Here is a 60,252-nt window from a genome sequence, read left to right as displayed (position 1 = left end):
GTATTGCCAAGAGAGGGTTGACATTTTTTGGCCTGGAGCCAGGGAAGCCGAGTCCCCCTCCAGTCACTTGACCCCTATGGTAACACATACATTTACACACTAACTCTGACACCAACACACGTACACATACATGTCCTCTTTATGATTCCATTTGTACCTCATCGTAGTCTACTCTGATCTCCCATGCGGATCTTTGCAAAGGACCTCACTACCATACCTGGCTACTCAGAGCCTACCCTTGCTGGACGCAGCCAGGACATCCCACCGACGTCGGTGGACAGTCCCGCTGATGTCGGTGGGTGGTCTTACTAACGTCAGGGGTGTTCCCATTAACGTCAGTTGGCATTCCGGCGGAAATCGCGGAAAACACCCCCTATTCTAAGGGGAAATGTGCAGGAAGCTGGGCGTGTTAAGACCCCGAGGATTCAGGTGTCGACCCGGAGTTCTCCAGGTCAAACCTGGAGAGTTCCCAGATATGCTCATCGCTGAACATCATGGCCTGGCAGCTGCAAATCTCTAATAATTATCATACATGCTATTCTAGGTTTCTATTGTAACATTTCAGAATTTTAAGCTTCTTGGAAGGTAAGGTTCTGATCTAGAAAGCCATGGAGCCTCAACATTCTATGTTGCCCTTTTTACAGCAATCAGCCGGGGTCCGAGTCCCAGCTCTGCCCAATCTAACCTCGATATAATATGACGTTTAGTGACTTCTGTAGAGGCATTAAATATACTTTTATATATGTATATTTTATATATATATACAGTATGTATATTGAATTATTATATTGTAATTATATTGAATTATAATATATTACAATATATAGATAAGGTTCGATAAAACTTACAAATGTCACTTCTTCTCGATCCATCGTATTCCCAGTGCATTCAACCAAAATCTGATCCCCCTAAGAGTGTAACAAAAAAAATAAAAGAATATTTTAGATGCATATAGTTTACAGGAAAAAAAGTATCGGGAACAAATAAGGGATCTCGATATATCCGGCTTGGAGGAGAGAAGAGAGAGGGGGGATGGGAGAGAGACATTTGAATACATAAAGGGATTTAACAAAGTACAGGAGGGGAATTTATTTCAAAGGAGGAGAAAAGTTTTACTTTTTTGAGAGCGTGGTAGATAGGTGGAACAGCCTCCCAGCAGAAGCGGTAGAGGGTAATACAGTAAGGGTATTTAAACATGCATGGGATAGACATACGGCTCCTGAATCACGAGACCAACAACTGATTAAGGTTTGACTCTTTACAGCAGGAAAAAACGGCAACTAGATGGGGGGCCGAATGAGGCACAGAGAAAAATATCTTTAAAATAAACATGCCTAATAAATTGCACGGTATTGGCTTAACATTCATGTTTATAAAGATGTGTTGTCACTCACTAGTTTTATGGTGGCCGTTCCAGGAAAATTTCGGATTTGCTGTAAATTGAAGTCATATTTTTTGTCTTCACCAAGGCTACCAATTAACGTGCCGTTCCTCAAAAATAAAGAGAACTTTGTAATTGAGAAATTGTAAGCTGCTGTATTAGCCAATATTTCTTTGTACAACTCACATAATTGTATCGGAATGTTGAATTTAATTCCTGGTTACATAGTAACACCCTGACCTTCCTACATGTATGTAAATATATACTAGTTATGTCTTACCTATAATGCATAACCCGTAGCCCACGTGCGGTGAGGTGGGCATGCAGCAGGAACGTCGTCACTGTCAGGTCTTCAAATGGCTCATCCATAACCTACAAGAAGCAGGGATAGACCGGGGCGATCGGTGGCGGTTCAAGAAGACCCCAATTAATCTATAGTGTCCAATATATTATACAACATATACAATATACAGTATATACAGATTATATATATATATATACAGTGCCATTTAAGAGTTTGAGGTGACTTAGGAATTTCCTTGTTTTTTGAAAGAGAAGTACATTTATTCCATTAAAATTACATAAAATGGTCAGAAATACAGCACAGACGGGGTTAATGTTATAAATGACTATCGTTGCTGGATATGGGTGATTTTTAATGGAATCTCTTCATAGCCGCACAGAGGCCCTTCATCACTCCCATCACTCCTGTGTCCCAATGGCCCTTTATCACTCCCATCACTCCTGTGTCCCAATGGCCCTTTATCACTCCCATCACTCCTGTGTCCCAATGGCCCTTTATCACTCCCATCACTCCCGTGTTCCAATGGCCCTTTATCACTCCCATCACTCCTGTGTTCCAATGGCCCTTTATCACTCTCATCACTCCTGTGTCCCAATGGCCCTTTATCACTCCCATCACTCCTGTGTCCCAATGGCCCTTTATCACTCCCATCACTCCTGTGTCCCAATGGCCGTTTATCACTCCCATCACTCCTGTGTCCCAATGGCCCTTTATCACTCCCATCACTCCCTTGTTCCAATGGCCCTTTATCACTCCCATCACTCCTGTGTTCCAATGGCCCTTTATCACTCTCATCACTCCTGTGTCCCAATGGCCCTTTATCACTCTCATCACTCCTGTGTCCCAATGGCCCTTTATCACTCCCATCACTCCTGTGTTCCAATGGCCCTTTATCACTCCCATCACTCCTGTGTTCCAATGGCACGTTGAGTTCGCTGATCCAAGTTTAAGTGTAAAAGTCTGATGGTTAGAAACACTTTTGCCAGAAATGTCCTTGTTTTCCATGAAAACAGGGCCTCTATACCTAGAAACGCTCCGTATTCTTCTCCAGCACCAGATGCAGCTGTAGTGAGTGTTTTGTCGAATGGTTCTCGCACCCAGAATTTGATTTAAATTCTTAAATAATGAATTTTAATGCATTTTATTTTAATTTAGTATATTTTAAGGACAATTAAATCAAATATTTTGTAAATTCCTTTTCATGCACTGCCTAAAAACTAGTTGGTTCCTGAAAATTCTCCGAAATTTTAAGCTAAATAAATTGTGTAACATTCATTAAAAGATTTCTACATGCCGTATAATTCATGTACAAACAAACAAAGTCACAATTAGCATCACTAAGAAAATAAATATGCAAACGACTGCTGACTCCTATTGGGCAAATTCTGTATTGCCATACTACGTTTAAAGGATCTTTAAAGATAATTCTTGCCAACAGGTACATAGGGACCCCCCGTCTGAAAATCGAAGATGTGATGTGCAAGCTAAAGCACAAATAGAAAAGAGATAAGAAGGAGAGAAGATGAAAGAAGAGATGAAGAACAAGACGATGCGAACTGGTTGGCAGAGAAGGTAGGAAGACACTTCGAGAGCGTGAGAGAGTGAATGAGTGTGAGTATCTCCTGGCCCTGTTTACCGTACCTGCGGGATTAGCTCCGTATTGCAGAGGCCATAATTTCTGAAGTTTTCTACGCCGGGCGGGATAAATTGAGCCGGAAACGTGAATACCCCAACCATCAGAATCGCGCTGTCGTGTTCGCGAAGCTCTGGGGTATACAAAATTCTGATCCCAGAGTTATCTTTTATACCTGAAACAAAAATAGACACGGTCTACCTCCAGGATAATCACAACAGAGATCCTGACTCTTCCCGTTACATTTCAGAACACTCGATAACCCTATGAAATGGGACTTTCACGTTTAAAAAGCCAAGTATATGCATTAAGGTCCAAGTATGGACAGGCCGGTAAAGGGAACCTGCCAGGCGCACACCTTCCTCTCATCCAGTACCTGACTTTAGTCCAAAATTGCTGTAATGGACTTCGATTCTTATATACTGAGGATCTTTCTCAGTTCCAATTGGTACTCCAGTATTATTTGGAAAATAAAATGCCTGAAAAAAAAACAAAAAAACACAGAAATACAATAAATATCAAATCTTGGTTCACATAATTCCCGCCCATTCTTGTCTGAAATGACTGCTTTTAGCAAGGAGTATTTTGGAAAAATGATAAAAAGAAAGTAATTGCTCAATAAAGAATCATAATTACTCTTTTTTGTAACATTGTATCAATATCGCTGTAGTTTGCTCCTCTGTCATTATTATTTCTCTGATTATTGAAATCGTTTTTTTTTTTTAAGATAAAAAAGTCACATTTGTGCCTTTCTTGTTAAGGTGTCTATAATGATCATAGGGTAGAAGTAAATGAGGAAGACACAATCAAAGTGAGTGAGGGCTGAAAAAAAAACCTGAATTGAGGGACTACAAAGAAGGAAAAGCTTCTATAAGGGGAAAAAAAGGTTTAGGGGATGGAGGAAAAGAGGAATTAAATATGGAGGTGAAGTTGGAAATGGTACATTAATGCATACAGATACATCACACATTGAGAGCCCTGCCAATAAGCAGCCATCTAGCCTTATGGTTCTTTTAAGTTCCTGGCAGGAATGGTGGATCGTTGAGGGCCTCGCTCATGAGCTTACAATCTAAGGATCAGCATTATTAAACATCTATATGTGTAAAACATTCCGGTGGATGTTTTAGGCGATTTAGTTCACATCATGTTTTCCCAACTCACCTCTCCGCCAACAGCCCACCCAAACATAGACGTCATACACTGGGAGAATCGGGAGTCCCCACCATAACAATCGCCAACCTCCGACGTAACAATAGTGGAGTTGGCACAGGCGTAGATCAAAATGTGATGAACTATTCCAACGCTGGCTGGATCAATTACCGGCTCATACTGGAACACAAAGTGTAAGTATTATTAGAAAGGAATACTTGGAATGAGTTAGAGAGAGTATACACCCCTTCACCTTCATATACAACTCATTGAAGGTGGACAATGCTCTCAAAGCCATCTTAGTTATCTTACTCCTGTAGGAGTAAATAGTCGGAGCCGTAGACGGGTCAAATCACCTAAAAGTTAGGCTATTATGGGTTTAGGAAAAAGACCATTGGCATGAGGACAGACGCACCAAGATCAATGGAGACCACCAATCCCTCCAATGATTCTTTGAATGTTGGCCGAATCTGTAGTAGAGGAACCAAGCATGGGAATTAACTTACTACAATCCAAGGTTACTACTACTTGGTGGAAAGAAGCCTGCAAAGATACGTATCACCTAACTGTTGTGAAGAATAGACGCAAAATTGGGGAACTAGGTGGGGAGGATCCTTAACCAGACCTCGCCAGGTTCAGTGTAATAATTTGGGAATTGTTAATCAGCTTAATATAAGTAAAACAGTAGGCGATAAGATGAGGAAGCAAGGAAAGGTGGGTATTTACCATTATAACGTGATGCTTTGTAGTGACTTGGGGGAGCGGGATAAAGGTGCAGGCGTACGTAGTGTCCTGTTCTGGAATAAGGAACTGAAGCAACAGGGAGACAATAAGAATAAGTGCTTAAAAATGACCCAGATTGGACAAACATTAATTGGCATAAATTCCACGTAACGTGCCCAGAATCAGCATTTCTTAAAAATACATTTATTTGAATTTCTAGTTTCCTGGAAATATTATGATTTCAATCGGGTCACCTAAAGCAATACTATGGATATTTTTTTCTCTTACTGTCATTTTTCTTGTCACCTCCCTTAAACTAATGTCCACTCTCCTTCCTTTTTAACCCTTTTTCCGCTTCTCACTTTCCTCAGCTCATTCCACACCCCTACCCCTTTGCCCTCTGATACTTTAACCCTTTAAGCGTCTGTCCATTTTTCTTAACCCCTTTCTCCTCCTATCAACTAGAGGCGAGAGGAAAGTTCTGCCCATACTCTAAACTCATGACAAGATGCTCACATTATTGCAACACAATGTTTCAGGAATCAAAAAGGCCTGTTGCACGCTGGAAAAAATAAATGAATGAGAATGGGTCAGCTGACGCTTCACTTGGAGCTCTTACGCATCATGCGCAGGAGGCATACTTAAGTACACTTCCTGGTTTCAGTGGAGGCAGCCAGGAGGAGGAGGAAAAAGAACCAAAAGTCTAGTTTTCTAACCCAATGACTTAAGAATACCTGCACTTATTAACATGTTGCAAAATGCTTTGGGGTCATTCACAATAGGCTACTTACATCATTCATTCTGAAATCGTAGGAGAAGAGGGTACTGGGTTGTTTAACATAAGAATCAACCTCCAAGAAAAATGTTGGTCTGTAGAAAAAATGGTCTTCAGAATACTGCAGATCATGGTCCTCTCCGTAAACTATCATCACCCGCACAGTATCGTTCTAGAACAAGAAAGAAGGATCTTTAATTGTCTATAAAAATTTGGGGTGATTTAACAAATTTAGTCGCTACTGTATTTTTCTGGGTTTATTTGCCAAGTCAAGGATGTGCAGTTGAGTTGATCATTTTAACCCATAGACATCACTGTACAGAATGAAGGGTCAACCACTATCAATCCAGAATCTCTTATTGGTGTTACTAATAAAATGAATGAATGAATATATTCTCATTCACCTCGATCTCCAAGTCGAAGGGGTCACATGTGAAAAACTTGCGCCAAACTCGGAGAAAGCTGTGGGTTTCGTTATTCGTCAACTCTACTAGCTCATAGTCCTGAGACTCGTCCTTGACCGGGGGCCATTCTCCCACCACGTGGGCATCCTGTAAGGGGCACAGAATGTATTTTATTCACTCCAAGTTGGAAAAGAATTCTTGTTAGTACATTAACTTAAGTCTTAAGTTTTCAGTAAAGAGCATCTGAAAATTCCTACCAGTCATTATTGGGAATAGCTGCCTATCCTTGATTTTAAGATTGTTGTCGGTTATTAAATTAAAAGGTTGGCAATTGTGAAATAAAGGGTTTAATTTGAAGCACTTAGAAGAATCATTGAACTGGTTGCCATGTTGAATTTTTTTTTGTGCCAAATTGCACGAGTTTTACCCTGATCAATGGGTCCCTAAAGACTGAAATGCTAATATTATCCCAAAAAGCCATATTAAAACTGGGTCTACAACTTGCACATGTACCATATTTATCAAAGATGCCGATTCCCCCTGAAGTCAATGGAGTATTTCTTTGGACACAAATTCTTTTATTTTTTTGAATGGTTTCTGTTGCCGTGACAAACAAAATCCATCTCAATGCACTGATTTAACCCCATTTTAGGTCAAGATTGACTTTATAATCAGAATGGGGAATATTTGGAAAATGTCTTTTTTAATGGATTTTGGCGATTATCAACCCCACAAACCCCCCCCCATTTCAAAAACTTACATAAAAAAAAGGCTGATTTTCTTCATCCCAACCACCGATCACAAAATCCGATCCGTTCATCAATCCGTCTGAGTTCAGTCCTAATCCTATCCATGATGCCTTCCGTACCTGAACCTCAATGAGGATCTCTTGGTTCTCTCGGTCATATCCCCAAACCAAAAAAGCCGTCTCCTCCACATTCTCACTTCCTCGCGGCTTTACCACTTCCGAGTATTCTAATTTTATATCATTCCTAGACACCACAATACAACAGCCCGCGGCTAGCAGCCACCAAACATGCCACACGGAGCTCTGCTTAGCTTTCATGGTGAGAGGCTGAGCATCTGGCCCTGGCTATCGAGGACCTCCTGGAGCATCGACGCTTGGAATAATCTCTCGGCAGCAGAGTGGTATCTTTATAACCTTCTTATGCGGGGATAGCTAAATCAGGACAATTGCTGTTTTCTTGCCTGTTTTGCGTTCTTGAACTCTAGAGTTTATTAATCTCAGATAAGCAAGTAATTCGAAAGTCCTTATTACAAGATTAGCTGGAAATCGATAGGCAAAATGTTTTGGGCTTTTTTTTTCCCACCAGGAAATAAAGATTTAGTTCCATATTAAAAAAAAGAATTATACAGTAGATAAGAAACAATGTAACTATTATGTAACTTTAATATAAAACATTAACAAATATTATTATTATAGAATTCACGTTTCCTGGAATGTATCAATTCCCATTCATCTCTCTGATTGCATGAAATATTTCCTGTTGAATTTTTAACCACCACGTTTTTATTTATTTGTTAATAATTTTAATATCTGCACGCTGTATCTGATGGAAAAAAAAAACCTGGGTTACTTTTCAGCAAGTTTAGGAACAGCCTGGCAAAGTTTGAAGAACATTAGTTAATTTCCATGGACCCCATATTGAATGTTCCTCAAAATTCATCAAACTGTACATGGAACAAGCTGAAAAGTGAAGTCACATGACCTGGTAACTCTTTACAAGACCCCTATCCAAAAACTATCCTCCGTCTCGTCTCGAGTCATAAGAAGTCTTCTACACAAGCAAGATTGTAAAGACAACGACCAGTATGTATAATGTTTCCCGTGCGTCATAGCATGAGACCAATAGACATATATCAGCCCTTGAATCCATTATTCCTAGAAAAGGTTAACGTGTGATGAAATCGTCCCAAAAGGAATATCCGAAATACTTAATCCAGGAGGTAAGATTACCGGAAACCAAACTCGATTTGGCCCTGAGCTGGACTCTTGAATTACGCAGTTTGCATTAAGCGCTGGATGATCGTAAAGATTATATAATCCATTTATTGGATCTCCTCATCCATTGCTAGCTACAGGCTGGACTAATAATGTTAGTTTATATATTTATCTCCTAAAGGACAGAAAGAGAATGATGTCCCCTGACAACACCACTGGTTATTTCTCATGGAGTAGTGGGTTTTAGCTGAATTATCGGTCATCTTTTCCACCAAGGAGATAAATCCGGCTCAACCGGAGAGTCCCTTCCGTTTCTCAAGACTTTCGAAGGAGATAAAGCACATTTAATGTTTCCACTTGAATATATACTCATTGGCTTATATATACTGTAGAAAAGGATTTTTGGATTATTTTCAAAAATTCTTGTATATCTCAAAAATGCTCAATTCCAACTATCCATTTTTTGTTGCAGAGATCGGAGAGGTCTTTATCTTGTGTTTGGTATCAGCAGTAATTTGTTATGTAATGTAATTAAATTCACCCGATCAAGAGATAGCAGAGGCAATAATTATGTGCAAGTATCTCGCCACCCCGAGGGAAAGGGATCGGATATCGACAAAGGAGGAAGTTATTTAACCAGACGCATTAAAGGAATTAGTTTAGGCTGGGAACAAGAATCATGAGGATGCGGAGCATAATGGATGTGATCGGTTTTGTATAGTTGTTTAAAGCAAAAATGATAGTTGATTTTGTTTAGTGTCTCTGACAGCCCCACTGTTGAAAAAATGCATATTAAAGTACTCTGTGAGTAACCTTAGCCCCCTGTGAGCATTTTAATGTGTATTTGTCAAACATTCTTCTGGTGATGAGGGGACAAAGATACCCCCCAAGAGTCATGTTTTATTACTTTAACCTTCCATCCCACAGCCCCACCTTAGTTAATAAGGGCTCTTGGGCTTCTCATTTTGGGCTTTTAAATTAATTATTAGGGATGGGAATCTTGCATGTTTCAGGTGAGGACATGTAGATTCCCATGCTCACACCTGAAACTTAAAGTTACTCTCATGCCCTCGCAAACAACTCATAGTTGTAAGGGCATGAGGCTGAACTTGAGGCCACACAACCTCTTTGTGAAAAGACCTATATTATTATTATTTATGTACCATAACAATCTGCAGATAAAAAATTACATCTAACCCCCGCTACTACTGAAATTAAGATTTTTTTCGGAATCATTTGCAAAAATGGTCTTTCTTGCAAGGAATAGATTTCTTATTTAAGTTTCTTTTTCTCTGCACTGAGAGGTCTATGCAGCACATAATAAACTCCATCTACATAAGATAAATTATAGAAATATTACTGAATTTTTAAAAGCAAGCTGTTTTCCCACCAAAGGCCGTTCTTCATACTGCAGCATCTGAAATATGCAATTGAGAAGAACCTCATATTTAAATTGTACAGCGCTGTGGATATGTACGTTCTTAAAAATATTAATAATAAAACTGTTTGGTCATACTATCAGTGTACACTAGAGGGCGCCCTCGTCTATTGTAATCATAAGGAAACCCAAGCCTGTTAACCATTTCCTTTCACAATTGTGATTTATCTAAAGTGTTAATTTAAACGATATTAGATTATAGTTTTAATAGCTGTCATTTGTTGGTAAAGGAATGCACTTAAAATCCATCGCTTGTGCTCCAAAATGATTTAAGCGCATTTCTTTCATTACGCCATGTGAAATTTTTTATTCATTTGTTGATTTCACTCAATCCACCAGCCTTGCCATCGCTTGCCATCTCATCTTGCACACATTTGGCTCAGATTCCGCCTGGCGCCGAATCAAAGATGCCTCTTTCATCACCTCTGTAACTACCTGATAATCAACAGCCTCGTTACTGTGTGGCCCGCGGCCTGAACATTGAACGCCCTGACCCTGGCAGAGATTTTACGCTGACTCTCCACCAGGGGGCGCAACTCCATGGAGTTTCAGCCTCAGCCCAGTGACCTCTCCGAATACTAAGCCATTCGCACGTACAGACAGTGACCCCAACAATAATGACCGTTTACAATTTACGCAAAAAAAGAAATTAGTTCTCAGATTAAATTTTTATTTTATAGAAATTAAATTACTATTTGGAATATACCTGATATAAAGCAGATCTTGGGATATTATGTCCCCCTTTTAAACAAATGCCTTTTTCCAGCTGAGGTTTGAGCAGATTTATGTAGAATTTAAGACTTAAAAATAATTTTAGGAGCCGGCTTGATTTTTAGGAGCCTGAAGAAAAATACAAAATAATAATAATAAATAATAATACATTTTAGCAGCAATCGCTCTCTATATCGTAAAACCTTACGCCCCAAGGATAACTATTGTGTCGGAGGGCTCACGCAAGGGTTAAATAATGTATAATCATTAATATAATCAGATTCAGATTAAAAACAAAACATAATACTGATTCCCCTCGGACATTGAATAGAAATACAGAAAAATACATGGATATTTACACCAATCTGAACCAAAAGTGAAATGCATTAGATGTAAATAAAAAAGAATACAATGTAACATTATTCTGTGACTGCATGCGGAGCGACCCCCAGAGGTTTGTGGGGGGCAAGGACGGTTCGTGTGGCCCCTTTGTTTCCATTTTTAGGTAGGGGCAAGCGGGGATCCTGCTCTCGTTTGTGCTTGTGGTCTCTGCATCACTGAGAAAGCAGAGCGCTGGGATATGACATCATCCAGAGACCCCAAATGTGAAGGAGTGGGAGGTGCGATAAGTTGTGGCATCGCAGGGCCCCCCTAAGTGCAAAGCTTGGGGCGTCAGCCACGCTTGCCCCAGCAAATGGCAGCATTGCAGGTTTGCTATGTATAAAGCTGTCTGACTAAAAAAACTCAACTTTGGAAGCAATTTATTTATTTTTGCTTCCCGTTATCTGGGGTTACAAGGTGAGTTCCAACTCGAGGGCGACTCACGGGTACGCTCGAGTCTCCTGCAGGCAAGTTTATGCAAGTTGCACTCACTGCTATTTTTTTAACAAAAGAATTCACTCAGTTTGTCCAAGTTTGTCCCCAATCTTCATCTCAGGACACGTCTTGGCTTACCTTACCCCTAAAACCCAAAGAGGTCCGAGAGACCTATGCAACGTCTTTGAAGAGGATCTTGCAGCCATCTCTTGTAAGCAACAGAAAATATATAGAAATAGGGGTGAAAAAGAAACAATTTATTCCAAAACACCTGAGGACCAATTAACAGGGCCAGAAACGTAAAGCGTGAGGAAGTGAGCGGCTCGGAATGCGTTGCTGAACTTGAAGTAACCTCCACTTTCCATCAGGTCATTAGATGGAATTATGGGTCGGTCAGACAGATATCGTGGAGCTAAATCACGGCAAAAAATGTTTAATGACATTCAAATTACAAAGTAACACGTCATTCACATCGAAATTATAAGGACTTCGTGTCGCATAATTGTCTACAATGTGGGTGTGGAGAAGACGTATAGAAATATGAAGTGAAAGGGTCCATATCGGTCCGAGAAGAACGTGCTATTTTGTCATCATCTTCATGCTAAGTTGGGTATTTATTGTAAAAGTTCGACCCATCCAAAGGGAGCTTCGGGGGCCCGGAAATTACCCAACCAAACCCTGGTGTCCCAGATGGTGATTGTCACAGCTTGATATATTGGAACGTCACAGAAGACTCATAGCCATAGACATGATTCCTGCGTAAAAGTATTTACAGGGCCACCTTAACCCCTTAAGGACCAGGCTGTTTTTGATTTTTTGTACCCTTTGTGACCAAGGCTGTTTTAACCCTTTTGCGGGGCTCTTGTTTAGTAACAAGTTATGTTTTTGGGGTTTTTTTCGGGACAAGATGCTTTTTTTTAATTAATATAACATCTAACTTTCTATAAAAAATTATGAAAAATTGAAAAAAAAAATTTTTGGTATTCTTTCACAAATGGAAAGTTTGATAACCCCTGACACTCCCTTATTAAAAAAAAAAATGTGAATTTCCCTTCAACTTACGTTTCATATCATTATTGCTGTATTAAAAAAAGTATAAAAAAAAAACTGGGACTGATCCAAAGATCCTATGAGCCAACTGTAATTGTAACGCATACAATCTATTAACCTAGTACTTTATTACCTTATTTTCTATTCACTTTTTTTAATTCACTTTATTTTTAAATTCTAATTGAACTTTCAACTAAAACTCTAAGTTTAAATTAACATTTTTGTGGGTTTTGTGATGTTTAAAAGCAACATGTTTTTGATTTTTAATTCTACAACATTTTTTTAAAAATATACTTTATTTTTGCTCAGTCATTTTGTCAGAGTCAACATGAAATGTAGTCAATTATTTATTACATTTGAATAATGCCAGCATTCTACATCATAAAATTGAATATGTGTTTCTTTATACAATCTCTTTATTTACATTAATCCAAAAACTTTATTTTATAATAATGCATTATTTAGAACATAGTTCCTTGTTTCTGTTTTTAGTAATTTTAGTTCTCTCTGTAATTTTTGCTCTGCAAATGCTATAAAATCTCAGTGCAGTTTTAAAGATTATAGAGCAGTTTATATGGAGGAAAAATTAGCATTTTTATTTTAAAACTTCAGTGATTATTTAAAAGATTAATCTTTAAACAGCAGTAATTCAAATATACAATAAGTTATTTTATGATGATTTAACATATCATGATCTAAAAATACACTGCAAAAATTACCATAAGAAAAACAAAGAAAAAAAACATTTTGGGTATTTATTTGCCCTAAATAATAATAAAAAAATATCTGACAATAGAGCAAGACAAATTACACGTCAATTCAAAGAATATAGTAAAATGTTCACACTTTATCAAAAGTGTTAAACATTGTCACACACTGCTGATCATTTACTTAACATATACTGTATAATACTTTGCTATATTTACGTTAATCAATTAGTTTACTTTCTTTTATCCATATAAATGTTAATTGGGAAAGTAAATTGTCTTTCTTTACATTAACATAATTGTAAAGATATATTTCATGTAGTTTCTCTATAAAATGTAATATATACATTCTATATTCCATTTGTTTACTTTAATTTTATCAGAACTTTTAGTTTTATAATATTATAATATTGTGTATAATTTACAGGAAAACAGTAACACGAACAACATTACGAAACTATATGATCTGTGAACCACAATTTTTACAAGAAACAATAAAAAATAATATATTTCACATGATCATTAATATTAATCAACCTCTAGCTTATGTTAACCCTAGTTTACGGGAGTGTGTATTTAATACTGACTTATCACAAAATAAACAAGGGGTTTTAATTATATTGCATTATTTCTGCAAAAAGTTTACAGGAAAACAGTAACACGAACAACATCCCAAAATTATAAGACCTGCGAACCACAAGTTTAACAATAAGGAACTAAAATAACAAATTTGATATAAATATTAATATTACTCATTCTATTGCTTATGTTTACCCTTGTTTACGGGAGTGTATAGTGCGTTAATACTGACTTATAAGACGATAAATGAGCTGTTTTAATTTTATTGCATTATTTATGCTGATAAGTAGCACAGTTAAAAATAATTTGCCATATAATATTTGGAAGAGAAATCATATTAATTATATAGAACGTGTCGAGGCTTCTCCCAGAGGCTGCTCTGCCGCAGCCCGGTAACTGAGTTCATAATGTATATAATATTTTAATGACTTGTCTAATTAGCATGTCGCTTGCAATTCCAATGATATACTGCGCATGGCGCAAGCTAATTACCCAGAGTTCTTTGGATGTTTTGTATTTTAATGATCAAATATTCACGGTAGGGTGGTCTGCTTCTGGGAATCGACATAACAAAGCTTTAGTCATTTGATGAACATTCTCTCCAAAATGCAACTCCCATCATTCATAACCAATACATTGAATCCGGATCTGAAATGTCTGTGTTAGCCCATTGGATTAAGTAGGTCAGTTAAAAGGCCTGATGCAATGGCAGAGCTTTGGACTACAATGCCCATCATCCAGAGATCGTTTAACCTCTTCAAAGAATAATTGTTACGGTACAAAAGTTTCTTCTTGCTCACTGGGTCTAGAGAGATACCAACCACACGTTTCTCCCACCACAAACACATATGGAATGGAATTATAATGCAATTAGGGCTTGACTTCTCAAACAGAATACAAATCTGCATAGGTGATATATTTTTGTGAAAAAAAATGTTTTTCCCCATTTTCAGAGTAAATGGGGAAAGGGTGTGTGTGTGTGTGTATTGTATGGTATATCCTTGCCTTTTTAAAATAGTTTTTGTTACCATTGGGGGACCATGGGTTATAAGGTAGCACTGAGTGTGTGGCGGTATATTGTTTTTTTATATTTTGTTGTATTTTTGCTTTTTTTTTTTTCTTGATTTGGGATTTAATTTGAATAAGAAATGTCTGCTCTGATTTGATGAAATGTTCAGTTTGGTCCATAATGTGAGATTTGCAAGGCTCTAAATAAAATATTAATAGATAATTACTTATAGGCTGCATACCACTTAAAAGTTAGATACAGAAGACTGATATATATATATATCACTGATGCCTTCCAGCCTCTCGACTTTATTAGTTGGCCTAGAATGGCTCAAGTGTCACAATAAGCGAGTGAATTAATTGAATTTTCCAGATGTGCACATTGTTTATATATTTTTATGAAAAATTTCAGAGACTTGAGGTTTGGAAGGTTCCAACAAAAATATATTGGGTATAATTAACCCCTTAAGCACAATGGGCGGTCCCTAAACCCATTGAAAACAATGCACTTTGAGCCCGTACATGTACGGGCTTTGTCATTAAAGTCTGAAGAGCGGCCGGCCCTTACAATCGTACATGAAACTGAAAGAGAACTTAAGAAGGGAGTCAAACTTGTAAACAAATAAATGTTTCTATTATTGTAGACAAGAGAGAAAGGTAAAAAGGTAAAAATGTATTTAAAACAGGTTCTCTAGAGAAAAAACAACTTTAAGAACTATAATCAGCACCGTTTAAGGACTTTAAAATAAAAATATTTTAATTTGATAAATTCTTCATATTCCTAGGCTGCACTTAAAACCGGTATGTGTTCAGTTTTTGATGCAAAACTCCATATAACATCATGAAAATGTAAATTAATTGATAGTAAAAAAAAAATGGAAAACTTCACAAAATCAATCCATATGCTTGATTTTTGGGGGAAAAAAGGGATAAGTGTTGTGTTTTTTCCAAAACCAAGGAGACTGAAATACATAGAAATGCAGTAAAATTATTGCAATAATATAAGGTCTTAGAAATGAGGAAAACAAGCTAAAAAAAAAGAGAGACTGCTGTGCATTATTATTATTATTATTATTAATAATGTGATTATTATTATTTTGTGTTGTGTTGGTGGTGGTGACATCTAGTGGTAGAGGAAAGAAAGTGCAGATCATATTTGCACACTTAAATATTTGTGCAGATTATTCAATCGCTTTTTGACGGTCGTTTGGTCTGTGACATGGACAAAAACAATGAGCCGTGTAATGACCACAACCTCCTTCTTATACTTTACCATTCTCTTAACTGCTCCCTCAGTGCAGGGATGGTTCAGTCATACGGATTAAAAGTGAAGCAACAATTGAATGGAAATTTACCGCAAAATTAAATGTCCACGGTCTTAAAGCCTTGGGTGTACATTGTTTGCAGGCTGGATATAACTACAGAAGAGGGAAGTTTGCTTTGCGTTAGATCTGTTGTGAATTCAATGTTTGCAGAATAAAAAAAAAAAAAATACAAAAAATAGCAGCGGTGTGACAAGACCAAAATAGAGCTTTATGGTCACAACGATAAACAATATGTTTGGAGAGAGGTCAACAAGGCCTAAAGCGAAAAGAATACCACTGTAGCTTAACGATGTTTGGGGGGTGAGGTCTAAATGCACAGGGAATCTTGTGAAAGTTGATAGCAAGAAGAATGCAGCATGCTGTCAGAAAACACTTTGTCAATTTGCATCTTTCCGCACGAAAGCCGCGCATGAGACGCTCTTGAACTTTTTCAGCAAGCAATGACCCTAAGCGCAAGGCCAAGTTGACCTTCCAGTGGTTCCAGCAGAAAAAGGTTCTGCAGTGGCCATCACAGTCTCCTGACCTTAATATCTGTTAGAAGAAAGCTTATGTGATCGTAAATATTATTCCTGACAAAGACATAAGAAAGCAGGGAATGTCTAGTCAATGATATATGGACGAGTTCCCGCCAACACGTCTACTCTAAGTTGTTCTATATATATATGTGCAAAGGGTCAAGTCTAGGCCATTCTTAATTATGCAGCTTAAAGAGGTGTAACTTGCTTGAAAAGTAACCAATCATAATAATGCATGCTATTAGAAGTAGATAAGATGCTATATAAACCATGTAATTCAAACATGTAATGAGACAACGCTTCGACTTTTGTGTGTTGTGTGCCTTGTCTCGATTATGCGCATGATCTAAATAAAGGAAAACTCTTTCTGAGGAGAATTCGACCATTAATTCAACCAACAATATCATCGAGCAATTCCGGAGAGATCTCAAACGTGACCTGGGGGCATTTTGCCATGACGAATGGGCAGCTAGACCACCTGCAAGAATTTGGGGCCTTGCAGGTAACTATTACAAAAGACTGCATTGATGCTAAAGGGGGCAATACACAGTATTAAGAACTAAGGGTATGCAGACTTTTGGGGTAATTCTATTTTTTTCTTAGTTGTTTTATGATTGTGCCATTCTGTTATAACCTACAGCTCAATATGAATCCCAGAAGACATTTTTCATATTTTCTTTTAAAATGGAACATATATTACCAATTTTCCAAGGGTATGCAAACTTTTGATCACAAATGTATGGATGATCTCAGCAGGAGGAGGAAGAAGCATCACACCTTCGGATGGGTTGAATATCAGATGGGGAACGTACCTCTGAACTACTATACTCGCATCAGGACCATCTTGATATTAAATCATGAACATTCCAAGATGGAATTTTACCATGAACTACTAATGTTAGGAGTCTGAAGAAGCTCAATCCTAAAATATCCCATAGGCAGTGATTTAAGTGCACGGATTGGATATTTTCAGCCAGGAACTGGACCCCCTGGATGATACAGACAGTACATACCCCCTGGATGATACAGACAGTACATACCCCCTGGATGATACAGACAGTACATACCCCCTGGATGATACAGACAGTACATACCCCCTGGATGATACAGACAGTACATACCCCCTGGATGATACAGACAGTACACACCCCCTGGATGATACAGACAGTACATACCCCCTGGACCCCCTGGATGATACAGACAGTACATACCCCCTGGATGATACAGACAGTACATACCCCCTGGACCCCCTGGATGATACAGACAGTACATACCCCCTGGATGATACAGACAGTACATACCCCCTGGACAGGGCCGGCCTTAGGGGTGTGCGACCTGTGCGACCGCACAGGGCGCCATGGTTGCAGGGGCGCCTGACCGGGACTTAGATTAAAGCATCAGTTTTTTTTTTGTGTTTTTTTTTTTAAACTTTATTTAACATCATTCATGTTAAATAAAGTTAAAAAAAAAAACGATGCTTAAATCTAAGTCCCGGTCAGGGGCGCCGAGCGGTTGCTCGTGAAGTTCTCGGCAACCGCTCGGCGCCCCTTACTCTCCGTGACTCCGTCGCTGTGCCGGCATCTCATGTTGAGCGCCGGACTATTCCGGCTCTCAACATGAAATGCCGGCACCGCAGCAGAGCGAGAAGACGGATGCCTCCCGCTCTCACCGCAGGACTCCGGCAACAAGGTAAGTGGGGGGGGTGTAGTTTGAAGGGGCAGAGGGGGGGTGTAGTTTGAAGGGGCAGAGGGGGGGTGTAGTTTGAAGGGGCAGAGGGGGGGTGTAGTTTGAAGGGGCAGAGGGAGGGGGGTGTAGTTTGAAGGGGCAGAGGGAGGGGGTGTAGTTTGAAGGGGCAGAGGGAGGGGGGTGTAGTTTGAAGGGGCAGAGGGAGGGGGGTGTAGTTTGAAGGGGCAGAGGGGGGTGTAGTTTGAAGGGGCAGAGGGGGGGTGTAGTTTGAATGGGCAGGGGGGGTAGTTTGAGGGGCGGTAGTTTGAAGGGGCATGGGGGGGTAGTTTGAAGGGGCAGAGAGGGCGGGTAGTTTGAAGGGGGGGCGCCAGAGGAGTAGTCCGCACAGGGCGCCACAACGCCTAAGGCCGGCTCTGCCCCTGGATGATACAGACAGTACATACCCCCTGGATGATACAGACAGTACATACCCCCTGGATGATACAGACAGTACATACCCCCTGGACCCCCTGGATGATACAGACAGTACATACCCCCTGGATGATACAGACAGTACATACCCCCTGGATGATACAGACAGTACATACCCCCTGGACCCCCTGGATGATACAGACATATGAGCATCAGAATTACAGGCCAGCGCATGGATTGCAAAAGAATCCAAGTTGTAACCAACGTCCTGGACATTTGTTTCCATCACACATTATTTTAGCAAAGTCTTAGAGTCTAATCTAGATCTTAATTACCAGGGGAGGAAATTGTTCGCTGGGTAATTATCTCCGTTGCCCGATGGCGCGTGTGCACGGCCCATATTAATGATAAAGGAAATTATTTACTAATGTGGAATTTCTCCGCGGTTTATGATTTTATAATGCCGTCCTGTCTGCCTGACATTCCACACAGTGTTCTCCAATGACAGGGGTGTCCAAGTTTTTTCTGTAGTGGGCCACTTCATCAGAATTGTATACGTGTGCGGGCCGCACTCATTTTTCACTGTGAGAAAATATGGCCTTTAATAAAATATGCAGATTAAAATAAAGTAATTGACTCAAACCTTTACTCTTCCTCTCACTGATTTCTGGGCCTAGAACGTTTTGTGACTACAAATTCAGAATAATTAAAAATGAAATACTTCTATTTATTCTAGGGATGCACTGAAATGAAAATTCTGGACCAAAACATTCATGGTTCACTTAGCCAAAACCGAAAATGACCCCCACCTTTATAAATAATAATAAAAACTCACATTTTTAATAAAAGTAGGTAACACACCACAATTGGACAAAAAAATTAGCAATATGACTTGGCATGATAGGAGTGTGATTGCTAACAGCAATCAAAGTCCCATCATGCCTAGGTTCCAGCACTTACACATCCAACCAGTAAATGCTGGAACCTAGGCATGAAGGGACTGTGATTGCTATTAGCAATCACACTCCTATCTTGCCAAGTCAGCCAGTACATGCTGGTACAGGGTGGCTGTAAGTGATGTGCAGACCCCATACTGCTGCCAGCATCAATACACAAGGAGGGGAGCTAGCTAGGTTTCAGCATGTACTGGCTGACTTGGCATGATAGGAGTGTGATTGCTAACAGCAATCACAGTCCCTTCATGCCTAGGTTCCAGCACTTACACAACCATGCTACCACACACACTCATTCATTCATACACTCATTCATTCACAGATTAATCCCCTCAATCACGCATACTCATTCAAACACCCTCCCCACCCCCTTACCTGCACTGCAGCTCCTCGGTGCCGCTCACGCGGCCTCCCTCTGCGTTCTCTGGTAAAGCACAGAGGAAGCAGGACTGGAGCAGAGTCATGTGATGTTACGTGAACTCTGCTAGGTTCCGCTTCCTCTATGCAGTACAGAAGACCCTCCCACAGGTAAGTAGCAGGGCTCGAGGTGCGGCCCGCGTAAGATCGGTTGCCCTGGCTGCCGATCTTACGCGGGCCGCACCTCAAGGTCTCGCGGGCCGCATGTTGGACGCCCCTGTCCTATGAGCTCACGTATACATTCCTCTCCCACGTCCGCTTACACTTCTTCAGCGATCTTGAAGGACAGCAGCTCCTGATACAACGTGACAATATACAAAGTTACCAGTCCGCCGAGAGGAACCTGTCCAGTTCCCATGTGATTCTAAAAAGCTCGGCCTGTTAAACATTATTTCCAACCCTCAGCACGAGAGCGGAAGAGGTTTCTCTTAACCATTTTGGGGAAAAATCAGTAAACCGTCTCGCTTTTTCATACATCTGACTATTTTACTTCATTTAATTCTATTTCTTTTGTCTTGTCTTCTTTTCTTTCAAATCATTGTCACCTTCGTCTCATGATTTTATCCCATGACAAACATAAATGATGTAATTAATAATTAATTATGTAATATATGCAGCTTAGAAAGTGCTCATCGAAAAGGGATACAAACAATAATTGTGCCCAATTTGTTTTCATGGAAACTACATGAGATTATTTGGTACTTGTGCCGGGCTCTTTACTTCATCGTCCCCTGAGATAAACCTGGCTGCAAGAGGCTGTATAATCTGCTTATACGGAAGCATCGCCCAGCGAATGACTTTTTGGGGGTCCCAAAACATGACATATATTTAGAAACTCAGGTTCTATTTGTCCCCCCCCCCCCAGAAAGTAAAACTCTTCCTTAAAATGTATCCGACTAATGGAATTTATTGCAAGAGTTAAATGTATCCCACAATATATCTTATAGTGAGGTCTAATGGTGGTACTTGGGTTGGGACTTCCTGATCTCTTCTGCTTTCTTACAATATTAATTAATGCTCCCTTTATCTTGCAGTTGAAATAGATTTAATTACCCCCCCCCCCCCCCCCCGCCAGCAGTGCCAGACACAGAATTGCCATTGGCAAAATCCCACTGTCAGAATCACGATTTCACAATAGCTTTGGAAGACGTCCCGGGCTCCAGCTGGGTGAAAGACAATCATTGACCGGGAGCACTCAGTGACCTGACACAGGATGCCAACAATGGCACCCATACCCATCACCCAGCATGCGCAGCGGCCACGGAGTAAAACCAGGTAAAGGGTTAGTTAAAAAGTAATCACCACAAGCTGTCCCAAAACTTTAAAATAATTCCTGACCACTTTCTCTATAGATGTTTGCAGTTTAAGAAAACAACATTTATGTATATATATATATATATATATATATATATATATATATATATATATATATATATATATATATACCGTATTTGCTTGATTATAAGACAAGGTCGGGGGAGGGTAAGAGTGGCATATGGGGGGTAAAAGGGCTTTCTGGAGGCAGAGTGGCATATAGGGGGTGAAAAAGAATATCAGGGAGACAGAGTGGCATATGGAGGTTAAAAGGAATATCACGGAGGCAGAGTGGCATACAGAGGGTTAAAGGATTATCAAGGAGGCAGAGTGGCATATAGAGGGTTAAAGGATTATCAGGGAGGCAGAGTGGCAAATAGGGGGTTAAAGGATTATCAGGGAGGCAGAGAGGCATACAGAGGGTTAAAGGATTATCAGGGAGGCAGAGTGGCATATAGAGGGTTAAAGGAATATCACGGAGGCAGAGTGGCATATAAAGGGTTAAAGGATTATCAGGGAGGCAGAGAGGCATATAGGGGGTTAAAAGGAATATCAGGGAGGCAGAGTGGCAAATAGGGGGTATAAGGCATTTCTGGGGGGCAGATGTGCATAACTGGGGGCAGTTTGGCAAATAAAAGAAAATAAAAACAAAAAAATGCATTTTTCTCAATCACAGTTTTTATTAAATATGAAAAAATCGTTTACATGTGAATTAATATTTAGTACTAAAAAAAATAGTTTTTATAGAGTAGTCTTATATTCAGGCTTTTTCTTTTTTTCCTAAATTACTATTCAAATTTTGGGGGGGTCGTCTTATAATCGAGCAAATATGGTATATACACACACGTTAACTCCATAATTCCACTGTTTTTGTAGATTCACAGAAACATTTTTTTTATCGCATGGGCAAAAACTAATATTATCCAGAAATGAATAATTATTAATAATAAATAAGGTCCCATATCAGAAAAAGCTCAGTATGCCGTAATTACTGCCGGCGTCTATATCAGCCGTGATTTCACCTTGGATTTGATTTTATTGTTTAGCAACTAAGATCCCCAACAATCTCTGGAAGACGACCCGGATGTCATTCAGCAGAAGAGTCCTGAGAATTGTAGTTGAGCCAAGATAAGGGCAGACAGAGGTGGGATGATCGGACGACACAGGTTTAGTGTAAAGTAAAACTTTCATTTTCTTGCCTAATTCTTCATTTTACAGTTATTTACACTAAATAAACTGGCACAATACTGTTTACGGATTTTTAAAAAGCAAAACTAAAAATAATAATCACAGAAATATATATTTTTTAATTCATTTTACGTAGAGCAGCGGCTCTGAAACAAATGACATTAACCCCTTACGGACAACGGGCGGTTCCTAAACCCATTGAAAACCATGCATTTTGAGCCCGTACATATACGGGCTTTGTCATTAAGGGGTTAATGCAACATTTTGGTCTAGTGAACAAAAATATGAACTACAGAGGGATGTGCGCCACGTTTTCCAAAACGTCCACCATGTTTTTCATAATTTTCTTGACTTTACTGATTAAAAAAAAAGCTAGAATCGACTGTAGTTATGGTTTGGAACCGCATTGCGAAGCCAGCCGCATACATTATGCTCCCTATCCTCAGGACACTTGTTCTCAGTATGAGCTAATTCCATCATTGCGCCTCATTAAATAATTTCCTTCTTTGTAGTTATTCGATCCCTTTCCCTCAGGGTGTTGAGATAGTCTTACATAATTATTACTCTATTATCTATCGGGTGAATTTAATTACATTAGGTAACAATTTTCACATACTACTGATTTCTAACACAGAAACACCCAGACAAGATGGCCTCTAATTTAACCAAAATCCATCCTTTTTTGGTGGTCTTAATCGTTATGATTCTTGGTAACTGAAGAAAGCAACTCGGAGCCAAGTCGCGTTGGGTTTCCATTAATCTTACTACCTGGATTAAGTATTCCGATTATTCATTTTGGAATGATGTCATCACACATTAACCTATCCCAAAAACAATAAACTCAATGAATGACGAAGGTCTGGTTATTGGTCTCCTGCTATGAGCATCAGGAAAGATATGATATATATATATATATATATATATAGTAAAGTTCTCCTATAGAAAATAGAGGTATGCATCGTATACAATTTATTACTAAAATAAATATTTTATCAGAATACATATTTTTAGGTGTTTCTCTCTCTGTCCAGTGGTGCCGTTTCTTAGTCCGTGTTACGCATTCTAAATCTGTTGTTAAGATATAAAACTGTATCCAAAGCATGGCAGAACATCAAGCAGAAAAGAGGTACAAGGAGCTTCCATTCACTTTGTTTGCATCGTGTTTATTGAGGTCAGCGTTGACAAATCCCTCATAACAGAAACCGAATGCTCACTAATAATGGGCAGAAGAAGAAGTCTTGTCCTTTATCCCCCGAGCTGTGGACGATCATATCGACTTCCTCGGTTCCCTCTCCCACGGACTCAATGAAGAAGACTTCTTCCATGGTCTCCCATCCTGCGAAGAGACAAACCAACTCAATCTCAGCTCATAAATGATTTGTAAGGCAGGGGTATCCAACTCCAGCATCAGGGGCCACAGATACTACAAGTTATCAGGATGATATGGATTCCAATAATGCATAAAGTTAACTGTTTGCAATCCATGTTCATTAGAGAATAACTACAATTCCACCTCGTATGTCTCATTCTATCCCAGGCGTCTCCTACAGGTGTCTCGCCAGCTATTTTCTATGGGGGACATCGGGGGACATGAGCCATAGTATACCCCGTAACTGGTGTATGGATCTATCCAAGCACAACTACCTCTTAGAAATAAATAGAAAAATACACTAAAATATAAACCAAACAATAACCATTATATTATAAGCCGTATATATATTATACAACTGGGGGGATCCTGGGGTCAAATGCACAGAAAGTCAGAAATAAAAATGCTTTAAAGTGTAATTATAATAATGCGTCAGCAAACTGCATCAGACATAAGCGCCGTAACATTATGATTTATGCCTCCTGTACATAGACTCTTATTTAGCTCAGGACTGGTTTGCGGGAGTTGAAAAGCCTCTGGATTTACCTTCTTCAGCTCTTTTCACCCGTGGCCCTTGAGGGGCCTGAGTGACCTCCGTTGGTAGTAGGATGGAACAGATAATGAGCAGAATTGTGATGTTCATCGCAGCCTGAGCGTTATTAGGTTCTGGTCTTTGTAAATAAACTCTGCCTTCCTTGGGATCTCCCAGTAGGATGTGCTGGTTCTTCCACAATCTGTCTCTGCCCTTGGCTGTCACTTTGTTTCACCTCCTGTTTGTCTGAATGTAATCTTTCTGATGTTTCTCGGTTACCCAGAATGTGATGTTACAAAGAATCTCATGATGTCATAGTGATACCACTACCATGCAGCTTCTTAGATGTCCTCCAGTTTTGTAAACAAGTGTTTCTTTTGCCCAGTTTGTAGAACCCGGTTAATCTTTTCATGTTAAAATTAACATTTATTTATAAATTCCAGTTCAGTACTTATTACCATTTCTTCTAGGAGGTTCTTCCCTATATCTACCACCTTTAATCCAAAAGTTACAATAACTGCCAATGGGTTTAAATTGAAGACACTTATATAATAATAATATAATAATAATATATTAATAGTATATATTAATCTATATGGACTGCAATTAATTCAGCCTACATAGCATTATATATATATATATATATAATTATATTCTTAAACGGCAAACATCTATATAAAAAGGGATCAGGAAACCTCAGTATATCAGCAGCTTGGAACAGTTTATGCTGATAATTTTCTAATTAACCGCATAAAATCTAATATTTAAAAGAAGAAAAAAATAATGCCAGTCCCAGCCCCCCTAATAACCTAAATTGGGCTGTATGCTATGAATGCTGCGCATGCTGGGTGATGGGTATGGGTGCCATTGCTGGCATCCTGTGTCAGGTCACTGAGTGCTCCCGGTCAATGATTGTCTTTGATTTGCCATTTCAATTATTAGTATAGGATAACTGGATATAAATTAATTATATATATATATATATATATATATATATATATATATATATATATATATAAAAAAGATGGAGGAAACACATGTACTTCTTGCTTCTGTGTCTATTGAAATATTGAAACATATCAACTGCTTCACTTCCTGTTCAGGAGGAAGGAGGAGACAACAACAAAAACTTTATTTATACTTCTCTCAGCCGTACAATGTATTACAGCACTGTGAGGGCACTTTCAGTTTATATCTCAACACACCCAGCTTGAGCCCGGGACGCCTTACAAAGCGATTGTGAAAGCGCGATCCTGACAGTGGGATTTTGCCAATGGCAATTCTGTATTTCCTCCCCTGTCCCGGCACTGCCGGCGGGATTATTAAAAATTATTATAAAGGGAGAATTAATATTTGAAGAAAGAATTGAAAAGAAAGCAGAGATCTAGAGGTTGCAACCCAAGTACCACGGGCCCCCCATCCTGTTTAGGGGGATCACAGAAAGCATTAAAGCTCACTGTCAGATACATTTAACTCTTACAATGAAGAAGTCGGATACATCCAGACGCACGCAATTTAATATAAAGATCTTAAGGCAGGGCTCACCCAAGGGTTTTACTTTCTTAGGGAGGAGGTTTATCAAGATATTTACTAACGGATCCCAAACTTTCACAATATTTGTTTTTAGAGAACAAACACAGACAATCACTGATCCTCCTCTGAGAAGACCCTTAAAAAGTCATTTTCAGGGGGGTCCTATGGTCCTACCGTATAAGAATATTACGCCCCATTTATCTCCGGGGCTCCTTAGAGGTTGAAGGAGCGAGACGGGCAAACGTACAACAAAATGTCATGTTGTTTCCTTGAAAATACATTTGCAGTGATACAAGTTGTGTCCCATATTTGTTGCATAATTATTCTTTGTATTACATATGAATGGAGCCCCCAATAAACACTATATAAACTATATATATTTGGGTTCGTCACGGGTTAAGGAGGAAGATATTTCTGGTCACTATTAGACCGGAATATAATATGAAGGTTGGGATATGTGCTAGTACAGATACAAAACCGCACAGTGCTGGTATGGTGGCCACGTGTCCTGGAATACCCTGGACAGTCCCTAGCTCAAAGGAGCTAACCTGAGCAGTGGCGTGTTTACCTTGTGTGTCGACCATACCGGGGAATCCCCTTAGCGTGATGCAGGTAGAAGCTCCCACTGACATTGATGGGCAGCCTCGCTGACATGACAGGGGGTCCCGCTGACGTCTGACTGCAGGCCCGCTGACATCATTGGGTGGCCCCCTTTCTGACGTCGGATACCACTTGGTGACCCGAGACCGTGGAGAAGCTGCACTTCATCCGGAGTCTCCAGGCAAAATCCAGAGAGTACTCAGGTATGGCGCTGCCCTAGGCCTGATCCAGGGCAGCACCTCCTACCACTTACATAAATGGCTGCCACACGACTTTATATTACGGCGATCTGTCTTCTAAAGACACACAACACTTTTTGCTGCATACTATGGAGGCTATGCAGACATAGCATAGTCCTCCATAGTGCAAATTTGCCAAGAATGGAATATGCCAACTGGTTTTGTGGCAGAAGGATCGCCGCGTCCCCAGTCGCCCTAGGCCAGAACACATCTTTAACTATCCGAATGGTTCAGAGAAACCGCTTTTGTGCTGTGGGTTGGAATTAATGTTTAATAGCCTGAGCTTTTTGGAATCACATGGGAATAGGATAGGTTTCTCTCTATTGTCACGTTGCATCAGAAGCTACTGGCCAGACAGGACGGCATTATAAAATCATAAACCGCGGAGAAATTCCACATTAGTAAATAATTTCCTTTATCACTAATATGGGCCGTGCACACGCGCCATCGGGCAACGGAGATAATTACCCAGCGAACAATTTCCTCCCCTGGTAATTAAGATCTAGATTAGACTCTAAGACTTCGCTAATATAGTTTGTGATGGAAACAAATGTCCAGGACGTTGTTTACAACTTGGATTGGAGAGTAATTTTGATGCTCATATGTAGGGCACCGTCTTGGGTATCAACCAGCTCCTGGCTGAATCTGATTTCTGCACTTAAATCACTCCATATGGGATCTTTTCTTGAGCATTGAACTTTTTACAGAATCTTAACCCATTAATAGTTCATTGCAAAGATTCTATCTTGGAATTGTTTTTACAAAGTCCAGTTCAGTGAATTAACCATAAGCAGCCATCGTTGCCCAGTCACATACAAAATATGTATTCCAAATTCCATGGACTGCATTACGATGATAACTAGAAAATTAAGAAAATTCAAAAAAATTGTGATAAGTAGGAGGTTGTGGTCATTACACGGTTCATGGTTTTTGCCCATGTCACAGAACAAAAAGACCGAATTATAGTAATAAATTATAATAATAATAATCTGCACAAATATTTGCGTGCAAATCTGACCTGCACTGTCTTTCCTCTACCACTAGATGTCACCACTATCAATACAAAATAATAATAATAATATTAATAATAATAATAATATTAATAATAATAATAGAAAATACATAAATAAAACACTTCATAATTTCTTCTTTTACATTGTTTTGCCAGTTTCCAGACCTTGTATTAATGCAATAACTTGACTACATTTGTATGTATTTTGTTCTGGTTGATCTTATGCCAAACTTATTTCCAAAAACAAACATATGAATTGATTTTATGTGAATTCTGAAAAAAAGTTTATGTTTTCTATTTTGTGATTAAATAATTGCAGCCCAGGAATACGTACCATTCGTTAAATCAAATTATTTTAATTTTTAAACTCTGCAAATGTTGCTGATTACAGTCTTAAAGTTAATTTTCTAGATAGCCCGGTAAGTCTTGTTTTAATAAAATTTTGAACGTATTTAGATTTTTCTTTTCTTACCTTTCCCTTATTTACAGCACTTGACAGATTGCTTTGTTTACAGCTTTCTTCAGTTCTCTTTCAGTTTCGTTTGCGACTATAAGGGCTGGACCCTCTTCAGACTATATAGTTAATTATACCTGATACATTTCACTTGGAACATTTCAAACCTTAAATTAAAGAAATAAAAATCCAGGGAAATGTGTCTGAAATTTTTCGCAATAATATATAAACAATGTGCACATCTCCAGGGCTGGAATTTTCCATTAGTTGACTCGTTGAGCCCAAGTTAAATGTTTTCCATATTGATAAAATCATGTGGACTATTAACATCCTCCAGATCGACTGGCAATTTATTCTGTAGGCTGGAAGGCCTTGTTGATATCTTTAGTCTTCTGTATCCAAATATAAATTGTTATGTAATCTGTAAACAGTTATCTATTTTATATGGAACACAGGAGTGATGGGACTGATAACGGGCCATTGGAACGTAGGAGTGATGGGAGTGATAAAAGGCCATTGGAACACAGGAGTGATGGGAGTGATAAAGGGCCATTGGAACACAGGAATGATGGGAGCGATAAAGGGCCATTGGAACCCAGGAGTGATAGGAGTGATAAAGGGCCATTGGAACACAGGAGTGATGGGAGTGATAAAGGGCCATTGGGGCACAGGAGTGATGGGAGTGATAAAGAGCCATTGGAACACAGGAGTGATGGGAGCAATAAAGGGCCATTGGAACACAGGAGTGATGGGAGTGATAAAGGGCCATTGGAACACAGGAGTGATGGTAGTGATAAAGGGCCATTGGGACTCAGGAGTGATGGGAGTGATAAAGGGCCATTGGGGCACAGGAGTGATGGGAGTGATAAAGGGCCATTGGAACACAGGAGTGATGGGAGTGATAAAGAGCCATTGGAACACAGGAGTGATGGGAGTGATAGAGGGCCATTGGAACCCAGGAGTGATGGGAGTGATAAAGGGCCTCTGTGCGCTTATGAAGAGATTCCATTAAAAATCAGCCGTTTCCAGCTACAATAGTCATTCACAACATTAACCCCGTCTGCTCTGGATTTCTGATCCATTTCATTATTTTAATGGACAAAATTTGCATTTCTTTCCATTAATAATTATGTATTTCATTTAGGGCTGTGCCAGTCTGACCTTGAATGAAATTAGGGCAAACATTTTTTAATTAAATGGAACCCCAATTTGAATCAGCCAAAAAGGCAGAAATACTACAAAATTAAAAATAATACACCACCACCCACGTAGTCTTACCCTTTCCCACCGGGCTGCCCAATAGCGACAAAATATGGACTGTTAAAAACAAGTGTATAGACATACGGCTCCTGAATCTAAGACGAGAACAGCGACTGATCAAAGTTTGAGTCTTTACAGCAGGAGAAACCGGCAGACTAGACGGGGGCCGGATGGGGCCGATCTGCTGACAGGTTCTATGTTTCTAATTTGTCACTTGTCATTCATTTGGCCACGAAGTCCTCCAGACATACTGAAGATTTGTATTCAATTTCACAAAACAATGCATGGTAAGGACTCAATTGTCTTAGCGATATAATTTATGAATAAGCAGCATTCCATATGGGTTAGTGATATGAAAAAACTTTTCTACATGCGCAGAAGGGTGAGACTAGCTGGGCCAAGTAACAGACAGTAGACTCCAGTGAGTCCCTGCTCAGGAGAGTCTCCAATGTCTATCTTTTAACATATAATACTAAATACCTTTTAACATATCAGACTAGCCCCACTCATAAGGACGGTCTAGAACTGAAATGCGAGGTAAATTTCCACTGAGAAACCCCCAAAAATGTATGTTTGGACCTCTCCTGGGTCTTGTCACTGATGTGTCGTTGGTGTCTGTCTAGAGAAAGAATACACTTTTCGACCACAACAATCATTTGATGAATTTAAACGATCTAGGGATGATGGGAATTGTAGTCCAAAGTGCTGGCATTGGCCCAATTCACTGAATGGACCACTACAGACATTTCAGACCAGGATTAAATCAGTTCAGTATGCATGGTGCACTGTGTAAATAGTTGGCGCTATATCATTAAAAAAAAAAAAAAAAAAAAAAAAAATAAAGAATAAATAATAATAATAAAAATACATTAAATATTAAATAAAAATAAAGAATAATCAGAAATAATAGTAATTTGATTTGAAGAGTTTCCAGGACTGCATATTGTCTAAACCCTAAAATGATTCTCTGTTTTAATTACTAGAAATTGGCTTTTCTAACGTAAGTATTTCATATAGATTTATAAAGGTTTCATTCCGAGAGAGTCGGAAACCATCCAAAGAACTCTGGGTAATTAGCTTGCGCCATGCGCAGTATATCATTGGAATTGCAAGCGACATGCTAATTAGACAAGTCATTAAAATATTATATACATTATGAACTCAGTTACCGGGCTCTGGCAGAGCAGCCTCTGGGAGAAGCCTCGACACGTTCTATATAATTAATATGATTTCTATTTCAAGTACTATGCGGAGAATTATTTTTAACTGTGCTACTTATCAGCATTTATAGCGCAATAAAAGAAAACAGCTCATTTATCTTCTTCGAAGTCAGTATTTAAGCACAATACACCCCCTGTAAAAAAAAAGGGTGAAAATAAGAAAATGGAGTGAAATAGTGGAAAAAGGGAATATGCAAAAACCTTTGGTTTTAGCCATCTTAAGAAAAAAATGTATAAATCCATTTATCTATCACAGAGACTCATGGTAGCTTAAAATAGTTCCTTATACGGACAGCATTTCCCTTAAATATTTATATATATATATATATATATAAATAGAAATATATATATATATATATTATATATTATATATATTAATTATTATATGAATCCTATTATTTTTATTCTTTATTGTAAAACGCGTGGTTCACAGATCTTATAATTTCAGGAAACTTGATTTCCGTGTTTCTGTTAACAGCACTTAATTACAATATAATACAATAAAACTAAAAAGTCTGATTATAATGAAAACATTGGCAAATATATTAACTTAACATGTAATGTATGATATGTATGTCAAGTAAATGATTGATTATTGCGTTGAAATTCACTGACAGCACCGTTCAATCGGGTTTTTTTTTACATGTTAACAACACAAAAAATGTTACATTTCAGTATATTGCAAAAAAATATACTTTGTCGAAAATGTGTCATTAATTCTTATTTTTAGAATACTTTGTGTTAAATCATCACAGAATAAATTATTGTATATTAGAATGTGTGTTACATTGTTTATAGTGAATAACAGATCAATTTTTTAACCCCTTAATGACAAAGCCCATACATGTACGGGTTCAAAATGCATTGTTTTCAATGGGTTTTGGGACCGCCCATTGTCCTTAAGGGGTTTTAAATGAACAGCAAAAATATAGACAAAAAGATAAATATTATGTTTTTGCAACAAATTAAGTATTTCTAATTTGTAAAATTATGATATTCAGAATTTTAAATTTAATTCTGGATTATTCAGATTAATTTCAAATGACTAACTTCATAAAGAATAAAGAAAGAATGTTGGCATATTTAAAAAGTTCTATTTATACTAAGTTAAGAAATAAAAGATTTAAATGGCCTTGCGTAATAAACATCTCGTTGACTTTTCCATCTCTTTGGTGGAATGATAAAACATTAAAAAAAAATTAAAAAAAATTGTAGAGATAAAAATCACTGGTTTATTTTACTTTTAAATATCAAAATTTTTTCAAATGTTAATTAAAACTGAGTAAGTTTGGTTAAAATTTCAAAGCAATTCTAAAAACAAAGGTATGTATTTATTGACATCAAATATACAGACTTCAGAACAAAGAAATATACAGATAAATAATTTAGTTTTTAAAACATAATAACACAGGTTGTTCATTTTTAAATGTATTTCTTTGATTTCTAGAACGTTACCTTCTGCTCAGCAGCAAATATAAGACGACCCTACAGGAAAAATAGAAAACAAATGTTTTACTAGTAAATATTAATTCACATATAAACTATTTTTTTTCATATTTTATAAAAACTACAACCGAGAAAAATGCTTTTTTTGTTTTCATTTCTTTTTATTTGCCAACCTGCCCCCCGGTTATGCACATCTGCCCCCAGGCTTGCCACTGTGCACCCCCTATATGCCACTCTGCCCCCAAGATATGCCTTATACCTCCTATATGCCACTCTTCCCCTCCCCAGATATGCCTTATACCCCCTATATGCCACCCTGCCTCACAGATATACCTTATACCCCCCTATATGCCACTCTGCCCCCCCAGATATGCCTTATACCCCCATAATGCAACTCTGTCCCCCAGATATGCCTCATACCCCCCCTGTATGCCACTCTGCCTCCCAGATATTTATTTTATGGAGAAATAAATCATTGGACCAGCGTTAACGTTTGAAGTCATGGAGTCCATGCGCAGGAACCCCACACCTAAATCTCTCAACGCGTGGATTTTCCATCACAAAATATTTCTCATTCATCTGGAGCAAATACTGGAAAAATTAACAGCTGTTTACTTTTTTTTTTGCACCCGTTTAAATATAGTGTTAATTAGGTATAATTAATTATTATTGTAATGAACGCCGTGACCTCACATTCCAGTCCTACCGACCCACGCCTGCGCCAATCACTGCGAGCACAAAAGCCACTAACGGTCAACACACAGCAACATGTCACACAAAAGTTACAAAAAATTCTAATAATAAAAAAAAATGGTTTTAAAAATAATGCTGGAAAGGTCACATTTCAGTTTCATTTTGTATCAAGGGGATATGGACACACGTTTACAGCTACCTAATGAAACGTATTTGTTCCATTATCTGGATCTCAGTTGGGGTCTCCGAGCTTTTCGTTGATCTGATGTGGAAATAGTGTTCGCTGTTCTCAGTTATATGCCCTAAATACGTGCACGGGCGGTTAACAATTGAATGTAGTAGCGTCCACTTTTTTAACCCTTAGTAGGCAGCTCAAACTAAAAAAAAGGGGGGCTTTCCTCTCCCAATATACAATATGTCTGCGTTCTACAATCAATCCAATAAAAAAACATCCACTTTAGCTTGAGGATAATGACAAAATTCCACATTCTTCTCCGATTAACATCCATGTTATTATTTCACATTCTTCTATGTCCATTCCACACCCTCTTCGGAGGCAATTATTCTGTACATTTCAATGTGAATTACATGTTACCCTGTGATTTGAACATCTTCCAACATCGTTGCTGTGATTTAGCGCCATGATATCTGGCTGATCGAGCCGTCATTCCATCGGATGACCTGATGGGAGTGGAGGTTACTTCAAGTCCTTCAACTCTGCATTCCACGCTATTCACTTCTTCACACTTTGTTGATTGTGGAATAAGTTGTTCTTTTCACCTATATCTAGAAGTTCCAACATTTTCAGTTTTTTTCCATTTTCCCTATTTTTGAACATTATAAAAGAAGACAAGCAAGATACCCTTCGAAGACATTGTACAGGTCTGGATTTGGGTCTCTTTGGGTCTTTGGGTAAGGTATGCCAGGATGTGTCGAGAGATGAAGATTCTACGTCGTCCCTTTTGGTCCTGATTGGCTGTGCGAGACATTCACATAAAAAAAACATTATCTGCGTTTACAAATCAGTAATAAAAATATTATCCTTACATAGAAAAATCATTAATCCATAAATGTTACTGGGTTTGTCTGCTGGAATTTCATGTTATCAGATGTGGAATGTAAAAGTCTCATTGGGTTCATCAGCAGCAGAAGGCGTTCACCTAATGAAAGCACTCATTAAATGTAACACAAACTGCACGGAAAATCTAATTATCTAACCCTATTACCCGCTTCCCATCCAATAATCCAATTATCTCTGCACAGATCAGGAAAGGTATGGATAGGTGAAGGCATGGAACATATTTCTGTCCTTCAGCATAACCCCCAGCGCTGTATACAGTAATATAACCCCCAGCGCTGTATACAGTAATATAACCCCCCAGCACTGTATACAGTAATGTAACCCCCAGCGCTGTATACAGTAATAACCCCCCAGCGCTGTATACAGTAATATAACCCCCAGCGCTGTATACAGTAATATAACCCCCAGCGCTGTATACAGTAATATAACCCCCAGCGCTGTATACAGTAATATAACCCCCAGCGCTGTATACAGTAATATAACCCCCCAGCACTGTATACAGTAATAACCCCCAGTGCTGTATACAGTAATATAACCCCCCAGCGCTGTATACAGTAATAACCCCCAGCGCTGTATACAGTAATATAACTCCCAGGGCTGTATACAGTAATATAACCCCCCAGCACTGTATACAGTAATAACCCCCAGCGCTGTATACAGTAATATAACCCCCAGTGCTGTATACAGTAATATAACCCCCCAGCACTGTATACAGTAATAACCCCCAGCGCTGTATACAGTAATATAACGCCCAGCGCTGTATACAGTAATATAACCCCCCAGCACTGTATACAGTAATAACCCCCAGCGCTGTATACAGTAATATAACTCCCAGCGCTGTATACAGTAATATAACCCCCAGCGCTGTATACAGTAATAACCCCCAGCGCTGTATACAGTAATATAACCCCCAGCGCTGTATACAGTAATATAACCCCCCAGCACTGTATACAGTAATATAACCCCCAGCGCTGTATACAGTAATATAACCCCCAGCGCTGTATACAGTAATATAACCCCCAGCGCTGTATACAGTAATATAACCCCCCAGCGCTGTATACAGTAATATAACCCCCAGCGCTGTATACAGTAATAACCCCCAGCGCTGTATACAGTAATATAACCCCCAGCGCTGTATACAGTAATATAACCCCCAGCGCTGTATACAGTAATATAACCCCCAGCGCTGTATACAGTAATATAACCCCCCAGCACTGTATACAGTAATAACCCCCAGTGCTGTATACAGTAATATAACCCCCCAGCACTGTATACAGTAATAACCCCCAGCACTGTATACAGTAATATAACGCCCAGCGCTGTATACAGTAATATAATCCCCAGCGCTGTATACAGTAATAACCCCCAGCGCTGTATACAGTAATATAACCCCCAGCGCTGTATACAGTAATATAACCCCCAGCGCTGTATACAGTAATATAACCCCCCAGCACTGTATACAGTAATAACCCCCAGTGCTGTATACAGTAATATAACCCCCCAGCACTGTATACAGTAATAACCCCCAGCGCTGTATACAGTAATATAACTCCCAGCGCTGTATACAGTAATATAATCCCCAGCGCTGTATACAGTAATATAACCCCCAGCGCTGTATACAGTAATATAACCCCCAGCGCTGTATACAGTAATATACCCCCCAGCGCTGTATACAGTAATATAACCCCCAGCGCTGTATACAGTAATATAACCCCACCAGCGCTGTATACAGTGATATAACCCCCCCAGTGCTGTATACAATAATATACCCCCCAGCACTGTATACAGTAATAACCCCCAGCGCTGTATACAGTAATATAACTCCCAGCGCTGTATACAGTAATATAACCCCCCAGCACTGTATACAGTAATAACCCCCAGCGCTGTATACAGTAATATAACCCCCAGCGCTGTATACAGTAATAACCCCCCAGCACTGTATACAGTAATAACCCCCAGCGCTGTATACAGTAATATAACCCCCAGCGCTGTATACAGTAATATAACCCCCCCAGTGCTGTATACAGTAATATAACCCCCAGCGCTGTATACAGTAATATAACCCCCCCAGTGCTGTATACAGTAATATAACCCCCAGCGCTGTATACAGTAATATAACCCCCAGCGCTGTATACAGTAATATAACCCCCCCAGCGCTGTATACAGTAATATAACCCCCCCAGTGCTGTATACAGTAATATAACCCCCCCCCGGTGTATACAGTAATATAACCCCCAGCGCTGTATACAGTAATATAACCCCCAGCGCTGTATACAGTAATATAACCCCCAGCGCTGTATACAGTAATATAACCCCCCCCCCCCGCGGTGTATACCCATTTGTGTGGGCAGCTATTGTGATTATGAGGGAGTAGGGTATTATTTTATAAATATATATATCAGATGATTTAGTTGTATTTTATAGTTTAGATGTTTTTGAGAAGTGCTGAAATTGGGCAGTTATTACGGGGTCTCATTCAGCGTCTCAGTTTTTTATTAATAAACCTGCTATTTTTGGATCACAAACTGATTTTGCTTTCATTATTTCTAAAACCCCGCAAAATGTATCCAGAATAAGAGTTCTAATACGAAATCAGATGCCAAAGAGAAATCTATGTTTTTATTATTGTTTATTGCTCTATAAAATCCTGACAACAAAATCCCGGCGAAAAACAGGAAAAAAATAAATTGTGTCTCTATAACGAATCCCTAAAAAAAAATAACAGCACAAAGGTCAGCTGACTGCCACAAAACCCCCAGCCCGGGGCACTGTATTACCCTCTACCACTTCTGCTGGGAGGCTGTTCCACTTATCTACCACCCTCTCAGTAAAGTAAAACTTCCTCACATTACGATACAGCAGTAGTAATCGTAGCTCGGACCGTGTGAGATAACAATATGTAATTGGAAACGTGGCTTCGATCCAGCGCTCGACTGCTGTAAAACCAGATGCGTTTGGCGGCTCCTCAGCCGCACGCCCTCGGATTTCGCAGATTGGCTTTTTTCCCCTTTTAAATGTTTTTTTTATAACATGTTTGGGCTTATTCACTAACGAAATGCTAGCGAGAAAACAAACGCAGCTTTAATTTACAGACTCGGCAGGGCAGAGACACGGCGGCCGGACCGCCACGGACTGCGGAATGAGTTCATGGAACCCGAAAGCCGCTGTGATCGAGAACCTTCCGGCTCTGTGGATGTTGGCAGGGATTGTTTCTGATTTATTATTTGGGAAAGTTGGGTCATAAAGTCGATGCCATCCATGGCCCCGGGGGCATCAGGTGACGTGTCAGGGCTGTGCGGGCCGCTCTGTATTCTGCTGCAATGCTTTGTTACTTTGTGTTCTGTTCTATTCAGCCGGTCCTCCTCTTAGTTAAAGGTGCTGTTCCAGTCATCGCCCTCTCGTCACTGTCCAGCAAATAAAGTCTGGCGTAGAAGAATATAAGAAAAGTTTATTGTTTAATATATATAAATATAAATTAACGGTTTGGCAAAGCATCTTCACCCTGCCGCAGCCAGCTGCTTAGTTTCACCATAGCCTTTTGGTTCCCCTGCTTTGCTTCAGGTGCCTAATAAGTGTTGTGCTTTTAGACAGGATGAATGACTTGCCCATAGTGACGCACCTTGGGTGCTCGCGCGCCCCTTTTTCTGCCGCCATGGTTTTTGTCCGTGTCTTTCCTCTGCCTTGCTTTTCTTTCCGGTTGGATCTACCTTCTTAGCACTTAGTCCTGGCTTCCCAACGAACCCCACAGAACAATATAGTTATACATTTTAGGATGGCGCTGCAGCACCCCATCGATGGACCGACTGCAGGTTCCGTGTTCCACATCTTTAAATGCCAGAAAAAATTACGTTGTAATTGCAATTAAATAAATAAAAAGTAGAATGCTTACAAAGATTTAAAAAAAAAAACCATGAAACCCCCCCCCCCAATAAATCTATGGAGAGGAACCAAGAGGTCTCTGTGCGATGATTATGAAGAACCTACTAAGGTGAGTGTGATGGAGGAGACCTGGTCACCCTTGAAGAGGGCTCGAGGAGCACTCAATGTGCCCACAGAACCTTAGAGCTTAAGTTATGACGAGCGGACGCTAATTATCTGATATCATTTATTGTCCTTTGCAGAAACATAATCTTTCTCGAAATAAATCATTCCGACGCTCACTTACTGGGCACGGTACAGATGACCTAAACCTGAAGCATAAGGTGCGGGTCTCCTCATCTACAATCCCAGGTAGCGCTAGCTGGGATATGACAATATCAGGCTGATTCACATACCAGGCTCCAGCTACCCCATACCTGCCAACAATCCCGAAGTTCCTGGGACAGTCCCAATTTAGTTTTTTTTTCGGGGGCGGGGGGGGTCACGTGAAAATAATGCCTAAGCACTGAGCATTACACTGTATGTCTGAGACACACGAGGCCTAAACGCTTGTAAATGAGCTTCAAACGACCCAGTATCTGTAGCGCGTAGCCTAGAGCTCAATGCTGCAGAGTCATGCAGAGGATGTGGCCCCGCCCCCTTTTTAGGGTCCACCCCCTTTGTTCCAGAATCCAGGAAGGAAATGTTGGTCCCACTGACAACGGTGGGTGGTCCAGCTGATGTCAGTGGGCCGTCCCACTGAAGTTGACCCATCTCATCTTCCTAACCAATCCACAGTCACGAAACAAGCAACCACGGCCACTAGGAGCCATTACTGACGGCACTCAACTTTATTATAATAAATGAATTTAACATTTTTGAATAAATAATAATTTTTTAAAAAAACTATTTAGCAGCAAGTTGGAAGTAAGAAAGATATCGCTACCGCTCCCGATTCCTAATTGGCTTCATTTAAACTGAGTCTGAGTTTATTGAACCCGATGACCGCAGAATGTTCGTATTTCTCTAAAATTTGGAGCAAAAAAAAAACAAAAACAAACTACTTGACCATAAAGTGTGTACTCCGTAACCTACAATAACACTATGAGATGTGCGTACACAAAACGCACACATTGTGTGTCTAAAGTCCTTATCCATTGTGTCTTTCAGACCGATTCACAAAATGTTCATTAAGACTTAAGAGTTCCTTATAAGAAGCTCGAGATCGGGTTGGAAAAGTATTTAACGCAGTCTGGGAATTCCAAAATCTAACTTTTTTTTTTTAAAGTAGTGCTAGTTTTTTTTATATCATTGGCGTGATGAATCTTAACCCTTTAAATGGAAAATAAAAAAAAACATTCTAAATAAAGAATTATTCCAGAGAAAATGTATTGGCGGCAGGGAATTCTAATATATTCTAATATAAGTATTGTATCCCTTGGAGCAAGCACAGCTTAAGGAGGGGGCCCTGACAGAGCTAGAACGTGGGCCCATGGGGGGTTTTATTTGATTTGAGGGGGCTGGGTTGTATAAAGAAGGGGTATCCATTTTGTTTAAGCACATTTTAACAAGTTTTTCAGACCTATAGTAGGCCCCGGAGACACCGCAAAATAGCAGGAGGGGCCCCATGATCCGGCCTTGATTATTGTAAGGGTCAGGCTTGACCTCAGATTGGCCCTAGGCAGATCAAGTGGGCGTGTGGCCACTTGGCTATTTACGGAAGGCCAGGGGTCGTGGCCTTCCACTTTTTAAAATTTTGGAAGCAGTGAAGAAGTTTTTCCCTCCCGCCCGCCCTACTGTTGGTGTGTTGTTTCCGGTTTGTGTCCTTGTGGTGGGGGCACGTGGGGCAGCTTGACTTCATTGGCGGGGAACTGAGGTTCCGGTTGGCTGTTTTTAGGATACTTATTCGTGGTACCTGGTTATAATTGGGTGGTTTCTCATCCGAGGTATGGGAACCGTGTTTATTTGTCACGTTTTGTGGGCGTTTCCCACGGGCACGGTCCCAAGGGAATGAGGGGGCCGTTGTGCTTATGCCACGTGCTGGTGCGGTTTACGGCTCGTGGTTGGGGTGCACGGCAAAAGTTGGTGGCAGCTCCCGGCGGAGGTGGAGCTGTCTGGAAAGGATGTCGGTTTATCCTTAAGGGGTGTGGTAGTAACCTCCATGGGGTGAAGTGTGGTAGTAGGGGTGGAGGGACCCTAAGTCATGGAGATTACAATGTTACAAAGTTGTGTACGTTTTAAAATTCAAATAAAGTTTTATGTGTCACAGTGATTTTACAATAAATAAAGCTGTGGCCTTTTCAAAATCCAGTTGGTTGTCCGTCTCATTTATTTTATGGTACAATACATTATGTTTTAAACCCGTTAGCATGACCCACAAGCTGGCAAGTGCTCGGATCATGTCCCACCTTCCCTATGTAAAAAAGGGGGTCTCCATTTTGTCACAGCAGCGGGGGTTGATAGGCAAGTTGGGGGAGTAAATTGGGTGGCAGGGGGTCGATAAGCAAGTTCGGGGAATAGAATGGGCTGCGGGGGTGGATAGCCAAGTTGGGGGAATAGAATGGGAGGCGTGGGTGGATAGCCAAGTTGGGGGAATAGAATGGGTGGCGGGGGTGGATAGCCAAGTTGGGGGAATAGAATGGCTGTTGGGGGGTGGATATCCAAGTTGGGGGAATAGAATGGGCTGCGGGGGTGGATAGCCAAGTTGGGGGAAAAGAATGGGTGGCGGGGGTGGATAGCCAAGTTTGGGGAATAGAATGGGTGGCGGGGTGGATAGCCAAGTTGGGGGAATAGAATGGCTGTTGGGGGGTGGATAGCCAAGTTGGGGGAATAGACTGGGCTGCGGGGGTGGATAGCCAAGTTGGGGGAAAAGAATGGGTGGCGGGGGTGGATAGCCAAGTTGGGGGAATAGAATGGCTGTTGGGGGGTGGATAGCCAAGTTGGGGGAATAGAATGGGCTGCGGGGGTGGATAGCTAAGTTGGGGGAAAAGAATGGGTGGCGGGGGTGGATAGCCAAGTTGGGGGAATAGAATGGGTGTTGGGGGGTGGATAGCCAAGTTGGGGGAATAGAATGGGAGGCGTGGGTGGATAGCCAAGTTGGGGGAGTGAAAGATGTTACCTAGAGGTAGGTTGGTTGTTACGTTGGTGTGGTAGGTTTTTTGAGCTGGGGGTGTTGGGGTATTTGGGTATACCCCTATTAAGGAGTTTGCAAGGCAAAGTTGTTGCACCTTATTATTATTATATTGTTTGGATAATATATATTATATTATAAAATAATTTTTCCCTCATCATTTTGGTGTCTGTGTCTTATTGGGGGGGATGGGTCGGGTTGTTTTTAAGGCATAGATAGGCCCGTGGAACGACTGTGCGCCTGTCGGTTGTTTATGTCAACTAATAAACATCATAAATAGGGTTACTTTGTATCAGATAGAAGAATGTAGGATCTGATGAGTAATGACGAGTAAACGAGTCTCATACTTCCTCTGCGTGTCGATCGTCGCGTCGGACTGAAATGTAACGAATAAATCATGAGTTCTCGGAATGGTCCACACGCACGCCTGTGATTTATATTTTAATGGCCAGATATCCTCGGTGGCAGCAGTAATTTTCCAGTCTCTTCCTTGGGCTTTCTTGACGTGACTGTCACCGAGTTCACCAGGTTCACGGAGCAGCGGCTGCCAATTCCCGTAATTAAGAGGGGAGGACTAAACGCTCCCTTCCCTGGAGAGAGGTCAACGAGAAAACGTTCGATCTAACCCAGAATGCAACGTTTACAGTTCTTTGCCTTTTTTTCTAATGGCCGTCAGTGATGGTGAGCGGTTTGGAAAAGAGTGGAGTTTCGGCACATTTTTGCGTTCATTGATGGTCTTATGAGAGTTACCATGGAAACAGGAAAACAAAATATAAATTGTCCTTGGTACCTACTTAAAGGGGCGTTCTAAAGTGTCTAAACAAAAATGCATATTAAAGTACTTTGTGAGGATGGTAATATGTATTCTTATAAAACCAAAAAAACACTTACCTGGCGGTGTAGCTGCAGCAGCTGCTCTCCTCCTCTCCGGTCCAACAATTCTTGCCATTGATTAGCTAATTGAAATCAATAGGAGCACGAAATGCGCATGTTCAGTGGGGTCTGGTTTAACCCCCTGAATATCTCACATAAGCAACGGTTTATGGAGCAGAATGTAGTGAAAACTGGTAAGTGCTGAGCAGATGTCCTCAGTTATTAATACAGCGCTGGGGGGTATATTACTGTATACAGCGCTGGGGGGTATATTACTGTATACAGAGCTGGGGGGTTATATTACTGTATACAGCGCTGGGGGGTATATTACTGTATACAGAGCTGGGGGGTTATATTACTGTATACAGCGCTGGGGGTTATATTACTGTATACAGCGCTGGGGGGTATATTACTGTATACAGAGCTGGGGGGTTATATTACTGTATACAGCGCTGGGGGTTATATTACTGTATACAGCGCTGGGGGGTATATTACTGTATACAGAGCTGGGGGGTTATATTACTGTATACAGCGCTGGGGGTTATATTACTGTATACAGCGCTGGGGGTTATATTACTGTATACAGCGCTGGGGGGTTATATTACTGTATACAGCACTGGGGGTTATATTACTTTATACAGCGCTGGGGTTATATTACTGTATACAGCGCTGGGGGTTATATTACTGTATACAGCGCTGGGGGGTTATATTACTGTATACAGCCCTGGGGGTTATATTACTGTATACAGCGCTGGGGGTTATATTACTGTATACAGCGCTGGGGGGTTATATTACTGTATACAGCGCTGGGGGTTATATTACTGTATACAGCGCTGGGGGTTATATTACTTTATACAGCGCTGGGGAGTTATTACTGTATACAGCACTGGGGGGTTATATTACTGTATACAGCGCTGGGGGTTATATTACTGTATACAGCGCTGGGGGTTATATTACTGTATACAGCGGTGGGGGGTATATTACTGCATACAGCGCTGGGGGTGTTATTACTGTATACAGCGCTGGGGGTTATATTACTGTATACAGCGCTGGGGGTTATATTACTGTATACAGCGCTGGGGGTTATTACTGTATACAGCGCTGGGGTTAGATTACTGTATACAGTGCTGGGGGTTATTACTGTATACAGTGCTGGGGGTTATATTACTGTATACAGTGCTGGGGGGTTATTACTGTATACAGTGCTGGGGGTTATAAAACTGTATACAGCGCTTAGGTTATATTACTGTATACAGCGCTGGGGGTTATATTATTATATACAGCGCTGGGGGTTATATTATTATATACAGCGCTGGGGGTTATATTATTATATACAGCGCTGGGGGTTACTGTATACAGTACAGGATACTTTTTTCCCCTACTGGATTTCTCCTTTTAAACAAGGAAGGAAATCTATCTGTTAGGAGAAACGCATTAAAGTCTACAGTTAGAGGGTTATAGACTCCGATACAATGGAATAAACGTGGTATTGAGAGGGTGGTGAATAGAAGTAAAAGTTGTAAAGATAATGGAGAGTTTTTTCATGCGATTTTTAAAAATATGTTTTGCCAACGTTTGATTTTTCAAAATATTTAATTTTCCAATATTCTGGAGGTCTTATGAGGGTCCTGATTATAAAACTATTATTTTAAATATTTTTCCCAAAATAATCATATCAGGCATCAGTATAATGTGATTTAAGTCTATAATCTAAAATCAGTAATTTCTGGGATATATCAGTTCAGCATATAATAATCTATAATAGTCATTTCAGCCATAAAATATTATATGTCAACAAAATAAACATCAACAAAATTACATTTATTGACTTTTTTTTTACATGGAAGGCAATAATTTGTTGGGGAAAGTTTTGTTGCAGTTGGGATTTAACAAGTGGTATGTTTTAATTTAAAAAAAAATAATTTTTTTAACTTTGCGAAAGATCGAACAGCAATCCTTGCATACATTTCAGATAAATTTGATAAAAAAGTAATATATTGACCCTGATTAACAATCTTTGTGTTTTCCCTGTACAATCTATATTATTATTATTTATTGTTTTATATAGCTCCATCATATTCCATAGCGCTGTACAATGGGTACACAGGACATTACAAGTAGTATATAACATAACAATTTGACTTACAGAACAACAAGTGGAGGGCCCTGCTCCCAGGAGCTTACAATCTAAAGAATTAATTTTCAATTGTTTGTGATAGATTTTTCTCCAGGATTGAATACAGCCTAATATTTAATATTTCACTTCCAATAATTTTGTTCAATACTGGCTTTTGTCATATTTTTTATTCTCTTTATTTTTTAAGATTAAATGCATTTTATAAAAATCCTTTTTATAGACAAAATATGTGTCCACATTCCGCTACTGTTAATGCAAATATTCTTAACTGTTTGTATTATTTATTTTATTCTTAAATAATTTAAAACCATTCTAAGCTGTGTTCAAGATAGAATCCATGGAATTGCGGATTATTTTAGCACTTAATAAATAAAGAATAGTAATTAGTAATAGTTAGCTGCAATATTTATGTAGGTCTAAATATATATATATATTATATATATAATTTATTTTTTTAATAGCCCAATCTTTAGAAAAAATATACATTTAAAATATACATATTCTAGTATATTTAATCTTTTATACATAAAAAATGTTTTACAAAAAAGTAAAGAAGCTAAACTATACTAATTTTGTTTTTTGAATATATATAACAAGTTTTTTTATCTTTATATTTAGTAAGAGGTTCTTGTGCCTTGTCTTCAAATTTCTATTCATTATTTACTAATATTTTATAGAGTAATAAAGCTTTTGAATTTTAAAGAATTTATATTTATCTTGAGATACGAATAGAATTTAGTTATTTTATAATTACTGTTCCCAGAAGGAACAGCTTGATCCATTCTGTAATGTAATAAAAGGGGAGAAAAACTATGAAAAAAGGGCATTTGCATTAGAATAATGCAAATAAAATAGTAAACAAACATATAAAAATGTCAGTGTGCTAAATTTCACAAACCCTTAAAAAAAAAATGAAAATAAATAATTTCCTTTTAATAATATTTTTTTTATTCTAATTTATACATAGCATACAGTCACAAAAAAAAAAGTGAAACGATCCTGCTTCGAGTTCGTTTTAAATCTCTGCGCCCCTTCACTTATTAAAATTTTGTTAGATTATTTTTTTTTTACATTAATTTAAATATACAAACGTTTAAGTATTTTATCCAACTTTTTGAGCTATTTTGCATTTTTTCTTATAAACTCAAGCTGGCTCCTAAATTATTTTGAAGTCTTCAATTTTATATAAATCTGACCCAAATAGCTGGAAAAGTCTTTTTTAAAAAAAATAAAATATTATATCTATGTATGATAATTAAATGGGACAGAATAACCAGGGATCTGCTTTATATCAACTTCCAAGTAATAATTCTAGTAATTTGAGTTCTACTAATTAACAAAAAAAAAACCTATATTAATTCTGGTAAAAAAAATACTGTTTTTAATTGTAAGCGGTCATTATTATTGCCGTCACTGTATGTACGTGCGAATGGCTTAGTAGTGGGAGAGGTCACCGGGCTGAGGCTGAAACTCCATGGAGTGGTTATTGGGTTGCGCCCCCTGGTGGAGAGTCAGCGTAAACTCTCTGCCAGGGTCAGCGCGTTCAATGTTCTGGCCTCGGGCCACACAGTAACGAGGCTGTTGATTATCAGGTAGTTACAGAGGTGTGCCAGATTCCGAGCCAAATGTGTGCAAGATGAGTGAAACCAACCAATAAATAAAAGATTTGCATGGCGTAATGAAAGAAATGCGCTTAAATCATTTTGGAGAAAACCAAAGGTGTCAAACTCCAGGCCTCGAGAGCCAAAATCAGGCCAGATTTTCTGGATATCCCAACTTGAACACTGGCTGCTCAACCAAAAACAGATTGAATCGCTCGTGCTCAAAGCAAGGATTTACCGAAACCCTGGTATGTTTGTGGCCCTCGGGCCTGGATTTTGACACCCAGGTTTGGATGGCATTACATTACAATAAAAAGTATCAGCTGTTGGAATTGCATTACCCTTTTCTGATATCATTTAATATCGGTTTACATAAATCACAGTTGTGACAGCAAATGGTTAACAGGGTCATACTCAGAATAGGGCGCCATCTAGTGTACACCGACAGTATGACCGTGCTATCTCATAATTAAATTATTACTATTATTTATGAAATGCTGTACAATATATCGATGTATAGATAATATAAGACACATACAGATGTAACAGGAGGACCCGCCCCATGAGCTGGCAATCTAGCCTTATGATATTTTCATTATGATGGCCCCGTTCATGAGTCGTTGTTTTAAGGATCTTTATTAAACCCATTTGGATGGCACCATCATCACGATGCCATCTCCATCCATACATTGCGTGGACAAACTGTACAAGCCAACCATAAAAGTAACATTTCAGAAAAAACATTAAGTGTTTTGTGTGTTTGCTCATGAAGCGGGTATGAGACGGAGCCAAAACACCGGCCGGTGGCTACTTCAGAGGTTTTGAAGATGCTTCAAGATTAGACTTGTCCTTCATGTCACTTTTGTTGAGAAGATTCTAATACCGATCGTCCGTATTTCCTCCTTTTGTATTCGATTGGCTGCTCCTTGGACATTGTCACCAAAGTTCTCATCTTAAAAGCGCCAACTCCAGCTCTGGCCACTTAATGTGGGTTCTTTTGGCTGAGAGTGACATGAGCATGTGCTGGTTACCTTGAAGATCCAAAGCTCTTGCTTCATAATTGAACACCAGATACCCAAAGTTCTCCCGACTTTTTCTTCAGTCTTGGTGGGATTCTGACTTTTAGATGTCCAACAAACCATGGAATCCATGGAAATTGTCAGCCATTGTTTTTTGGGATCTCAAAATGTCTGGCTTGGAGGAGAAGAGAAGAGAAGAGTCAGGGTGAGATAGAAACATTTAAATACATAAAGTAATTTAACAAAGTACAGGAGGGAAGTTTATTTATAAGAGGAGAAATGTTAGAACAAGAGACCGGAATCTAAAACTTGTGGGTCAGAGGCTTAGATGGAATGTAAGGAAGTTTTACTTTACTGAGAGGGTGGTAGATAAGTGGAGCAGACTCCCAGCAGAAGTGGTAGAGGCTAATACAGTGAGGGTATTAAACATACATGGGATAGACATACGGCTCCTGAATCTAAGACGAGACCAACGACTGATTAAGGTTTGAGTCTTTACAGCAGGAGAAACAGCCGACTAGACGGGGGCCGAATGGGGCCGATCTGCCGACAGATACTATGATTCTATTCTATGTAATGCAGAATGGCATACGGCTTCTGTAAAATATATTATTATGTATTCACTACATAATCTCAACTGGATTATTTATTTCATTCAGGTGCAGTACAGGTGTATACATCATCTTAATTCAACAATGAGACACCATCATAGCTCCAATGTGTCCCCATTTAAGAGGGACAGTCCCTATTGGGAACCCAAATCCTTCTATCCTCCTCAAATCTGTTTTTTCTTTCCTCTTTTCTAGCCGCCCCTATTTGTGTATAAAAACAGCACAACATGAGTTTGATTTTTTTTTAATATGAAAATGGCCACAATGGAGATTTGTTTTTTTGGGGGGGTAGGTTTTTCTTTAAGGGCTTCTGAAGACCCTTGAAAACTCCAGTGGTCTCCTGAAGATCCAGCTCTCCCACGGGTCTTTTGGCCGAGGAGAGAAGGAAGAGATCTCGTCATGTCCCTTAAGGGAGTGCAACTCAAGAAGATGGAAGATTTGGGGGGGCCTGATGTTTCCCCATTTTTCCCTACTTCTCTTCATTGCAAACTTGGACTTTAATTGTAAAATCAACATAAAAAAATAAAACGCTATTACTGGGTTAAGGGCACAAAAAAAAAGTCAGCAACTTCTCAAGGCATGAGACGTTCATTCATGCTGCCTGTTTCACCTGTGCGCAAGCAGGTACACCCCAAAACTTTGATATAAGATTTAACTCATTGCAATAACACATCAACTAAGACGTGAAAGAGAGATATATATATATATCCCTATTGTGAGATAGCACGCTAGATCTTTTTAAATTAACACTTTCAGCACCAGAGAGTCAATGCAAGAATCGCAAGATGGTCAAAAGGGAGCTACAATGTACAGTATAATAAATCACTTTATGGTTTAAAAGGGTCACCAGCGTTCATTCACACGCACAGATTTTCCTCCAGCAACCTCCTTTTTAATTTATTACAAATTAGTAACATTAACTAATATTTTAACATTTATGACACTTGTGAAACTTTTACATCTTGTTCCAATTTATAGCCTAACCTGAATAATTATTGTAAACCACAATATCTAGGCTTTAATTCTACATTTAAATTTTTTTATTTTTTTTAAATGTGAAATCAGCACCTGCAAAAAAAATATATATATAAAAATAATATATTTCTAATAAATAATTTTTCCATTTTTTTTTAAAGAATTTAGAACAATTTAAATATATTGATTTGAAACGTATTATCCTTGTTAATATGAAGAAGAATGGTGATAAAATCATCTTGGACTACACATTTTTGTCTGCATTTTTTATTACCTTTTTAAAAAATGATGTGTTTCTTTCTTTTTAAACATTGAATTTGTTTTATTTTTTTTTTCTGGCACTAAGAGTACAGAGAAGAGAATGGGTGGTGGTGGGGGGGGTATAAATTTGCAGTTTAGCCCTTTTTTTTACTTTCTCGCCCTTTTTTTGTGTTTTTTTTTCTTTCTACCCCACCCCCAACTGCCCTCCAGCTAAACAGACCACTCTATCACCTGACCATTTAATATTTACCCCCACCTTGTGTTTGCTTCTAAACAGACCTCCTATCTCTTTAATTCAGGTAGGAGGTGTTCTTTCTCAGGTACGAGATCCCAGCCTCTCTAGGTAATTATACCATTGGAAGAAACTCGCTTTTAAAGGGTTATATTTAGGGCATAGATCCTTGTGAATATAAGAAGCGAGCGTGGATGTTTTTCTCGTTCATTCGCTGGCATGCCAGTCTGAAAAGCAAGTACAGCGTAAAGCAGAGCACTTTATAGACTTTATTTTCCCAGATTAAATGAAAAATTGGCACGGCCAGAACTTTTTAACGCTATTTTCCCCCATTTAAGTTCCTATTTAAAATGCAACAGATTTTTTATTTTTTTTTTAACATTTATTTATAGATTTTTGCTTCACTTTTTTTTTCTTTTTTTTTTTTTTAGTCCGAGCGAGAATTTGAATTAAAAAATACGTTTTTTGCAGAGGATTCTGAGGATTTTAAATACAGCAATGGATTTTTAGAGACTGGTTTAGAGATTTATTTTTTTTTAATCATTATTCTGGCTTAGAATTTGTGTTTAGAACTTCTGTACGTTTTTAGAATATATATTTTTAAGGATTCGTAATTTAATTTAATTTTAGAGTTTTTGTTTGGCTGCGGCTATGGGGCTTTTTTACTGCAATAAGGGTAGCGGCGGTCCAAATAATATCTGGAACGGCATTAAGAGCCAAATTCAGAGCCATGCACCGGATTGCCTGGAACTGGATGAAATCCACATGCTGCAGCAGAAGAGGTGAGCGCATTTATTCATATGGGTGTTTATAAATAAATAAATGTGTATGGGTGTTTATATATATATATATATATATATATATATATATATAATGTATATGTCAGTGTTATCTGTCTCGTGAACCGAGAAGATACTTTTGTGTGAATCCCTATGGTATGCCATGCATTGTGCTTTAGATGCGTTTGCCTTGGGGCGCAGGCCAGCCTATTGTGTTGCTAAAGGAAGAGGGAAGGTGTTCCTGGAATGTTGTAAAAGGTTTTTGTATCTGTCTCTTAAAGATAGCATCGCGGCTCTTGGTTTGCGAACACGTACTTGGTGCTCCAAAGAGCGGTTTTGGGGAAATTGGGTGACCTGCCGTTTTTTGAGACCCTCTTATGTACAGCTTTTAGAATGGGTTAATCCTGGGTTCATTGTGAGGAAGCACCTTAATAAAGCAGAGAAGGGACACTTCCCCCAAAATAATTTGGGTTCCTCTGATGGCCCCTCTATTGTCAACATCTTACTATGTAACTAACTGCTTGGTGTTATGGTACTTGGACTCATCTCGTGGTCACTAGGACCAGGACTAGATGGCCGACGCGTGTGGTAGGTGGACTGTGTGTAGAGTTAGACTTTTCTGGAGGTATGAAATTATTTGGGGTTTGTAATGAGAGGGTCTTCTCACCTACATAATCCTTTTTTTTTTTTTTTTTTTTTTTTCTTCTGCATGGGGTATTGACCTTCGCCAGATTTCTCATGTTCTTCTTCCTCCCGTGTCATAAGTCCCCCAAATAATAATTGATACAGTAAACAAAGTGTAATGATTGTGGGACAAGATTCTATCTACCATAAACACTCATTTGTTACATAGTTGTGGACACAATGAATGCACTGCAATGGAGATGTCATCGGATGGAACCATAAATTTAAGTTCATTAGAGTGGAATAATGACGTGTTTTTGGTTTTGAAAGTCGGGTCCTAGGTGCTCGGTCTCATTAGGTGACATAGAATGGAAAAATGTTGTGTGTTTCTGCCGCGTATAATGCTCTGCCTCTCCTGTCCAACGATGGCCCTATATATTATAGACCACTGGTGGACACCTCCGGTCCTCGAGCACCACCGAAAATCCAGGAATTCTGTGATTTCTGTGCTCGGGCTGGGATATCCTAAAACTATTTGTGGACTGGAATTTTGAACCATTGTTATAGACCTCAATAGTCCTCTTATCACCCACCTGAGACAATGAAAGAACTTCTCTTGTTGTTCACGTACAGAGACTCGCATTCCTACAGCAATGGCAAGCTGCTATCGCTGTGAAGGGATAGCGCTATTTTATGGATTCTAGAATATAATAAAAGTTATGGGTTGATTGCCTCCAGTTATTCAGATGGCTGTAAAGATAAGTGTGCGAAGTTAGGAAAAGTGAAAGTTTAAAGAGCTCTGCACAGAAGCAATTACCTGTGTCTGTGTGTGAGAGAGAACAATAAGGAGTCTCCAGAGAAAACCCAGGCTTTTTGAGGACACATCTTTGAGAGCCAAGTGACAAATCCCTAACCTTTCCGACCTTACGCGTTGTGCTATGTTGAAGAGTGTACTTGTTTTTTTTCCTGCACTGCAGAGCTTACGGTCTACGAGTGGGATATGCCAAAGGCAGCGAGTATCCCGGTCACTTAGTTGGGCTTCCTGTAAGAAGTTACTTTGTATTTAAGTAAATTGTGACACTTAAGGCAGAAGACCATGCAGAAGTCTGCAGTACTTTTTCATTGGCCGTCCAAACACAAATTTGGTTCGCTATTCACCACCTGGCTGTCTCCTAATGTCAAGGGTTAATTCTCTAAAAACTTCCAGCCTGTGCATCCTAAATTAAAGTTGCTTTGGCAACTTGGCATCGTTGATCACATGTCAAACCATCGTACTTTGTGGATGTTCTGGAAAGAATCGAGAGAAAATGGTTCTCTGGACCCGCTCTCTTTAAAAGTATCACAAGCTTGTTGTTGTTGTTGGGTTTTATGTGAAGGATTACAGATGACTATGGTTCATAATTTATGGAGGGTAGGTGATAAAATTCCTCACTGCTCTGAACCGGTTCGTAAGATTTAATGGTTTAGGTTTTTGGTGGTTCTGTGCCAAACCCATGTTTTCTTATTCCCTTCTCTTTGGTCATATGTGACTTTATTTATTTATTTTTTTTAAACTTTTTCCTTTTGATTTCCTTAACTTGCTTTTAAAAATTATATAGAAGGCAGAGCCTGTCCCCTCTCCTAATTTACATGTCATGTTGGTTCCATTGAGCGTAACTTGAGAAGTCCTCTACTCGCCAGTTGTAGCAATCACTTGCTTTGTCCAGGATACTATCAATTTCTGGACCCCCAACCACCACCACTGGGCTGCTATTCCCAGGCCTAGCAATATTTGATAGAAGACAAGTAACTTGAAGAGTACAGGAGCAGATGATTGTTTTAAAGCTTGGTGTCCCTGAGCCCGGTATAAGACGTATGTGTAAAGATTAAGGGGCCCCTATATTTAACAGCAATGCTGTCCTTAAGAAATAAAAAATAAAAGAAAGCCTAAAACTTTTCCTTAAGTTCTAATAAATATATATATATATATATATATATATATATATATATATATATATATATATATTTTTAATTTTTTTAGTTTTCATTTTTAGGACCCAAATCCTTCTGTCTTCCTTTCATCTCCTGATGCCTTTTTACTGTATTCATTTTGTATAGAGACGTTCTGGTTGTTAAGCAACTTAATCTATTTCAATTCGACTCATCCTTTGACTTGTCGTTGGGGATTTAAGCAGCATTTGGGGAAAAAAAAATAAATAAATAAATAAATAAATAAATAAAACGGATATGGCGGTATTGGTCCAAGAGACGATGGCGTCTTTAGTTGAAGGTGATGGCTGTTATTGGGCCGACATTGATAAAGATGTGAAGCTGCAAGCTTTCAGAACCCTAGAGTTCCTTTTTTTAGATGACCAAAAGGAAAATGTCTTCATTCCATCCAAAGAAGACGCCTCCAGATGCTTCAAAAATCTTTGTACCTAAAGCTGAGCTTCACGCCTTCAACAGAGCCTCCGATCTGTAAAGGGTCGAAGCTGATGACTTTTATTCCACCCCCATGGAATGTCCTCAATTTAGACTTGAAAGTGCGGAGCTTAGCTTTACGTACAAAGACTTTCAGGACCTTTTGGAAAAGAGATGAGACCTCTGAGGTCTTCTCTTGGACCAAAAATGGTGGGCGAACAAAGAGGGTTTGGAGGGGTCTTATCGCGGTAGCTGCTATGTAATTCTGTGTGTTTTAGTCCAACACGGAGAGAGATTTTAAACTAGTTCCAAATTTCACTCTACTCATTACCTCAACCTATAATCTCTTCTGTAACACACTGACCTCTAATTATTTAATTTATTACATGAATAACTTTTCCATACTCTAGCGGGAGGGTGCGACCTGCCGATCGGTGTAGTATTTAAATCTTTCCAAACCTAGTGACATACGTTCTTCTGTCGTCAGAAGTTGGAGCCGTGAACAGAATATTATTAATGATATAGATTTCTATGTAAATATTCTCTTCTGTACGATACAAATTATAATTCCGTTCCCCATCTGAATTAAGCAACCGGAAAAGACCGGAACTTTGATAACGCCTCCTTGACATGGAGCATACCCTACGTAGAGAAGTCTTAATAAGATGAGAATACTAAAAATGATTTATTTCAGCTAAAAATGTTCACCTTGAGGCCAAAGTAAAGCTGTTGTGGAATTGTATCTATACTTATTGATAAGAATTATGTTCCTCGCAGAATTGATGACTCTCCCTTACTTCTCGCTGCCAAAGAGAGCGACGTTGGCGCGATCAGGAAACTGTTGGATTGTCCATCTACTGACCTACACATGCGAGGTATGATCTTCTTTGAAGGCCACGCAGAAGAACGTGATACGTTTGAGATCCTAGGATTCCAACACAAAAAGTGTTACTTGAAAGATATTCAAGGAGTCGGTTCTAGAAAAACTGACAGATCTAAGGGAAACTTTCTTTAGATTTTGTCATAGTGATGACATCATAGTTATGTAGCAGCTGCTTTTGCCCTTAACAATGCGAAGCTCAACATTCTAAAAGCGAAGAAAAATGTTAACCAACATTCTTGTCCTACAAGAATCTTACTGACTTTTTTGTGAGATTCCATTATATTTTGTATAAATACAAGTCATGACTTGCACATTTTAATATAATTAACGGAACATAACGAGGTCACAAATAGGGTCTGCTAGATGAATAATCGTATATGAATGGCGTTCGTGGCGTGTATCGGTGTGTTGGATCTTCTGTATTAAACCAATGTGTCTTCAGGTGCGGTGGGAGAGACCGCCCTACACGTGGCCGCGTTGTATGATAATTTGGAGGTAGCGCGGATCTTGATCGAAGAAGCCCCTGATCTCATCAATCAGCCGATCACCTCTGATCTTTATGAAGGTGAGGCCTGGTTTTTATTTTCAGTAAGTTGAAGACCCTGGCTGCAGGATTTTATTCTCCTATTCCGTAAACCTTTCGAAACCTCCCGCTCTCCATTCTCGTCCTTTTTTTAATGCATTGTCTTCTTATAGGGCAGACAGCGCTTCACATCGCAGCCGTCAATCAGAACATGAATCTGGTGAAGCTGCTGATCGAAGAAGGCGCCGATGTCTGCTCTCCTCGGGCCACCGGAAGCTTCTTTGCCTACAGTGAAGAAAATCTCTTTTACTTCGGTGAGTGCCCGCTGCTTGCTCCAAAGGCGAGGAAACTGTCATCGTGATCCTATTTGCCATATTTCTTTATAAAACTAATGACAGGGGTAGCCTCGACTCTCGGGCTAGGTCGTCCTAGATAACACCCCCCAATAAAAACACAGACACCAAATGTGGGATGATTAAAGGCCACAGCCGATTTATTAAACGTCATTGCCACGCAAGCTGTAAACATAAAAAGGTGCATTAACACGGCAATGACCCAAATACCATAAACACCCGTAAGCTTGCCAGGACCAACCGGGGCCGAACCGTAAGCATAACCTTATGGGAGGGCATACCATGATGCCCCTCCCCCACCTGAGGTTCCAGCAACCGCCCAGCCAGGAACCTCCCACCGACCTTGAACACCAGTGGCAATAACTACATAACACCCCCCGGCAACCTGGCAAGCTACCGCCCCCCGGCTGTGACAAAAACCTGAAACAAAACAAAGAAAATTAGTAACAAGGTCACACAACCACGTGAAACATCACAAAATAAAGGGAGGGAGGGTGGGACAAACACACCGGGTAGGCTGGCACAACAAAAAGCTCTGAACCCCCTTTAGACCCATCCTTATATACCCCCTTTCACTTCCTCCCCCTGCCCACTGAACTTTCTTTGAGCCCCTGACCCACGGACTATGTGGGCATCAGTATTATGGTAACAAACTATTCATCCCATCTTGCCTGCTTTTACTGTAAAGACTCAGACCTTAATCAGTCATTGGTCTCGTCTTCGATTCAGGAGCCGTATGTCTATCCCATGCATGTTTAATACCCTCACTGTATTAGCCTCTACCACCTCTGCTGGGAGGCTGTTCCATTTATATACCACCCTCTCAGTAAAGTAAAATTTCCTTCCATTCCATCGAAATCTCTGACCCTCTAGTGTTAGAGTCCCGTCTTTTGTTGTAATATTTCTCCTCCTTTTTAAATAAACTTTCCCCCCTGTACCTTTATTGAACCCCTTTTCGTATTTAATCAGAACCCCCCTCTCTTCTCTCCTACTTTTTACTCGTTTATTTAGCCTGTCATCTTCTCTTACAGGTGAACACGTCCTGACCTTTGCTGCGTGTGTAGGAAACGAGGGGATCGTTCGGCTTCTCATAGCAAGCGGTGCCGATATTCGAGCCCAGGACTCCTACGGTGTGTTATGGGAGGAAAAAAATATATAATTTCGATATAATGACCGCCCTAAATAGCATGAACCTCATTTAATGGTTAGAATGTACTATTATGTCCCAAAACGAATGCTAAAATATGTCCCACTACCTGTCCCAGTGCAGGGGGCTTCCTCTCAACCTTGGCAGCCAAATGGGATCCAACGAGAGCCGGCCATGTTGTCGCACAAAACGCATTTGGCCGTGAAATGTTTATTTTTCTCACTTTTCCCGCTTACAGGCAACACAGTACTCCATATTCTTGCCCTTCAGCCTAACCAGACCTACTCCTGCCAGATGTTTGACCTCATCGCGTCCTACGACCAAGGAGAAGGCGAGGAACGTCTTGAGATGGTCCCGAATCACATGGGGCTCACCGTTTTCAAACTGGCCGCTGCCCAAGGGAACGCCGTGGTGAGTTCTCAATCCCCGCGCGACCCTCCGGCGTTTCGTTCTCGTGCCGATTCTGTTGTGAAATTTGTTCTCGAGCCGAGGCACTGAGATCGTTCGTTAGACCGGGTATCCTGACGCTGCCGGTTATATTTTATCTTGACACGGTAGTTATTAGCTGGCGATACAATCTAGATGTGATTCGTAACTCGTAATCCAATTTTGGTAATTATTACCTTTCATCGGTTTTCTGCTCTAATACGGCTTCCATGAAGAGCAGGTTTTGCAATCTAGCGTCATACCATCCAGCACACTCCATATATCACTCACGGCGATAACCGCCTGGTAATTTTCCAACGTTTTCAAAGTAAATCGGACTTCTGTTATTGGGGGGGGGATTCTCCAGTGCTGTATACCTGGTTTTACCTCATTTTGTTCCAATAAACTCCCTTTATCAGCAGACCTGGAGGCGGCCGTTGCTGTCAGTCATGTGATATTTTGGGTGACTTTCCCGGCTCAATCACCACACTGAGCTGATGCTTTATGGCAATGCTAATGAAGTCCGTACCTCCATAGACTTTCATTAGTCCGGTGGTCAGACTGGGTGATTAAGACTAAGCCATTCTATTCTTTCCCCACAGACAGTATAACAAGCAGTTAGGGTGATTGTCTAGTAGATTGGGCAAGAACACATGGCCAATATATTATTTATATAGCAATTATATATCTATAATTATCTGATACTAGTAATAAACAAAGGTGGGACTTCCCCTTTAATTATTGTGTATTTTTTGTGTGTGTGTACATGCGTTAATCCTTCTTTCTTTTTGGTGTATCTTCACATGAAGATGTTCCAGCATCTGATACAGAAACGCAAAAGGATCCAATGGACGTTTGGTCCCATTTGCTCAACTTTGTACGACCTGTCGGGAATTGACTCGTGGGGTGAGGAGCAATCTATACTAGAGCTTGTGGTGTCTTCCAAAAAAAGAGCGGTGTGTGTTCCATTTATTTTATTTTCTTCTCTGTTCCAATTTTTTTTTGTAAAACTTCTTACTCCCGCATTCTCTCTTTTCCAGGCTCGGCAAATCCTTGACCTGACCCCCGTGAAGGAGCTCGTCAGTCTGAAATGGCGAAGCTGCGGCCGCCCGTACTTCTGGTTCTTGGCGGCCTTGTACGTGATGTACATGATCTGCGTGACCATGTGCTGTATCTACAGACCCCTCAAGCCGGTCTCTGACAAGTCAAACAACTCGCGTCACATCACGATCCTCATGCAGAGGCCTCTAAATGTAAGCGATCAAAAAGAAACCCGTTCGGGTTTTGTTGCAAAGTGGCAATTTTGTGATCCGCCATATTGTGTGTCTTTCATAGGAGGCGTATACAGAGTACGAAGACGAACTGAGGCTGGTTGGAGAGTTAATCAGCGTCATTGGAGCCATCGTTATCTTGCTTCTCCTTGTAAGCAGTATTTTCCAATTTATTTTGCTTGTTTTGGCATATTTTGTCTTGCTTCCATTAATTAATTATGCTTTTATTGTTTCTTAGATCCCAGACCTCCTTCGTGTTGGCGCCACCAGATATTTTGGGCAGACTGTTCTTGGAGGACCTTTTCATATAATCATGTGAGTCCTTTGTGAGTCCTTAACTTCTCTTCTTCGTCTTGGGACCAAACTACCCACTTTCTCATTGTTACATTTCTGGATTCCATGGGTATATATTGTACTTCCTGGCATTCTCTCCTCGATCTAGTATGTAGCAGGAGATCCACCTCGTATGGGCAATGCACCTTGTAGCCAATATGATATCTTTACTCATAGTTAATGAGGGATGGTAAATTACACTCTTAATCACAAAAGTAGTGACACAATTCTACGGGTAACCATTTCCACATACTTTTGCACCCGTTTTACTTCAGTGGACGTTATTATGGAACTACAGAAAACACAAGGTTTCTCCAGTAGCTTCTAGTTGGGGTTGCTAAATCCAGGTGACGCGCCACATTGTAACCAGCTCCTTATGTCTCTGCACAGAATTGTTTTTGCCTGCATGGTGATGGCTGCGTTGGTGATGAGGGTAACAAACAGCGATGGAGAAGTTGCCCCCATGTCTATTGCTCTCGTGCTTGGCTGGTGCTATGTCATGTATTTCACAAGAGGCTTCCAGATGCTCGGACCTTTTACGATCATGATTCAGAAGGTATGAAAACCTAAACTGTGTCGTGTTTTAATCCGATGCATTTGTTAAAGTTACTAACATTTTATATTTGCATTTTTATTTAGATGATTTTTGGGGATCTCTTGCGGTTTTGTTGGCTCATGGCTGTTGTCATTCTTGGTTTTGGAGCGGGTAAGCGGCTGCCTCTCTTCTCTGTAAAATGTCTAATAAAATAATAACAATTATTAAAAATAAGTATCTGATTTCAAACTCTATATTTTCTATAATGCTCATGGTTTTGTTTTGTTTTTTTTCTCCTCTCTAGCATTCTATGTGATCTTCCAGATGGAGGATCCCGATCAGCTGGGCCATTTCATGACTTACCCCATGTCCCTATTCAGCACTTTCGAGCTCTTCCTTACAATCATTGATGGACCCGCTAATTACGACGTGGACCTGCCGTTCATGTACAGTTTTATGTACTCTGCGTTTGCTATAATAGCAGCTTTGTTGATGCTTAACCTGCTGATCGCCATGATGGGAGACACTCACTGGAGGGTGGCGCATGAGCGAGACGAGCTGTGGCGGGCACAGGTGAATTTATTTCTTTATTGATCATGCATGTTCTGACTGTCTTGCCCCACAATGAGATCTGCACAAAGGTTTTTGCTTATTAATTGTGATAAGGCATGGCTTAAAGGCACTGCTGGCATGGCATGGAATGGACTAACAATTCTACACTGCACATATTGAGCAAATATTTGGCATAGAATTTGTTTTTAACTAAATTCTACATTGGAATGTTGGTGAATCTTCATTATCTTTGTCAGCTGGCTGGACCTTATCGATGAATTAGATACCCTACCGAGCTGTGGGCAGATTAACTCCTGTTTAAGGTTCTCAAGGTTTATTATTCCTCCGTCTCGATGCCTTAATAGATTATAAAATCATGAGAGGGCTCCCCCCTTTATCCTTCGGTGCCAGTAGGTCTCACTGTGCATTCATTTTTATTGTCAATTTTGTATATCGTCAGTTTTAAAGTTGCCGGTAATTTTTAAAGAGTTTGCAGTTTACTGTGACTTCTTCTTCTAATACATTTTATTTGTTTTTGACAGGTGGTAGCAACTACTATAATGCTGGAGAGGAAGATGCCAAAAGCCCTGTGGCCACGTTTGGGGATTTGTGGGAAGAATTATGGACTTGGAGACTGCTGGTTCCTCCGGTAAGAGTACAGACCGTATACCATAATACACTCTTAATCAGCTGATATCTAACATATTACTTGTAGTAGACGGATCGTAGACAAAAGATTTGACGTATTAAGCGCGGCATATAAATAACTGGGGTATTCCAAGATATATATTTTCTTCTTTCATGGTTAAGAACTTTTTAAGGAGCAGCCATGCCAATTCTTCCAGAGATGGGTGAAGCTGGCGTCCAAACGGCTCACCCCCTCTGGAGATGGATGGGAACAAAGAATCAGAAGAAGACCCCAGCCTTCCTATCATTTGCTTCATATTTAGTGCCTGTTGATCTGATAATATTCAATAAAATCTTGAGGCATGCTAAATTCATTATTTATTTATTTTTGTTCTCCAGAGTTGAAGAACGCAGGGACTTGGACAAGAGAAAGATCAAAAGCTACGTTGATGCTTTCCAGGCCGCCGACGAAGATGATGGCGGAGACCGGAAATCTCTAAAGCCAGATTCCACAGAAGACAAAGAAGAATCCTATCACCCGCGTGGCGCGAATCCACCGTCGTCAACGACCCCTCCTCTAGACCGCAAAGTATCCAGCAGGAGATCAAGTAAAGGATGGAACCTTCTCCGAAAGGCCTCTGTTGACCAACTACAAGGCAAAATTAATTACGCCCTAGACATTGATGAAGATGTATATGATGTGTGAGTTCTGAACCCAACCTGCCGTTGGTGGAAAGTCATTCCCAACTACCATTGTATTTATTAAACACCGCAGGGGTGTCTCGGGTTTGCCGTCCCTGGTATCTCCCAGTCGAGTGCCGAAGCTGCGCAATGGAGGTTCCTTCAGAGACTTGTGGAAGCCGAACCTATGTGAGGGAATCTCCTTTTTAGCATATTGAAATTCTGCCCACTCCTTCCTATACATGAGTAGTCAGAATGGAGAATCCCCACGGAGAATCTGCTAATCCCTTCCAAACCTCTAATTTAGTTTTTTAATCCTATACTGACGTGTATATTTAACGATGGCTTTCGAGCAACCTTGTACTCTATGGATTATTCTCCTTTTTACAAGAGCCAGGGACACAGTGTCTAATTCATAGCTAAAATAAACATTTTACACGCTTGAAGAGATTTAAATGCCGAAGAATGAATACTGCAACATTTGGGACGTTTGCCCTCCGCACAATGAAGCCACCCGGACGGCGCTTGCTAC

At 39.8% G+C, this 60,252-nt stretch overlaps 2 protein-coding genes across 2 annotated transcripts in view; one reads left to right on the top strand and one right to left on the bottom strand.

Annotated features, from left to right (window-relative positions):
- LOC149288767 (DBH-like monooxygenase protein 2) overlaps positions 1–7,435 on the bottom strand; it is a 10,544-nt gene extending 3,109 nt beyond the window's left edge. The window contains exons 1-8 of the mRNA XM_089491460.1: positions 7,238–7,435; positions 6,370–6,516; positions 5,982–6,137; positions 5,194–5,277; positions 4,480–4,647; positions 3,695–3,797; positions 3,327–3,493; positions 849–908 (exon numbers count right to left, since the gene is read on the bottom strand). Of these exons, the coding sequence (XP_089347586.1) occupies positions 849–908; positions 3,327–3,493; positions 3,695–3,797; positions 4,480–4,647; positions 5,194–5,277; positions 5,982–6,137; positions 6,370–6,516; positions 7,238–7,435 (1,083 nt within the window). The remainder of the gene's footprint in view (positions 1–848; positions 909–3,326; positions 3,494–3,694; positions 3,798–4,479; positions 4,648–5,193; positions 5,278–5,981; positions 6,138–6,369; positions 6,517–7,237) is intronic.
- Positions 7,436–49,237: 41,802 nt separating this feature from the next.
- Positions 49,238–59,852, top strand: LOC149288766 (transient receptor potential cation channel subfamily V member 6-like). Its single transcript, XM_089491459.1, has 15 exons — positions 49,238–49,368; positions 53,167–53,264; positions 53,715–53,837; positions 53,969–54,109; positions 55,180–55,278; positions 55,534–55,706; positions 56,531–56,677; positions 56,762–56,974; positions 57,057–57,143; positions 57,231–57,307; positions 57,716–57,881; positions 57,965–58,031; positions 58,165–58,433; positions 58,955–59,061; positions 59,439–59,852. The coding sequence occupies exons 1-15, from the start codon at positions 49,238–49,240 to the stop codon at positions 59,743–59,745; spliced, it is 2,205 nt and encodes a 734-aa protein (XP_089347585.1). The 3' UTR covers positions 59,746–59,852.
- Positions 59,853–60,252: the final 400 nt, after the last annotated feature.

The sequence above is a fragment of the Sceloporus occidentalis genome, unplaced genomic scaffold (genome assembly GCF_023333645.1).
Source record: "Sceloporus occidentalis isolate IW3139 unplaced genomic scaffold, rSceOcc1.0.p SCAF_50, whole genome shotgun sequence".
Taxonomy (NCBI): domain Eukaryota; kingdom Metazoa; phylum Chordata; class Lepidosauria; order Squamata; family Phrynosomatidae; genus Sceloporus; species Sceloporus occidentalis.
The sequence above is the reverse complement of the archived record's forward strand: the minus strand, read 5'-3'. Positions and strand labels throughout refer to the sequence as shown.

Coding starts and splice junctions, on each gene's coding strand:
- LOC149288766 (XM_089491459.1), top strand. CDS start 49,238: ATGGGGCTTTTTTACTGCAATAAGGGTAGCGGCGGTCCAAATAATATC. Junction 56,975..57,056: donor TCATGCAGAGGCCTCTAAAT/GTAAGCGATCAA, acceptor TGTCTTTCATAG/GAGGCGTATACAGAGTACGA. Junction 58,434..58,954: donor ACGAGCTGTGGCGGGCACAG/GTGAATTTATTT, acceptor TGTTTTTGACAG/GTGGTAGCAACTACTATAAT.